This window comes from Micromys minutus, assembly GCF_963924665.1.
Source record: "Micromys minutus genome assembly, chromosome: 8".
NCBI classification, from domain to species: Eukaryota; Metazoa; Chordata; class Mammalia; order Rodentia; family Muridae; genus Micromys; species Micromys minutus.
The window spans coordinates 8,205,510-8,277,598 of NC_137977.1; the positions used below are offsets into that span (position 1 = coordinate 8,205,510).

The 72,089-nt window shown below is 40.0% G+C and overlaps 2 protein-coding genes across 6 annotated transcripts in view; both read right to left on the reverse strand.

The window, feature by feature from the left end:
- Positions 1–13,823: 13,823 nt before the first annotated feature.
- On the reverse strand, positions 13,824–43,152 carry LOC308423199 (desmocollin-2; the record flags this gene model as incomplete). Of its 4 annotated transcripts, none has more annotated exons than XM_080919843.1 (16): positions 13,824–14,021; positions 14,667–14,918; positions 16,195–16,319; positions 16,895–17,131; positions 19,626–19,850; positions 23,024–23,166; positions 23,316–23,575; positions 26,316–26,501; positions 26,734–26,868; positions 29,633–29,799; positions 30,554–30,698; positions 31,357–31,512; positions 32,529–32,648; positions 34,118–34,317; positions 35,366–35,450; positions 43,084–43,152. In XM_080919843.1, 16 exons carry the CDS (start codon positions 43,150–43,152, stop codon positions 13,824–13,826), a joined length of 2,703 nt encoding a protein of 900 aa, XP_080775969.1. The 4 variants fall into 4 exon arrangements, with proteins under 4 accessions (XP_080775969.1, XP_080775971.1, XP_080775970.1 ...); XM_080919844.1 differs by lacking the exon at positions 13,824–14,021 and adding an exon at positions 14,115–14,150; XM_080919845.1 differs by lacking the exons at positions 34,118–34,317; positions 35,366–35,450; positions 43,084–43,152 and having other exon boundaries at positions 23,024–23,160; positions 23,310–23,575; positions 32,529–32,588.
- A 15,203-nt stretch (positions 43,153–58,355) lies between these two features.
- The window catches only part of DSC1 (desmocollin 1), a gene marked incomplete at both ends in the record, with an annotated part of 24,741 nt that continues 11,007 nt past the window's right edge, over positions 58,356–72,089 (reverse strand). The window contains 10 exons of one of the 2 annotated variants that reach the window (XM_080920039.1): positions 58,356–58,553; positions 59,457–59,711; positions 60,339–60,463; positions 61,155–61,394; positions 62,216–62,428; positions 65,321–65,463; positions 65,581–65,840; positions 66,798–66,983; positions 68,590–68,724; positions 70,173–70,339. In XM_080920039.1, the coding sequence (XP_080776165.1) occupies positions 58,356–58,553; positions 59,457–59,711; positions 60,339–60,463; positions 61,155–61,394; positions 62,216–62,428; positions 65,321–65,463; positions 65,581–65,840; positions 66,798–66,983; positions 68,590–68,724; positions 70,173–70,339 (1,922 nt within the window). Of the gene's footprint in view, positions 58,554–58,646; positions 58,683–59,456; positions 59,712–60,338; positions 60,464–61,154; positions 61,395–62,215; positions 62,429–65,320; positions 65,464–65,580; positions 65,841–66,797; positions 66,984–68,589; positions 68,725–70,172; positions 70,340–72,089 lie in introns of those variants that run through there. The other variant, XM_080920040.1, reaches the window with a different exon arrangement.

Here is a 72,089-nt window from a genome sequence, read left to right on the forward strand (position 1 = left end):
TTAAAATACTAGGCTTGGTGTGTGCGCGCCTTTCATTTGAGAATCCAGAGCATTTGGGCAGATAGCTAGGAGCGTGAACTGCTGCAGAGAGTAGAGCAGAATTAAAAAATACTACAACAGGTAACCACTAAAGTAAAATCTACTTCAAATGTTCTAAGAAGTGTCTAAAGGATGTGCGGCATCCAAACACATACAGCAAGTGCCTATCTCATTGCACACCACATTACTATGTGTAAAGAAGCACACTTTGATGTGCTTTCCTTTGGCACATTCACAGTTAAATATTCAGAGGCTCTTCATGCCTCTGGCTATGGAGGTGATTCAGAAAAGTATTGTTTTGTAAAGAAAATCGTACCTATCTACAGCAACGAACAGCGGATACAGTACAGGCTTTTCCATCACCATCTCCCTCCCTGAACCTTTCATTTCTGCCCACATAGGAATTTCAACCATTTGGCTTTGGAAGACATTGGAGGTGGCATAACAAGAAAATAACCCTTGCTAGCTCTCCATGTCTGTGTTCCAGCCTTATGTTTGGTTTCTAGACTGCAACCTCCCTTTCTGACCGGAAGCCCAGCTCCCTCCATGGAGAGCCCAGTGGCCACCCCTGCCGAGTCTCAGACTTTTATACCTGATGTCTCATACACATTGAATGTTCTCCATCCTGGAATCTGTCTATTGTAACTTGATTTTGTTGACTAAAATTATCAAACATTCAAAGAGAAAAAGTCAGTTTAGCATTTACCAACTAATGTAGAGTTTCAATGTCCAACATAATAGTTTAAAATTGTAAAACAAGAAAGCTCTTTTTGTAACTCTTTCTCTAAAAATATAGAAAAATCTCACAATACACCAGTCTGTTTCTAAACTGGGAGAAAGCTACAGCTGAATCCAAGTCTCATACTGTATGTAAAGGTATGCACAGGCCCCTTGGTTCTCCTTCCCACCCTCTTACACACATACACACATGCACACACTCTCTCTCACACACATACACACACACACAGACACACACACACACCTCAAATGTAAGAACATTCTATTATAAATGTTTCTATGTCGCCGATTAACAGTCCACACACATCTTGAGTTCGAACGTTCTTATCTTTTTGATAATGGATCCTGAGTACATTTTAAAGTCTCATGCTCAGGAATTTGTTTAAAATCGTTTTGCGTGGATCACTCATTCCTTACACTTTCTATGAGGAGAAAATATTGATTTCAAATGAAAATACTGAATGGCCAGCCCCACCCCCCAGGGAGATTACATTTTCATGGCTTGTATTCTGTATCATATCTGATATTCTAGAGTTGGACCCCAAGGGAGGTCAAATTACAGATAGTGATAAACTAACACAAACTAGAGGAGACATAGTATTCAGTAGGCAATCATCAAGTTGCTCCACAATGGCCAACTGAAATGGTTTAGAATTGCATTCATTAAGCAAATACTGTGAGGTAATTTCATGTGACTGAAAGTCTAATAGATTACTTACTAAATAAATACTAAGTACATGAAAATTTACAAATATCATCTACTATATATATTAAAATATATGTTAAAATAAAAATATGTGAATGTGCTTTATTATAAAGTTGAAGGATGAATTTTTCCCTCAATGTCAGTTTGGTCATTCAGTATAATAATCAACAGACATTTTACAAATGAAGATAAAATGTCTGCCTTCCAAGTAAAACTTGAAAACTTTTTCCTTCTCTCCTTTCTCTCTCTCTCTCTCTCTCTCTCTCTCTCTCTCTCTCTCTCTCTCTATCTATCTATCTATCTATCTCTCTCTCTCTCATCTGTGTTGTATGTATTTATGTACTGTGTTTGGAGAGAGGTGGAAATGCATAGAATGTCTTCAGGTATATGTGCACATTTGTTTATGTACAAGCCTGAGGCTGCTTATCTGCAGTCTTCTTATATCACCCTCGACAATAAACATGGAGGCAGCATATCCCAGTTGAACCTAGAGCTGTCTGACATGGCTAGTCTGGGTAGCCAGTACGTTCTGGAGATCCTGTCTCTGCTCTCACACACTGTAGTTATTGGTGGCTCTCCACACCCTACCATGTGGGAATATAAATTGTGGGCTTTATGTTTTCTTGTGTGGAAAATGCCTTAACAATTGATCCATCTTCTCGGTCCCAAACTTGAATACTCTTAAAGCCCATGACCTTTTATTATTCTATGTTTCACTTAAAATAGCCTCCTTCTCTCAAGTAGAATTATATTAATATGGAAATCTCTCTCTCTCTATCTCTCTCTCTCTCTCTCTCTCTCTCTCTCTCTCTCTCTCTCTCTCTCTCTCTCTCTCTCTCTCTCTCTCTCTCTCTCTTCAGCTGGTGCTAGTGATTGGGTCCAGAGCATTGTCCATGCACTCTGTTGCTTTGCTACAGCCTTAGAACTCTCTTCTTCCTACTGGTAATGTTTACAAACTTTTCCATTGATTTCTCTTCAAATTGAAACCATCACACGACTCTCTATCACCAACATTATTCCAATAGTAAAAGCCAACATTTCTCAATGCACTGGGGACTAAAAGCTAAGATAGACCTTTAAGTGGATCCTTATGTGTTGCTATTTTATCTTCACTTTTCTTTTTTTTAACAACATTATTTTACAAAACAAAGATAAATGTACAAATTTTAAGCATTTTTTGCAGAAAATTATACGATACATTTTTGTCAGTATGTTTTTTTTCTGATTTTAAAATAATTTTTACATAAAACTGTATGAATATATTTGTTAGTCAGTACTTGATTTTTTTTAAAGGTTTGATAGTATGCACTGAAAACTTAATAGTTACAATGAGCATAAAGTACATGTAAACCAAAATGTAACATGGAAATAGTCAAAGTTTTCTTGCTGTATAAAGATTTTTTTGTTTTGTTTTGTTTTATTTTCTTTATTTCTTGGACTTCATACAGTCTGTGAGTTGTTTCTGGGGCAGTGCGAGCCTCTGGGGTTAGCATCCCATTATCAGTGACTGCATATTATATCTGTTCTTTTCTGACTGGGTTATCTCACTCAGAATGATATTCTCTAGATGCAGCCATGTTCTTAAGAATTTGGTCAAGTCATTGTTTCTGGTGGCTGAGTAGTATTCCATTGTGTAAATGTGCCACAATTTTTGTATCCATTCATCTTCTGAAGGACATCTGGGTTCTTTCCAGCTTCTGGCTATTATAAATAGAGCTGCTATGAACATTGTGGTGCATATATCTTTGTTGTGTACTAAGGTGTCTCTGGGGTATATGCCCAGAAGTGGAATAGCTGGGTCTTCAGGTAGTATTATGTCCAATTTTCTGAGGTATCGCCAGACTGATTTCCAGAGTGGTTGTATTAGTTTGCAACCCCACCAACAGTGGAGAAGGGTACCTCTTTCTCCGCAACCTCGCCACCATCTGTTGTCATCTGAGTTTTGGATCTTGGCTAATCTGACTGGTGTGAGGTGGAATCTCAGGGTTGTTTTGATTTGAATTTCCCTGATGGCTAAGGATGTCCAGCACTTCCTCAGATATTTCTCAGCCATTCTATATTCCTCAACTGAGAACGTTTTGTATAGCTCTGTATCCCATTTATTAAAAGGGTTATTTGATTCTCTGGTGTCTACCTTTTTGAGTTCTTTGTATACCTTAGATATTAGGCCTCTATCTGATGTGGAGTTGGTAAAAATCTTTTCTCATTCTGTTGGCTGCCGCTTTGTTTTCTTGACAATGTCCTTAGCCTTACAGAAACTTTGCAATCTCATTAAGTCCCATTTGTTAATCTTTGACCTTAGAGCTTGAGCCATTGGTGTTTTGTTCAGAAAATCTTCTCCTGTGCCTATATGTTCTAAAGTTTTCCCTACTTTCTCATCTAATAGTTTCAGTATATCTGGTTTAATGTGGAGATCTTTGATCCACTTACACTTGAGCTTTGTACAAGGAGATAAGAAAGGGTCTATTTTCATTCTTTTGCATGTTGAGTGCCAGTTGGACCAGCACCATTTGTTGAATAGGCTGTCCTTTTTCCATTGAATGTTTACGGCTCCTTTGTCAAAAATCAGGTGACCACATATGTGAGGGCTCATTTCTGGATTTTCTATTCTATTCCATTGATCCACATGCCTATTTCTGTACCAGTACCATGCAGTTTTCAGCACAATTGCCTTGTAATATAGCTTGAGGTCAGGGATAGTGATTCCCGCAGATGTTTTCTTGTTGTTGAGGATGGATTTCGCTATTCTAGGTCTTTTGTTGTTCCATATGAAATTGCACATTGATCTTTCCAATTCCATGAAGAACTGTGTTGGAATTTTGATGGGGATTGCGTTGAATCTGTAGATTGCTTTTGGTAGGATGGCCATTTTTAAAATGTTGATCTTTCCAATCCATGAGCATGGGAGGTCTTTCCATTTTCTGAGATCCTCCTCAATTTCCTTCTTTAGAGGTTTGAAGTTCTTGTCATACAGGTCCTTCACTTGCTTAGAGTCACACCAAGGTATTTCATAGTTTTTGTGACAATTGTGCAGGGTACCTTTTCCCTAATTTCTTTCTCCACATGTTTGTCCTTTGAGTATAGGAAGGCTACTGATTTGTTTGAGTTGATTTTGTATCCAGCCACTTTGCTGAACTTGTTTATCAGATGTAGGAGTTCTCTGGTGGAGTTTTTGGGGTCACCTAATTACACTATCATGTCATCGGCAAAGAGTGATGTTTTTATCTCTTCCTTTCCGATTTGTATCCCCTTGATCTCCTTTTGCTGTCTAATTGCTCCTGCCAGGACTTCCAGTACTATGTTGAATAGGTAGGGGGAGAGTGGGCAGCCTTGTGGAGTCCCTGATTTTAGTGGGATTGCTTCAAGTTTCCCACTGTTAAGTTTGATGTTGGCTGTTGGTTTGCTGTATATTGCTTTTATTATGTTTATTATTTTCTTACTTCTTTATGTAAGTCTTCTGACCTATGCAGACTTCCCATTTGGGATCAAAACTAGGTATTGACTGATTCATATCCCCTCAGCGTTGGCTTGCTTAGTTTCTCTTTCTCTAAAGGTTTGCTTCTAAGGTTCATGGAGATTTATAATTTACCCCCTTTTTATAAGGACTTATACATTACAAAGTTGTTGCTTTGCCCACGCCTCCTTTCATTTTCCCTGAACCCTTGTGCAGGACTGAGACAACATGATCATCTAATAAGGATTATCCGTCACCTTCCCAACACAACATAATAGCACATTTCAATTGCTTTTAAATAGTTGCCACTTCCTGGGCAGTCATCCCTTCCACCAGGTGTTACTTATACCCGAAGAGCTGGCACCCAATTTGTCTTTGGGATGCCTTCAGCTCAATGTGTGCACATCCTACTGCCTAGCAGCAAACAGGAGATAATCACTTCTTTTTGTTGAGTGCTCACTATGACTCTTGTCAGTGTTCCTTCCAATCGTACTACTGTACCACCAGTACTACTGTACCACCAGTACACATTTGTGCACTGTGTAGGAACCATAAAAAATGAGCTTATCTTCTAAGGTATTTAATGTACTTAAACTAGAGCAGTTTTTCTGACAACTGTGCTTTGATTTTTGTATTACTAGAAATTTCCTTAAGGTACCTTATAAAAATAAGACTCTTGAAAATTTTATTCACTTATTTTATTCATTTATGTATTTACTTGAATAATCCTCTGTCTTAACTATGTAAGTAATGGGAATACAATGTCTGTACTTTGCAAATTACTTGTTTCATAAACCTCAAGTAATAGCTACATCACAATCACGAATATTTAAACTTTCAAGCATCTCCACAATCCAAGAGGAGACTGGAAAGATGGGTTAGCAGTCAAATGTTTACATCTGTGACCCCAGCACTGAAATAGGTAAAGATAAGAGAACCCAAGTTGATAGTAGAACCAACTGGGTTCAGAAAGATTAGTCTGGCTCCAAAGAAATAGATAGAGAATAACAGTCACATAAATACCTGCATGTATATACATATACCCATATTTATGCATTGTAGGCTTAGATTTTTCAAAACCCATTTTAAGTATGGTAGAGGAAAAGAAAGAGTAATAGGAAATGGGGGTTGTAGACATCTTCTTTGGGGAGATTTCAATCTTAATTGTCAGCAGTCCAGTCCACAAGCCAAACACAAACACAAATCAGTAGAAGAACCTTGATCCAGAAGAAACCACAAGGAAGTTGAATTCCTTCAGTTAAAAAAAAACAATCACTATCTTTTGGCTAATATGTACTTATAAGTTAGTCCCTATTTCCTGAAGAGAAAGGGAGGCGGAGGGAAGGCCTAGGAGGAGGAGAGGGAGGGAATAATGCAGTTGGGATGTAAAGTAATTAAGTAATTAATATAAAAAATAAAAGAATAAAAGAAACAGGATAATCTCCAGAAAAAAAATTACTACCATGTTGGAATGTGTGACAATAAAGAAATGGTCTGGGATGTAATTTTTATGTTGGTAAATGGGTTTCACGGTAAGGAAGATAGAGTTAAATAATCACAGTCCAGTCTGGCGAGGTATCTAGTTTACCCTATAGTCTAATCCTACACTAATCCTTTCCTTCATCAACAGTGTCTAATGTTTAAAACCTAGAGTACAGTGAGGAATATGGAAAAGAGTCCTGTGGGTCACAAAATTCCTGATGGTGGTGATAGGAGTGAAGTGACGATGACCAAAAGCCACACACTGAGAGTCATGGCTTAGAACTTCTGCTCTTAGCCACCTACACCACACAGCACAGAAGCATACAGGAATCAAGGACCCCAGTGATTCTCTTTCCTGGGTTGAATGATAAATACAAGTATTCAGTGTTCTAATTATTTAATGTCCCCATGTAAGAGAATTCAGGGCAGAGTAGGGCATGCTTTATGTCTGTGTAAGAAAATCTATGCCAAGAGAAAGCAGTGATCAAACCAAACCTCTAATGTGTAATTTTAATGTGTTTGCTGTTTTTAACATAAGTGATACATTTGACCTCATTAAAATGTGCTCACAGCAGCACCCTGAGGACATAAGAACATACAAATGTACAAACTAGTCTGTTCTTCATGAATTTCTCACGAAAAGAAGTACATACACATATGTATATGCAAACCTCTGAGTGAATTTTATATATATATATATATATATATATATATATATATATATATATATATGCCATGTGTAAATGTCTTCCCTTTTGAGGGAGATGCTATTTGAACTACATCAAAGAGTTCTATTTTATATGAAGGAAACAAAGGACAGTGAACCATGAGCAGTGGTGTTTGCACATAATGATCTAGAGCTGCTCAACACCGCCCACCTGGAATAATTACACAAGTGTACTTGCAACCATATGCACATGTAAAGTACAGAGATCAGTAGCAACATGGGATTGTATGTCTCAGATGCGTGGAAAGTCAGTTTATCCATGGGAGAAATTCCATGTTCCCTGCTCTTCAGTGGCAGTTGGACAAAGGCTAGAGAGGTAAAAGGCACACATTGACTTGTTGACGGTTTGAATGAGCGGGTATTAGTGAAAAGACTGTTTGGGGTGGCGGTGGAGAGACAGCTCAGCAGCTAAGAGTAAACATTGCTCTTGAGGAGGACCACAGTTCAGATTTTAGGATCATTATATTGAAGTGTTTGTTTGCCCAAAACTACAAAGCCTGGTATTCTGAAGCCGTACCCCTGCCCGGCCTTCAAAGACTCCTGTGCTCAATACTTTTCACACCCATATGCACACACACGATGACACACACTATAGGGATCTGTGATAGGAAACGTTCCCAACTACATACTGAAAGAGATAAAATTTCAAGTTGGCCCCACTGACCCTGCTTTGAGGACAAGTATGCTTCAAGGCTAAAAACAAAATAAATTGTTTAAAGAACTGGCCCAAACCTAGACCGGCCTGACTCGATAAGGTCTGGGCTAGCCTTGTAGTCCTGAGAAAAACCAGTATGAAGGTCAGTGTGCCCCAAAACAGAGTGGTCTAGAGTTGAATCATATCCAAGAGCAGATAGAGTGCCAATTTGAATAAACCAATGAAGCTGTTATGTGCTTGTTGCTAACTGCTTATGTAATTTTTCCTATAAATATGTCCCCCTAATTGAGTTCAGGGTCGATGCCTCTGTCTCCTGTGTGAGATATGTATCGGCCTGGAGCTCTGTCATTAAACTACCTCGTGCTTTTGCAGCAAGAAGGTCTCTTGCGTTTCATTGGGTAACCCCGTGTCCTGAGACTCGAGTGGGGGTCCCCAAAAGGGTGTCCTACAATACCACCTATTTGTTTACACTGTTTGGAGTTGATTCATATACGCTGAGTGTTTACCATATTCCAGGCATCAAATGCATTTTATAGGCTTTAGCTAGTGAATATGTTATCCACACCCTGCATGTCCCGACCCACAGGAGAAGACGTGGGAGGCTTGAGGAGCTGATTCACCCTGTGCTTTCTCATGGGCTGCTGTCCTTGTGTGCACATTTTAGAACCATGGGTGACTGCACAAGGAAGGTGTAAAATGGCTGCTAGATAATAGTTTCATAAATAAGGCTGTTTTAAAAATTCTCAGGAAGTCTGAGAGTGTTCTGGGAGGGAGACTGTGGCATCGAAGACTTTTGACTTCAAGCCGATGTGACTGGAAAGACACCAGGAAATAAAGGCTTGGGAGGACCCCACCTGATGGGGTAGTAAAACGCTACTCTTCTTAAACAACGAAGAGTATTAGAGTCGTCGGGGATTTCTCAGAACTGAGCACAACCTATAAGGTCCATAGAAATCAAGTCTTCTCTTAGTGCTTTGTTGGTGAAGGGGTTTTAAAGGGCACAGAAGGAAAAGCATTTTATTCTAGGATTCGACAAGAGTGGCTGGTCAGAAAGAAATCAGGTGCCAAAATAGCAGCTCGTAGATCAGTGGTGTGCACTTGCCTTATATGCGTCCTAAGTTCAAGACCCCACAATAGAAAAGGAAAAAAAAAAGGACTTTTTAAAGTCTGGGGACAAAAACAAAAAGGTGGTAGAAGCAGAGTCTTAAGAGGAAGGGTTTGGTTAGACTCAGATTTCATATGAGAGGATCAGGACCCAAGATTAAACACTTCTGTCAAATCTTGGAGTAACTGGGAAAATCAGGAAAGTAAAAAGGAACTGTTGCTGGGGTAGGGGTCAGGAGTAAGAGAGAAAAGGGAATAGCAGGACACAAATGATCTGATCAAGGAATGAGGGTGGAAGGGAGGTCTCTAACTAGGGACGGGTGGGAGACAAATACCAAGGGAGGGAGGAGGGCAATGTAACAGTAAAGGTATCTGAAAAAGTCATAAGGAATCATACTATTAACTATTTACCTTAAAAAAACAATACATCAAATTCTGAGTATAAATATACATATAGTTTAAATAAAAATTTCTCTTCTGCACTAACAGTGCTCCCTCCAAGAGCCAATGACAATCTAAAAAAAAACCCAACACCAGGAATAAGGAGCCCTCTTTTGAGTTGCTTGCCAGGGCTCGCCAAGAGACTCCCACATCATTACAAGCTATTGCTATTGTCCTTGGGTGTAGCCTAGAAAAGGAGGGTAAGCCCTTACAGCTGAACACACTACACAATTAAGAAATAGGGCCGGGAGTCAGTCACATGACCTACATGTGGACTAACCGTCATTGTATCAGAAGCTCTCACACAGTCTTACAAAGGAGGACAGTAGCCAACAGTTCTACCTAGCCGTGATACCTATAAATCACATCAGAGACCAGGATGGCCCCTTAATTCTAAGGGTTCCTTCAGTAGAGGCACGCATACCTTACGTATACATAGTGGTAACCAAGTGCTATCCAGTTAGACTTAAGACCCACTCAACCAGAAAGAAAATATTCCTGGGACTGGAAACCTAGCTGACTATGAAGAGCTAGCAAAGCTATGGATCTTGGAGAACCTATAACCATCACTCTACTGAACCAGCATAATCCCGGCCAACAGGCTAAATGTTGTGTTCTACCCACAGATAAATATAATCCTCACTTCTTATCAATAAAACATCTCCTTGAAACAGAAAATCAGAACCAATCAAAAGATAGAGTTACAGAGCCATCTCAAGTGGATCCATCTACAAAACAACCCCTGCACCAAAGGCTCAGATGAAAGGAACATCATAAAAGAGGTTAAAAAGATTATAAAAGCCAGAGGATCAGGGAGTTTACTGTGAGACCATGTCTCTCAGTACTGTCAGAAGTTACGCCCATAAACACTTACCATCATGACTTCTTGAATATGAGCTGAACAGCAGAATATACATGCTAAAGCAGGTGGGTGGGGAGGGGTCCTGAAGGCCTCAGACCTACACAAAGAACTACAGGCAACTACTGAGCATGAGAGAAACTCTTCCTCATGGAAGAGTGCACCAATTGGTCAGCCCTTCAAAACTACATACAAATAACCTTATACATTATATAGACTGAGTAAGCTATATTAGGGGTATATATGTATGTGCAAATATTGTATGTATATACCCAATAACAATTAATTTTTGAAAAGACTATGACTTTGAAAGAGAACAAGGGGGGCTACATGGAAGAGTTAGGTGGGGGGAAAGAAAGAGAAAATAATTTAATTATATTGTAAAATCACAAAATTTTTTTAAAAATGTAAAAAAAGCTCATGTCAAAAAATAAAGAAATAAATAAATAAACCTGAGGAATTTGAACAGGAAAACCACAGGAATAGAACATGGTCACAGACAAAACCCAGATAAAACCTCACTGAACCTCCCGAGAAGGCTGAGACAGAAGAACCATGAGTTTGAGGCTTGCCTGACCCTATAATAAGACCCTGTCTTAAAAGAAGAAGAGACATAATTGAGCTCCCTGATAACAGACGGCCTTGCCTTTGTCCTAGTGAAGATGCTGGCATGCCCATGCCCTGAGAAAATGCCTACTTTCTGCCTCCTGAAACAAGGATGGCGGACTGGGAAGCTTCCCGTCCTTTTCAGGTACCTCGAGACTTATCACGCTAATATCCGGACAGTGGCTGAGTACAACCGAGCCTTTGCAACTCTAAGAATGAGACGTAAAAACTGTGGGGGGCCACAAAGTTCCAAAGGCCATGCAGGTAAAGTGCTGCTTAGGCTTGTGGGATAGATGGGCAGGGGCAGGGGGCAGACACAGCAGAATGGAGACAGCAAACTCTGCAAACCATCCTAGTGAATTAACTCATGATTGTCAGCAGCCCTATGGGGCAGTCTTCTCCCCTCTCTGTACAAGGTAGGGAACTAAGCCTAGAACATTTACATGGCATCTCAACACCCGCACATAGTAAGGGTAGCATAGCAATGGGATGTGCATCAGGGAATCCACTCTGGAGTCTATAAGTTATGGACTGGGTTAACCAGAAGGAACTACAACCCTGCAGCAATCCATTGCTAATGCCTGACAGGGCACAGGTAAAAGAAAAGCAGAGAGACTTCTGGGTACAGATGTAAATTGAGGGCTTCAGAATAGTCATCTATATAAAAAGGGATCTTCTACATTCCTAACCTGGTCTGCCCATGCACAACAAACTCGGCAGTCCTGTGCAGATGTTTCCCTGACCTTTGTGAAATGCATGAACAGCTGCACATATTAGATTCGTTATCAGCCGACCATCAGGAAGAGACACAGTCTCAAATGGCAAAAGGCAACTCAAAATGGCCTCCACTGTACCATTTTCTTAGTTGATTATTACTGACATTAAATAGGCTGAATGTATGTATTTAAAATCATTTATTATTATTAGGGGTAACTTTAGGTAGATCGTTTTGTTCAATTTTGGCCCCGCCTCTCTTCTTAGAAACTCATCTTTGGAAATCAGATAAACTGTTTTGTTTCCAAGTTATTTTTGATCATGGTGCTTCATCACAGTAAGAGTGATCCTTAGACACAACCACACACATTACTGTTTTAATTCAAGTCTTTTAAACATACAGGGTTTAAATATTCTAAAGGTATCTTCTATCTTAAGATTATTAAAAATAAATAGAGAATATGCAAGATTGCCAATGGCCACAACACAGAAATAACACCCAGTGTGCTGATAATAATGCTGCAGGCCTGTCTGTGCATCCAAATGATCCACAATCCCAGGACCAGAAGCTGGGAAGAGGAAGCTGGTTCTCTCTGTGCAAATCACTCTCACACACGTGAGACTCAAGTAACCAACCCACACCAGTTGCTTAAAGTGGCTTAGTTCACATCATCATCACCATCAGTACATGATCATTTTGTACATAATTTATTAAAAATAACTCTGAGAAGTATTTTTGACTGAACCATGATGACCCCACTGCATACATAGCTTGTGTTCAAATTTTTTCCCAATATTGTTCTGGAAACAATTTTTATAAGCCAACTTGGTGAATTCATGACAGACACACAGTGAACAATCACACGCATCAGAATTGTACCTAGAATATCCTTCCTAGAATATCCATCCACCTAGTGTTTAAGTGCTGAGCTCACTGACTGAAGAAAGTGTGACCTGTGATCTAGAACTTGGCTGGCTATGAAGTTTACTAGTCTGTAAATTCTTTTTAAAGAATGAAATTGTTTGGCCCATTTCTAAATTTGATAAAATAACTATAATTACAAACTGATTTAAAAATAAATTTACAGTCATGTAATTATGACTAGCCATATCATCTAAAAAGTTAGGGAAGTCATTATCCTAGAAATTGTTTGAGATTATTATGCAGAGAGGCTAACTTCAAACCCTATCACTACTTCCCACCTGCAGTGTCCTTGAATTCAGGATAGAAATTGTACCTATGCTATTCTACATGTTACTGCCACCACCTACTTCTAACTATAAGAATGCTTCTGTTACATAGAATGTTGCTTTTAAAAGATCGTGAAAGAGCCTTACAGTCTCATTGGAAAAATCAAAAGTTCTTCACTAAGGACAAAGATGAAGTAATTACCAAAAAAAAAAAAAAAAAAAATCCCAAACAATAATGTTGCTATTACATTGAGCTTAAGAGAACCAACAATGCACATGCATAGACACCACAGAAAGACTATTTTATGAGAAGAGACAGCTTTTAGGAATATCTTGGATTCTTCAGCCCAAGTAGACCTTTCAAAGTCAAACAGGAGAGAAAACAAAATAAACAAATGAAACATGTAAATGAAGAGGGGATGGGAGTGTAGACCATTTGGTATTCACAGACCAAAGAACAAAGAGGTTTGAAATCTAAATTTAACTGACAAAAGGTGGTACAAAAGAGATTGAGATTCAGTGCAGGATTTTACATAGAACAGAGGCTAAAACCTGCTGGATTGCAACTTGAAACACACTTAATGTGTTTTTTCCCCCCTGGCAATCTACCTTTGTACTAGGAGGCCAGGCCACCTTTACAAGAATGTAACAAAAGTAAGACAAGGTATACACAGTTTAGAATGTTTAGGAAAACAACTGTTTCCAAGCACCATTTGAAAAATCAGTTAATCCCTTAACTGGAGATAATGATATCTACATTCTCCACCTGGGCTTTAGGTAAAATAGTCTATTAATAGATTAAAATCCACTCAACTTTATTACACTATAAATTGGCTGCTGTCATTATACCCAATGTAAACAATAATGCAGATTTCCTTAATCTCCATCTGAGATGACACCTGGCAAAAGAGAAGCAACTAAAACCCACGCACTAATATACAAAGTTTCTCTGTAAGTGTTCATTTCCATGGAGACTCTGTAGACCCAGATGGGGGAGAGAGCTCCAAATATAATATCTTCTGTTTTTGAAAGATCTTGGTTGACAGTTAAAAGCAGGAAGGGCAAGGCAGCAAATCCATTAGTTTTTCTGTCCCTATTTGAAGTCGTTCACCTCTTTGCACATACTTCGGCTAATGTCCTAAACTTAGGCTCCAGATGGTCCAAAAACTCAAGCCCGTCTTCTTCCTGTAGGTCACTACAGCAGCCCACAGAGCCAGCGGCCGAGCCTTTTCCCTCATAGTTGTACGTGACGACGTAGTCTTGAGCAAGCTTCTGGTTGTCATCCTCATGGTAAAACCGCACCTTCTGGTGGGGAGAAAGCACAACATATTTTATTTTTATTATTTTAAGCACCAAAACGTACTAACAGAAAAAGAATTGCTTTGATTTACCTTTCATTTAATTTTTAATCACAGTGTGTCCTCTAATGGTTTCCTATGTGTAGAAAATGCACATGATTGGTCTGTATCATAAAAATCACACTGTAAAGTCAGTATTGCATGCTTCCCAAAGTCCTGCATGTCACTGAGCACTCGAGTGTTCCTTTTATGTGGCCACTGCTTCTGTCTTTCAAAATAATGGTAAAGGAAAAACACACCCAGATAAACTGAACCCAGAGATGGAGGCTCCATTCTTTCTGACCAGGCAAAGTGATGCCACATGCTGACATTGCCTTGTGCTAGATATTGGGTTGCTAAAAACAAATTTTTTAGGATGAAAAATCATAGCACAAATTTCCTTAAAAAGTAGTAAGAAGCCACATAAAAATGCAGGAAACTAAATGACCATATAAACCAGAATAATTAAACCCAAATTAATTGAAAATCGTAACTTTCCAATAAACAGATTCATCATTAGCTACAAGGAGGAGTCTGCACAAACTCTTAAGTTGGAACCGTTTGTAAAAGTTAATTACATCAGTATAGTTCGGGGAACTGCTAAGACACTTACCTCACCAAGTCGGGGCTGCGTGAAGTTGTGCCACTCAGAGTACGTGTATCTGTAGTTGTCCACTTCCACATGCCCTCCCCTGCCAGGATCCAGGGTATGGTGGTGATAGCCAGCCCCCCTGCGTGAGTCCAACGTCTGCTGTGCCCCTTTCACCATCTCGATGGTCTCTTGCCCTCCACTTTTGACTCCAGCTCCCACGGTGGTGAAAGCTGCCTGCCCAGAAGTTTGAGCTGTGAAGCCATTTGTGGGATACTGAAAAGGTAATCAGATACATCGGTTAAATATGCAGAGGAAGAAAAGACAGCGAGAAAGAACAGCCCGTGCAGACACTGCCTGGATTTGACGTAGGCATCACAAGGCAGTCCTTCCAAACCCCGGATCTGCTCTTTCCATTGTCTTCTCAGTGCCTAGCATGTGCCTCGTACTACATGTAGTTTCTAATACAAGAAGCAAGTTGCCGGAGCAAATCAGAAAGCGCTGTGTAGAGTTCACCTTTAGCCGCTCCTTAGCACACCGCACATGCGCAGTTCCAGCCCCCCAGCATTGCTGTGTCTTGGGTGTTTACTTCCTCAGTTAAACTCATTCTTTCCTCAGGCAAGAGAGGAAGCAGAAATAACAGCGAGCTTTCTCAGTTGACACTGAACACCATTCCTTCCAACTCAAATACACGGGAAAAATTATGATAAACCTGTATTCCTTGTAGTCTACATAAATCCAACAGTAAACCGGGCAGGAAAATACCACACCAGCACATTGGCCACTCCTCTCCTCGGCTATGTGTTTAAATCCTGACATATAATTATGCTTTTCCCCCTTTGGTCTTTTCCTCAGTTTTCTCAGTCTTTCTATGCTTAGGTTATCTAGTTTTGTCGTTTATGTGTCTCAGTCTTTCCTGCTCTGGCCACCACTCACACTTTTTGGAAGATATCAGCTTGTTCTTCCTTCACAGACTGGGTTAAAAACCATCAGAGTCACTCAGCAGCCGCCTCTCACTCATGTACCACTTTAGACTGTCCGCCTCAGGCTCATTTCTAACCCACATTATAGGAAGAAAGAGCCCAATAAACTTTTTCCCACCATGATCAAAGTCTGTAGAGATTTATTACTGGAGCCAGATTTAAAAAAAAAAAAAAAAAAAAAAAAAAAAAAAAAAAAAAAAAAAAAACAACCAATTACTACGCTGATGATCTGTGAGTAATTAAGCGAAACACTTGAAAACATAAACAGCAGCGTAGATAGATGATTTTAAAAATAGAGGCCTAACACTGACACCGTGAGACATGAAATGAAAAAAAAAAAGTGTGTTCTAGAAGAATATTTTAGTATCAAGTAGCACAGCATAGTCAAGCTAAAAAATCACACATCCGTGGGAACTGGATGCATTTTATCTATTCCCTCTGAGAAATGGCATTTGCTGCTAAATTATTAGGCACCGAAAGAAGTTTGCTGAGGAAAAAAAAACTGGTTAGAAGCGATACTATAGGCTGATTCATTCTCTGTATTTGGCTTAAAAACACAGGTGACTTACAACTTTGTCGTCTCCAGGAGCCTCGGTGTTTGATACAATTAGGTTCTGCTGAGCTAAGTCATCAGGAAGAATTTTCTGTTGTTTTGATGCCTGGGAAACACTACAGACTAATGTAAACAGGATACCTGGAGACAGAAGGAAAGGAGCTCTCTTAAGTGTCTCACCAAATAATGTAAAACTGAGTTGATAGTGTCTGATTTGGATAAAGCATGTCCTTAAGGGTATATACTAAAAACCTTTCAAGAACATATGTTTGCACATGTCAAAGGGTATACAACAGGAGTGTGCCCAGAGCATGTATGCCACAAACACATGCACATGGTACAAAACAGTGAAATGTATATTCTGCTGACAAGACAGGAGAGTTACACATAAGTATGTATTAAATATATAAGCTGGTGAGATGGCTCAGTAGGTAAAAATGCTTGCCACCAAAATGGATAAGCTATGTTCCCTCCAACAGTCCCACATAAAGAAAAGAAGAGACTCCTGAAAATTGTTCTCTGAGCTTTATACAGGGGACACTACCACCAAAATAAAATATGCATATATAAAAAGCTTTAAGTGTATAGGTTAAATATATTTTGTTAAATAGAAATGTATCTATGTTCAAACCACCACCTCCAAGTATTAACATTTATTCTAAGAATGTCTTTGAATTGCTTTAAAGGCTTTGAGTTAAACTCAAAAAAGAACTTACAAAATAGCAAGGCTATGCCCAACAGTATAGCAAGGATAGCCCATGGTCCAAGTCTCACTTCAGCATAGCCAGTCCTTTCTCCAGAGCGGTGTGTGCAGTCACTTTCAGTAATGCAGTCACATACAATGACATTCAGGGACGTAACTGAGGATAGACCGTGCCTGTCTGTAACTCGGATGGGAACTACGTAGGATCCAAATGAAGGGTCATCCTGATAGGAAAGGCGAGCAGCCGTATCTAAATAAATAAATAAAAGCAGGTGTTACAAAAGCTTCTTGAGCAAAACTGGCCAGTTATCAAACAGACATCAGCTTCTCTGCAAATGGACACTCACGAATTATCATAAATGCTTGGATCCGTCCTGGAGCTGTAGCTGAACCGAAAGCCTCTGACCCACAGCCCACTCGATTATAAAGTCACCTAAAAAATACACTTCTAGGCATGTGTCTCAGGCATTTCCAGACAGATGTAAATGGGGAGGGAAAACCCACATGAAAAGCAGTATCCTGTGGGCTGGAGCTGAACATCATTCATTAATGGTTCTCTGCTTCCTGACTGTGGACGGGATGTGACCAGCTTCCTTAAGCTCCATCAGCATGCCTTCCCCGACATGATGAACTGCACCCTCAAACCAAGGGCCAGAATAAGCCCCTCCTTCCTCTAGCATCCTTTGCCTGCTATTTTTTCACAGCCGTGAGCTAACTAATGCCCTGCCTTTTTATTAAAGACCTTTGGTTCTTGTCATAAAGTATTTTATCTCTTCAAACACAGATCCTTCCTACCACAACTAATCGACTTGGTAGAAGGCTAGTCTTTAATCATTAATCTATTCACTTAAAGCCATCACACTACATCTCCCTTCTTGTGTGATTTATCAAGGAGTCGGCCATCTGAAATTTGGGTGTCTCTCCTTTGTTTTCATAAAATGTGCCAAATAGGCATGAACACTGTGGTTTATCAACAAGAACTGGTTCTGACAGCTTGGAACACAGGTACTTAACAGGCAGGCCATAAGCACATCAAAGGAACTTGATCTTAAGGTCCTATAGGACACTTGGACCAATGAAATTTTCTTGTTGTTGTTTTGATGTATTTTTTTATAATAAGAATAGGAAATACACAGACTAAATTCTGGCAAGATCTAAGACTCAAAGAGCAAAAGATGTAAGATGATGCCCACTGTAGACTGTCAGGAGCCATAGAATAATCCCTGTTACTTAATTTCCCAATGAGGTCTGTTCATTTTCTGTGTAGGATTAGAAGTTCCCAGTGTGAAATTGGCTTCCTAGAACAAGAAATCACAGAACTGGCATTTCAATAGAAACCAGTTACTAATTCAGTGAATTGTCTAAGACATAATCATGAGTCAAAAACAAAACTAAGAGTGACTCATATTCTATATCTTTCATTATCCTGTTGATTTCTAGAAATAATCCAATTTTACACATGGGTAAACCGATGCTCCAAGAGAATAAATACCACTGTCAGATTTATGTAACAACTGGAATATCCAGATCTTAACATGAAACCCACATAACATCAACACTTCTCTTGGTACATTCTTGTTACCCTGGCATTTCTCAGGCTTCCACATGTGTTCAAGGACTGGTATTTTTAAAATAACAAAATTCAGAGATGGGTAACATCTCAGTTAAAGAACACACGGTCAGCCTGTGTAAGACCTTGGGTTCAATTCTTACACCACAGAGACAAAGTGACTTATATGCCCTCTGACTAGACACTGCTGCCAAATGTTATTTGGCTAAAGAGAATTTTTTTTAAACCTTCCATTTTCTATGAATGGCATTGAAACTGAAATACTATGACCTTAAACAAGTAGGAAGAACAAAACAAACAAAAAAAAAAAAAACAAGGATAAAGTTATCTTTTTAAAAGAAAGAACAAATAAAAATCTTTTTCCTCTTTCCCAAGACACACATGAAAAGGTTGTTTTAAAATCTGTGTAAAACCTTGTCAGCATAGATCATCATGGTTCAGGACAGGGTGCCTCAGCTTTTTCAAACCTTTTCTTTTAATTTGTCACGGCAGGAAACTGAAATGCTGCCCCTGAGAGCATGAGGTTGAAAACATTTGGTAATGTTTCAAGAGTGCACTTCTTGAGTTAAGAAAGCTAGGAGGCTGTGACCTCGAAGTTGATGACAGTGTGTTCAGGAGACTAGAATTAAGTGCTGGTGTCAGCCTGATGCAACGTGACAATGGAGAGAAGCCCCTCTAGCTTCGGACATTCTTATCACCATTGGGTCCCTTCTGGGCTATGGTCAACTGGGAACCAAAGAGAGTACGATTCCCAAGAGAAACACAGTAGAAACAAAACCGTGAGACGCCAACATGGTGCCAGCGAGAAGCTGTGGGATGCTGGGATCTCTGAAAGACACAGATGCCCCGACAAGGAGATGCTTCCTGTCCTAGCTGCTTGGCAGGCCAGCAGCAACAAAACGCCCATGCAGGTGAGTGCTTAAATATCACTGCAAACTTAAGAAATACCTCCAGGAATGTTGACATTATCAACAGCAAACAGTGGAAGGGCTTGATGCCCATTGCACCAGAAGCTGAGACTTCTTGAATGGTTTTCTTACAATGAAGTTTTCTCTTATTTTCCAAGACACACACTCACACACATATACATACACAGACACACACACACACACACACACACACACACACACACAGAGAGAGAGAGAGAAGAGAGAGAATATTTGAAAGCACATACCATTGATTCTTGTCAACCTCCACATCCTCCGTACTTCCGAATCAGAACTCTCCAAACTAAAATCAAATGGTGGACCATTCACTGGGTCGTCAGGATCAACCGCAACAATTTCAGCAGAGGACGTGATAGCCTTGCATATTACCACTGTCTGCTTGGGTATGAATGGGCCATTGTCATTCACATCTTCTAGTATGATTCCCAGAGTTCCAGTACAGCTTCTCCCATCTAGACAGTAAGAACATTAAAAGAAAAAACTAGGAAATCCTACATTGAAAATTAATACCTATATTTAATAATCACTTGCAGTGCATGTTACTGCAACAAATACAGCCATGACAAACAACACCAGGAACACTAAAAGAAAAATCTTATTGCTTCCAAGTGGATTGTACCTATAACAACAGCTACTTAGATATTTTCATCTGTTCACTAGGACATGTTCATTAGGTATGAGAAATGTTGACAGAGAAGTTTCAGTTGACTTTGAAGATACAAAAACTAAGTATAGAAGGAGCACACATGCTAAGCTTCAGAGTGTGGGCAGCATGTCACACATATGATGTGGAGAAAATGGAGAAAACAGATGGTTGGGGCTGACACAGGCAAGGGCTAATAACCCTTGAATGTTAGACTAGAGAACTTGGAGTTTTCATAGCTGAAGATAATACTTAGGTTTTGAAACAAGGAAGTTGAATAATATATGCATTTAGAAAACTTAACCAGGAATGCTTCAAGGAGCTGCTCAAAGGGTAGAGAGGCATTCCCAAAGGCAGAAATTATCACTATGGGTGTAGCCTCATAAATAGCCTATCATCTACATATTAAGTAAACGGAACTTAGGACTGTGGGTGTAACTTCTGTAATTAACCTGTCATTCATATATATAAATCTTTCTGATAACTCTATACAAGGTACTGCATCAGGAAGTCTGGGACATACAAAGATGGAGCAATCACAGAGGAAGGTTATTAAATCTAAAGCCAAGCATGAAACTAGGAGTCCTGTCTCTAAACTATTTGTTCTTTCTACACATTAAGAAGGATTTGGACACTACAGATGAAGGAAAAGGAAAAACGAAAACTGCACCACCCAGAGCTTGAGGCCATGTCTTATATGCAGCTGCCAACCTAAGCAAATAGAAACTAAGCTTGTCTGGTTTTTTCTAAGGCCCGTCTGCCACAAGGCTGGGTCTTAGAAATTTTAGAGCCATCAGAGGCTGGGCACACCGGGCAATCAGGTTAAGAACTGGTCTGAACCACAGACCAGAAACCTAAGTGTAGGTCACTGCCTTCCAGTTAAGATAGAGTAAGGTAGGAGGGGAGAATCCACAGGAAGAGATGACCAGATGCCCCCTGTTAATGCTATAATAGGTTCCAATGAGTGGTGTTAACAAACAATAAAATCACCAGTTGGAAGATGGATTCACTCTACACAAGAGCTTTGAAACAAGCACATGTAAAATCTTCAAAGACAGAAAGAAGGGGATTTGATAACCAGAAAGGAAATCACAGCTAAATCCCTGTAGAAATCAAACAGCAAAATTCATCTAATACATATTCCAGAAGAAGAAGATGCAGCCAGGAAACGATATTTATGAAGACTCACTCCTGAGAATGTTTGAGTTAACCCAAGAGCATTGTAATATCTAAACTATCTTCTAAAATCACTTATACAGCGTAACTTTGAGGGTTAGAGCATGATGAGTTATGTTTCTTATAACTGCAAATTTAAAATGCACTAAATGCAATTATACCTTTTGTTATTAAGATTCTGCCTGAAAGTGTCTCAGGTAGCCCAGGTTAGCCTCAAACTTACTGTGTAGTTGAAGCTAACCTTGACTTGATCCTATTGACTCCAATATCCGAATACTATAATTGCCAGTAAGTACCAACCCAAAGAAATATATCTTAGAACAGGATTACACTTTACACGCTAAATGGATCTTATACACACAATCACCATGCTCGTATTTTTCTGAATTTTCAAGATGCACAAAACATAATTTTACATTTTAGGTTCTTATATGGTGTGGGGTTAGTTTAATCATTAGCTTGTCAGAAGTAGTGTTGTAGTAAATATTTTAAAAGATGGCTTAACCTTTTAGCAGCCCCCAAGGGCTCACTCCACAGATGCCACTCTAGTATGGAGCCGAGCTCACAGACTCCGTCACTAGGTCCACAAGCTGCCCTCTTCAGGGGATTCCCTTCCCAGAAGGCTCACTCCACCCAACTTGTTACTTTTCTCTTGAGTGGATACAACCGCCCTAGCATGTTCCATTTCTCCATTGCCCAGCACAGACATGCCTTCAAATCCTGGTAGCTTTTCATGGTAGTTTATATATTAAATTCTCAACCCACAAACCCCCCACACACAATAAAATTAAATCCAATGGACAAAAATACAAACTGCCCTCGTGAGTTTAAAACGTATCCTGCTCTTCCATGTTGTTGATGAGGTTATTTCATCAAAGCATCCAAACAGAAGTTGGGTATGTGAACTCACAGTTGGGCTCTCTCATTTTAGAACACACTATTAACTATGCGATCCCTTTTATACAGTGTACTTAATTCCAGCCTCAAGCGTACTATGAGTTTCCTGTAAAGTGTTACATTTTCTAGAAGTGTACTATTGACTAAATACCTCCTTCTTATAGACTCTCCTGAATGTTGCAAGATAAATTAATACAAAGCTAGATTTCCCACTTTTTAAGAACTATCATTAATAGAGTATAACTTTGTTTTTTGGCCAAATTGTTTTTTTTTTTTTAATTTTTATGGAATGTGTTTAATTATAATGAGCAAAAATGGTGGTCAAAAGACAGCTTTCAGAAGTCTAGTCTCTCCTGGCATCTGAGAATCAAGCCCAGGTCTTCAGGTTGGTAGAAAGAACCCTAACCAGCTGAGCCATCTCATTGACCCTATCATAGATGATGTTATCTTATAGTTGTGCCTAACACTAATGATACTGTTAGCTGATAGGTTAGTATATGACAGCACACTTCTAATTACATGTTATGCTGAGAGAAAATAAATTAAGAGTACATGAAGCCAGTTCTAAAACTATATTTCAGTGGGCTTGGCATGATGGCAAAGGCTTTTAATTTCAACACTAGGAGAGAAATGAAGGTCAATCTCTATGAATTCCAGGCCAATATGTTCTACATAGAGAGGTCCCGACTAGCCAGGGCTGCACAATGAATTCTTGTCTCAAAAGATGAAAAGGTATTTTGTTGGGCTGGAGGCAGGGCTTGTTAGTAGGGTGTTTTGTGTTGCATCTGAAAGGGCTGGGTTCAATTCCATGCACTATGAGATTAAAACAAAAAATATGTACTTAACTTTAAAAGTGAGGAAGCATGCAATCGAAGGTGCAGGTAGCTGACTCAGAAACAGATTTCTTACCTGCATCTAATGCAAGGACTGTAATATTGTAGACTCCATTTCTGATGGTCTCAGCCTCTCGATCCAGAGTTCGGAAAATGGCGATTGATCCTGAATCTTCATTAACAGTGACCCACCCTTTTGGGTCACTTAACTTCCTATACCTGTTTACCACAGTGAAGGATAGATAATACAAGGTAATACACAGTTAATACAAGAAGAGGTATCATCAGTCAAATCATAATGTCAATAACAAAACTTATGGACTTTTCTAGCATTATAAATGCTAAAGGAACAAGAACACTACAAATACCTTATGCCATTGCTGTTTCTGGTCTCTGGGTCATATGCCTTATAACCATCGTTTTTAGTACCAACTGGTACATTTTCTGGAATCCTCACGGTTTGCATTGGAGGAATACACTCGGGGCCCTCATCCTGATTTCTCACGGTGACAGTCACTGTAGCTGTGCTCATGGGTGGTGACTTTGAGCCACCCTGTCTGGTGTACGGAGCTTCATTAATGACACCAATTTGCAGGGTCACCTGTTGACGTTCTTCATAGTCCAGAGGCTACAGGAAATGTATAGATGATCAGATCAAAGCTTGGAAGAGTTGGTCAAGTGTACTGTAACATGAAGGTCTTGATGGTTTGAACATATTAAGGATGAGATTGGGAACCGTCATAAGAACATTAAACAGACCCCTGAATGGTGGGGGAGCTTTCAACAAATCCAGCAGTTGGGTGGAGCTGGTAATAAACAAACAACTTTTTCCCAAAAGAAAATTGAAAATAAAAGGTATCACAGGGAAGGCTCTCAGTAAGACCGAATCACGTAAATGCTTAATGTAAGTTCCAATTTCCGGTGTGGACTACAACAGTTATTCACAGTGGTTACTTAAAACTGCTTGTCTTACAGTCTAAGAAGGACAATTAGCTATTTGCACTGGATTTGGAAGTCAAAAACTAGGTCAAATTGTGAACAAGTTTTGTTTTGTGCTTTTGTATCTAAGATTGGCCAAGGATGGCACTAACTTCTGGACCTCCTGACTCCAGCTCCCAAAGGCTGTCTTTTACAGCTCTACCACCAAGCCCATTTTAGGTGAGTTTAGAATTTGAATCAAGAACTTTGTGTGTGCAAGATCAGCATGCTACTGTAGCTCCAGCCCTAAGCAATGTTTAGGAGTGGTGTGGAGATGTGACACCCGGCCCTCCTGGGTGGTACTCTGCTATTGCCAGCTCAGAAAGAAACTGCTCTATCCCAATCTTTAAACACTTCTCCAGGAGTGCTCAGACCCTCACACTAATTTACACAGAACAAAGAACCAGGCACCCCTCAAGGGCCATCGCCTTTGCCTTGGAATGCCTGGGAGATCCCAAAGGCCCAAAGGTGAGATGAGAAGAGGATAATGGTGTTCCTGCTGTGAGGTTCTCAACTGCTAGCTCTGGAGTAAACTCCCTGCTTCTTGGCAGCTAGTTTTTACTTCAGACTTTTCACTTCAGTAAACTTTGGGACAGGGAGGAAGTGGTTTTTTTATTACTATATAATGAGCAAGAGAAACAACTGGGAGGAATAACTCTTTCCCAGCTGTGGATTCTATAGAAACCTGTAATGTCCACCTTTGGTCGCCACCTTTATAAGCCCTACCTTTAGCCCCCTTTGGCGGGCATGATGCAGTTTAAGATGCTGTCCTTCTGCTAGCCTGAAGAATAAATTCAGTTAAGCTAACTTTGAATTGAGTTTATCTTTGGACTTTCCTAGTGGATTTGAACACCAGAATAATGAAGGAACAAGAATATACAAAGCATAGAAATACAATTTGTTCCTCTTTTAAATCTCTTCATCCATGGTGGAACATATGCTTTAGCATGTCGGGTTAGGGAGGGGATGAGGACAGTTGACAAAAAAGATCCCGGATAAAGGCTGGTGTTAGGGGCGGGGCAGCTGTGGAGTCAAGTAAGAGACAGGGTTTAGTTGGTTTTTCTTTGTTGTTTGGAAACAAAAATTAACCCAGAGACTGTCACTGAATTGGATCATCGTGAGAGAAATGAAATTATTACCAGTGATTCACAGTCCTTGAGATGTGTACAAAAGGAAACCTCTCTAGACCAACTGCCCTTGATCTTCCTAACGCTGTGACTCTTTAATATAGTTCTTTTGTGTCATGATGACCCCCAACCACTGCTACTGTAATTTCACTACTGATATGAATTGTAATGTAAATATCCGGTATGCAGGACATCTGAAATGTGGCTCCAGTGAATGGGTCATTCATTCTCCAATGGGGTCACAACCCACAGTTTGAGAACCGCTGCTCTGGACCCAGGATGGAATTAGATTCTATTTAATGATGTCACAGAAATGAACCTACAATGCCATATAAGCATCTAAAGTTGAAGTGGCTCGGGTTGCTCTGTGTACCAGACCTGGCTCTTAAGTGAATTAAGGACATCTCTGACTGCTTGAGTTGCGTGCTATGAACCTGGATGCTAACTAAGATTGTAGTATACAAGATACAGATAAATAAACCTACTGACAGTCTCTCGTGAGTCTGACAAGGTCTGACTCATTTAAGAAACTCAGTAAAAAATAAAAACTCCTTGACCTAGAAGCAGAAAGAATATTCTGTAAAGGACTGGATCTCTCCATTGGGATTAATACTACACTAATTTCTAAACTTTGAAAATTCATGGTATAAAATGTATACTCTGCTACATGAATAAGACACAAATGAAGATATCATAAAAATCATGTCATCTGAGAAGAAAGATTCTCAATTAAGAAACTGCTTCTGTAAGACCGCCCTGTAGGGAAGCCTGTGGGATTTTTTTTTTTTTTTTTTTTTTTTTTTTTTTTTGATTAATGATTGGTATAAAAGGGCTCAGCACATTGTGGATGGTGCCACCCCTGAGACGATATTCTTAAGGTATCCAAGAAACAAAACTAAGCAAGCAAAGAGAGAAAATCAATAAACAGTGTCCTTCCATGACCTCTGTTCCTGCCTTGAGTTCCTACCCTGACTTCTTTGAACTGTGATATGAAAGGATAAGCAAAAATGCATTAACAAGTTTTCTCCCCCAAGTTGTTTTTGTTTGTGGTACTTTATCACAGCTACAGGAAGCAAACCAATACAGTTACTCAAAATGAATATGTTCATTCCATTTAATAGACACGAATGAAATAGTATTTATAATTACCTAAAATATATATTTTATGCTCCCATTCACCAGAATATCTTTCTTCCCATTAAATCTTTGTCTGCTATTATATATTATAAATTAAAAGTATCCAATTTAATAATGAACTCTTACCTTAATCACGTACAGAATGCCTTCATTGGTTTGGGGATCTGTTACAATTTTAAAATTTCCATTTTCGTTGCCATTTAAAATGGTGTAATTAGCTCTCCAATTCGGAGAGTTAACTAAATCTTTGTCCTGCACAGCAAGACGTAAGATTTCCACATTAACTGTGTTTTCTTCCACTGATGTCAGGTACTAAAAGAAATAAGAAGAATAGAGCTCCACTAATTGAGCCTCGCCAAACAAGATTACCACATGAAGCAAGCTTCGTTCTTGCAATTTTCAAAGCACCAAGTTCTCCCATTTAGAACTCTAGCCGCCAGCTACCTTCAGGCCATTGTGAGCATTTCTCACTAAGCCATGGGGCACACATACTTTATAACTGACAGTGTCAAGCATTTCTCTCTAATAAGCAGCACAGACTCACCGTAGTGCGAGTGAACGTTGGCAAGTTGTCATTCACATCTCCAATAGTAATGATGCAGGTTGCGGTTGTCTGCAAACCAAAGTACTGGCCATCCATGTCCTGGACTTTTATTATCAGCTGGTATTTGTCAATTAACTGAAAGCAAGAGAAATGTAACTAGTAGGTAAAAGAGCACTTTTGTAAACGGAATCTTGATCTCTACTCTGTACCTTGTCTTGCACTAATAATTTAGAAGAACGTTGTTCCGTTTCACAGCATTTACATCTGGAAAAAGGGTCTCGCTGTAGTAATGTTTTTGTAATGTGTGATCAATATGTGAAGACTGAGTCGTTTCTCAAAGGGAAAGTGCTATCAGCTCAATATATCATCAGTTAGCTTTAGGAACTTTCTAGTCATGGGTAAGTATTCCACAGCAATGCAGAAAATGCTTTATGTCTCATCCAGAGTACATGTCTATGTTCAAAACCATTATAACTCATCTCCTCTTCTGCCATCTTTGTTCCATAATTTCAGACCCTGCTAACCCTTCCTGTCTTCACCCATTGATTCACTAAAATAAAAACTGAAGCACCAATGTTTTTGTCATTCACAGGTACCTTTCACAACCCATGTCTCCCTTGAAACCTCTTCCACGTGCAGGCTTGCATGATGCCCACCGTTTTTACATGCCTATCCTTATGAACCTCAAGATACTGCCTTGCAAGAGGGGTGATGTTTCCTTTGCAACAAAGTGTGCTGAGATTGTTGAAAACAGTCAGTTGACTTAGAAAGCAAAAAAAATTCTTTTTTACTGTCTTAACATACATATTTGTGTTATCTGCAGACGACAGAGAAACTCTAATATTCTGTGCAAACTGGAATCCCAAGTTTAAAACATGACGGCCAAGCACTGTTTAGTAAACTCCTCCATGCGTCCAATGCTTCTGACTGACTCTGTCATCAATATTCAGTTACTTGTTGAGATTCATTTTCATCATTTATCATCATGTGTATATATGTGTGTTTGTGTGAGGGTGGATGGTCAGAGAGTCCAAAAGAGTGTCAATCCTCTGGGGTTGTTGCTATGAGCAGTTGACACAGGTTAGGTTCCCAGTACAACATGCTTAAGTATCTATCCATTCTTAACCAATGATCCATCTCTCCAGCTCCATAAGTGTTCATTAAAGGGTTTGGATTAGAAGCTTAACAAGCCATTCTGATTTTTTTCTTAGTTTGTTTTTATACATGAAAGGAACTTGCAGTTGTTCAGAGAACATTTATAAAACATTTTGTTAAATCACTTCAATAAGAAGTGATTTATTAAGCAATTATTAAGAAACTTTTATTAAGCAACAATTTGTTGCCAATAGCAACTTTAGATAACTTGTATCAACAAGGTATAAAGATGTTTAAGGTATGTCAAGAACTGAAAACATGATAACTTATTACCAGTATTTGAAGATTTGGATTCTCAGAAAAGAGGAACTATTAGGAAGGCTTTACTTTGTTTTATTTATTTAAATTTTACGTGTGTGTGCCTAAATGTGTACATGCACAGCAGGTGTTACAGAGCTCATGTGATTATAAGATATTACCTGATGCACGGGATTTATAACCAGTTGTGAACTACCCAATATGATTCTGGGAACTAAACACAGGTCCTCTGAATGTGCAGCCAGGCCCAACTGTTAAATGTGTCTCTAGCTACTGTTAGAAATTCTGAGATTCATGGAAACACCCAATGATCATGTGTGATTAAAGATCACAGATGATATACACAAGACCAGCAAACTGCTATTAAAATTTCCGTGGATAGCGATCGCTGGAGAATGTAATAGTTGGATAAGGGAGTAAATCAGTGGCTAATAGGGTAGTCACAGTACAAGTACATAGAACACATGTAAAATGTCCTCAGAGGTAATATCAACATGCTTTGGAGAGTTTTTGGATCTAGGTGAGAGGAGACAAACACAGTTTAAACACCATGGCTGCAAATGGATATTAGAAAAGTCATCAGTTGGGGGACTTACTAAAGTCATTTTCCAAAAAATAAAATAAAATACAGGAAAAAGAGCTTGCTGACAAGTTAAATTTTACACACACTGCATCTAAGGTATGTTTCCGATGTCCATGCAGATAAGGAGTTGAGCAGAGAGCTAAAATTGGAACCAAAGACTAGGCACGTAAAGATATTTTATCTACAAAAGGGAAAAACCTAAACAAGACTTAAAAGTATTCATTCATTTTAAAAGTTAAAATGTGCCCATCTTGAGAAGGTTCACTTTTTATTAGATGCTTCTTTGTTTAAATACTACAAATATACGTCTATGAAAATTCTGATTTCATAAAAGATAAAATCTAGGAGAGAATAATCTAGATGTTCTACACTAGCATGCCATGAGGTTACTCATTTGTAGAATGAAGGCAAATTTCTGCAGAGTTGGGAAGGAATCATGCCTTCCGGAAACACACACTCGGGTGATGCTCAGAGACAGCAGGCATAAGCACCCCTCATTTAAAGTGTCTGGAGACTAGAAATGTTTCAGATGTTCACAGATTTTAGAACACTTGAATTCACCTCACAGGATATCTTGTTGTCAGGCCACAGTAAGACATGAATTGTTGTGTGTTCCACTTTTACCCAGTACTCAAAGCTCAAAGGTGCTTTTATTCTGTATTCTTAGAATGCCTGTGCTTTGGCTGCATGAGGTTAGGCATGAAATTTTTGGTCTGTGACATCAAATTATTGTTCAAAAAAAAAGCTAAAATTTTGCTGCATTTCTGCCTTGAGGTTTATCAGATTAGAGGGAATCTGTGCTCCTTAATAGCCAGATTCACCTGCTACCACTTGTCACCCCTCTGCCCAACTGCGACAGTGTGCTCTTAAAAGCCATGTTCCCATCCAGCTGAAATTTGTTACCTCTCTGTCCAGCTGAGTCGACGTGGTAGTGATCACACCAGTTCTGGGATGCATGGTAAAGAGCGTGGGGGGAGAAGGCGACTGCTGCAGGATGGAGTACTTCAGCCGCGTGTGCATTGTGTCCGGCTCATCCTTGTCTGTTGCACAGACCTCTCCCACGGCAGAACCTGCAAAGGCAAAGCTCCTGTTCAGTCTCCTCAGGTGCCCTACGTCTCTTATTTCAGGCTCCTCAGCTACTTCGGAATTCTTCTGGATCACCTTCTGACTGAGCAGGAATACAGCTTTTGCAAGTTAATAGGTACCTACATAACACCTCCTTCTAAACATGCTCATATTGTGATATGTTGGGAATCTGGCTACCACCCCTATTTTCACTGTATTTTCATGCAGGCTTCTGCAAATGATGACACTATCTCTCTGTGAATGCTGCACTTCCAAACTGAGATTTTTTTTTTCTGATTATTCTTGAGCAATTAAGCATTTGAGGCAGCTCTTTCTAAACTTTAATTGGTTCACTCTGGTCTGCCTAGGGTAAGTCCCCAAAGGGCTCTCAGTGACTCTTGATCATGCTTAGGGAGCCCCTTGACTCGTCACTGCAGTACAGAAGGTAGTCTCACATGCTGAATGACTTTGCCTAAAGGTTCTTCACCTAAAACTATGTCATCTGCTTCTCACAGATATGTGGTCACTTGTTTGGAGAGTACCGGGATGCATACAGTCTTTTTGTTATTCTCCTCTACAGATAACCCACTAACTGGGTAAGAAACAAGAAACTACAGGTTGTCAAACCAAGAAACCAATGAAAGACAGAAAAAAAAAAGTCCTGTTCTTGCCACCACCACATGAAACTGCTTTTCTGTCGCCTCAGAGAGGCTGTTCACAAACCGAAGCCCACTCCATCTTCCCTGTGTAACTGCTTACCAACTGGACTGTTTTCCAAAACTGTGAAGCTGTATACTGCCTGTGTAAAGATCGGGTAGTTGTCATTCTCGTCCTCTATTTTAATGAGGAGTGTCAGCGGGTACTCTGGTGTGTACCCATCTGGAGTTGTTGCAAATGCGGTCAGCTGTAAATAGAGTAAAATCATGAAAAAAAAAATAAGTAAAAATAACCGTGTTTCATTTTTGTGGTGCTGGGGATGGAATTGACCTCACGGGAGTCAAGCATGCTCTTTTCACTGAGCTAAACCTTCTAACAAATGCATAGCCATTTTCTCCTTTAAAAATTAAAACAGAAAAAAAATAAAGCCAGAAATAACCTAACAATTGAATTTTATCTATTCTTTTTAATTCATTGTGGGGTGGGGGTAAGAATTAAATAATCCACTGGCTAAAGTTAATAACTGCTATGTGGCCTAAATTTATGTCAACTTGACAAAAACTAGAGTTCTCTGAAAACAGGGAACCCAGATTGGGCTGTGAGGGAGCCTATGGGGTATTTTCTTAATAATGATTGATGGGGGAAGGCCCAGCCCATTGTGAATGGAACCTGGGCTGGTGGTTCTGAGTTTTATAAAAAAGCAGGCTGAGCAAGTCATAATGAGCAAGCCAGCAGGCAGCATCCTTCCATGACTTCTGCATCACCTCCTGCCTACAAGTTCCTGGCCTGTTTTGAGTTCCTGACCTAATTTCTTTCAGTGATGAATAGTGATGTGGAACATAAGCCAAATAAACCCTTTCCTAGCCAGCTTTCTTTTACTAGAACACATGATCGTTAGACCTTACCTCAAAGGACTCATACTGCTCACGATCTACACGACCAGTGCAATACAGGTTCCCAGTATCTCTTTCCACATAAAATAAGTTTAGAGGTTCTTTATCAACTCCTGGACCTCTGATGGAATAGTATATGGTGTAGTTTTGAGCTGTGTCGGATTGAATCTAGAGAGCAGAGAGTATAAGCATGAGACATGTTTATGTCAGCAGAACTGCAAGCACACTGCCAGTTAATAAAATAAACAATTGTCCCCAGTTGCATTCAGTTTTCACAAAAATGCAACAATAGAATAAGGAATTACAATGAAAAAACAAGATACTTGCAAAATTCCATAACAGCAAATCAAAAAATACTTTATAGACTAAACAGTATATACATGAACCCAACTTTTGGCAATTCTCTTGTTGAAAACTATAGCAAGATGATATTGAATGGTTATCTATTTCCACTCGATTTAAGACCTGAGGTTTTATTGTATTTGGCCAGGTATTTTAAAGGCTGGTTTGCACCAGGTTTTGGTGGCATCTGCCTGTAATCCCAGCACTGGGAAAGAGATGGAGGACTAAGAGGTAAGGCCAGCCTGTGGCTATTGGACAAGACCTTGTCTATGTGGACAAGCCAAGCTCTGGAGAACAAACATCACATTTTCCCCCATTCAGGAATCCATACTGTACAGCCATGTATAAAACTATTTTTATATGACATGAAAGCAGAAGGGGGAGTAGAGGAAGAAAGAAGGGTGGTAGGAGGAGGAAGGGAGAAAGTCAGTAGGTCAGAGTGAATTTGGTCAATACACAATACACTTGAAAGCAGCTATCTCTAACAGTATATAAAATGAACAACACTGGGGCTACTTTAGAATCCTAGAGGAACTTTACTGTTCTCACAGATTCCGTTTGCATGACCAAAGCTGCAAAATGTGTGCACAACTATTAAGAAATATTTACACACATATGTTGAAACATGATACCTAAACCTTCCATTCATACATTTGCATGTAACTATTTTATATAGTTTTGGGTTTTTAATTAGTAAGGATTTCATTCAAGATCTTAAACATAGCAGGTAGGCATTCTATCTTTAAAACATATTCCCATCCCTCACACAATTATTTTTAAATAGCTATTAGTTATTTTTGAAAATGGAAATGACAGACTTCTGAGGCTAAAGTAAACTATACCTGTTGAAGAAAAAGTGGGAAGGGGCCCAGTGAATTCTCTAGCATGGAACAAGGGATGGGAGCCCATCTTCTCTTGGCACGGCTGAGGACTTTCTCTGTATGCAGTCTTTTATTTGGTACCTTGATTTAGAAGACAAAAAAAAAAAAAAAAAAAAATAAGCCTTAAAGTCAATAACAACTTCATCCCCATACGTTTAAACTGATACATTTGTCTCCTCTCATAAGGATTGGCTGGGGACACGTAAAGCCATGGTAGTACTTCAGAAGCAAACTAAACTTCAATACTGCAGAACTAATAACAGTGCTGACAAAGAATAAGACTGTGGTTATTGTGGTGCCAGCCATTCTCTTGAGAAAATAACTTGGTGAAAATGCAGAAGGAGCGGGGAGTAGATGTCACATGGAAAAGCAAACATTTGCTGCCATGTCGCCATGCAAGAGGACAGGAGAAGGAGAAGCAGTGAGAATGACTTGGATGTGCTTCCAGATTTACATTCCACTCACCAGCAGCTAGCCAGAGCCCGGGGACTGAGAGAGATCTGTCAGAACAAAGAGAGAGTATGGTGACAGCACTCAGACTGCTTTAGTGAAGGATGGCCAGGGACTAAGAGAGGTTATTTTGACCTTTGGTGTCAGAATCAACAGGCACACAGGTGGTCCAACCCTTCTCCATTGTTACCTGTATTCTAAGACTATGAGCCATGCTAATGACACAGGGTAAGCAAGGAGTTAAATGTGGGGTAAAGAAAGAAAGTTGCAGAGTTATGTCCAGGCAACAGAGTCTCCAGACACTAGAAACCCCTGTGAGTGTAAGCATGGTGAAGCCGCAGTTAGACTGTTTCCAGTACACTGGAAACTGAGGCACCAAGGCATTCTCCTTTGAATATCCCCAAAGAAAGGGTCTGCATTCTCCAAGGCCTGATGTCATCATTTTGACACTAGCATTGTGGCTTAGTGTCTACCTCCACCACCCCACCATATGCCTGCTCCTTTTGTGGGCTTTTCTAGAGAACCATGGAAAGAAAAAACCCTATAATAGTGAGACATAGTCCATCTTGATGCCAAAAAGGATCACCTGTTTGCCTAGAATATGCTACACACTTCATATTCTGAATACTCATAAAACCTCTTTTTTTTTAAAAAGATTTACAACACAGAATTCACTGGCTGATCACTGCCATGGAGCTGCATGATTCAGTCTGTCTTTAGAGTTTGTTTTCTTGGCTTGATTTGGCTAAATAAACAACAGCTTAAATTATCTATGTCTTTAGCCCCAACTCCTTTTGTGGGTTTTTTCAAGAGGTAGAGTTTCCAAACTTGTTTTTTGGAAATACATCCCCTAAGTCAAAGTATTTCTTTGTGCCCTGTCTCCTGTTCTCATGTGAAGCTTATCCCAAATGAAAGAAATGGCAGCTTGTAATGACCTGTTTCACAACCAAGCCTTCCTCACTAAGACATGGCCGACCCTGGCTCTCATGCCCCTCTTAGCCAGTTTATCGTAAGTCTCCTCTGGTTCCACATCATCCTTGTCAATGTCAGTTCGCCTTAAAGAAATGCCCATTAAACCCCATGTATACAATCCCACATACCTCTCCTGGGCTCTCTAAATGGACAGATAGCTCCCTTTCTTCTTGGCTATCTGTGTTGAAAAGCCATATAGTAAAGCTTCTGTGACCCGAAGACAAAACAACGCGATTGGTTGTGTACACAGAGCCATCTTCTAAGACTTGGAAATCAGGATCACTCAGATGAATTAGATTTGCTGATTTAAGGCATTCTATCAGGTTCACTGCAGAAAATACACACAGCACTCAGTTTAGTGACATAGAGTTCGAAGTATATCTAGTACCCAAGGAAGGGATCCAACACTTAAATCACACAGTGGAATATAGAGAATTTTTAAATCACATATGAAACTATATAGTGAAAACTCTCCCAAAATATTCATATTACTTCTAACATTTAGTTTTACATGTGCTCATAGAGCTATTTGTCCTGGAAAAAAAAGCATGTGAACTCCAGTATTTGAACATTTGACACAATGGATTTTCTTTTTATCTAAAATTAGCTATTAGAGACTACACACTACTTGTATTAAAGTCAACAGTAACTAAATAAAATACCACTGAAGTCTACACCAAATGTAGATTAATTAACATATTTTCATTTAGTTAATTGTTTTTTCTTCTACAACTAAATCACATAAGAAATTGATGGGCCAGAGAGATGTCAGGGGATAAATCTCTTACCCTTCATGTGAATGTGTGTGTGGGCTGGGAAAGCACGTGTACACACACACACACACACACACACACACACACACACACACACACATACACACACTTATTTTAATAGGTAAACAAAATAAAGAATTGATTTGTAAAAAGAAGTATATGGGACTAAAGACTTCTCAAGATAGATTGCTTGCTTAACAAGCCCTGAGTTTGATGCCCAACACATCTAAAAGGAAAAAAAAGTAGAAGTGAAATTCAATAAGATACCAAAATGTTAATGATGAAGTACACCTTTAAACTCAAGAAATAATTTCAATATTATTTCTCAAATGCTTAGAAGCATACTTAGCATGCATAATATTATCCACAGAAGATGACTATCAAAAATTATGTTATTTGAACTTCATCTTTTTATCTTCTTTGGGTAAACACATTTTTCAATAAATAATAATTATTTCATGAGTATGACATAACATATATTAAAATGACTGTTCACTTTTAGCTATTATTTACAAGACTCTCATGGTCATACATCACAAGGACTTTTAAGAGACCATCCAACATCAGCATCGGGGCTTATCACACACTGTAGCCTCTCTTTACCTCTGCCAACAAGTTTCTCAGCAGGTAGTTCAGAGGGGACCCGGAGGATGACTTCTTTACAGGCATCACAAGCAACTGTCAGGATCTAAAACAAACCAGTAAGTGTCAAACACTCACAGAATCTTTCTAATGAATATAGAGTTCACCTGAGTCTCAATTACATAGTCATATCCATGTAACTGCATAAAAGAAACATTAATTATGTATATGCATAGCTACACAAAATTAATTTAATTTACATTAACAATATAAAATAAGAACTATGTACTAGAGTAAGAAATCTGAAGTCTAGGAAGGAGAGGAGTAAAGGCTAAACACTCCCCACAACTCCCTTCTTCCTCCCTTCTTCCCAGTGAGCTTTACACTCAGGGAAGCATGTGCTTTCTTAGGACTGTTTTTGTGCTATTCTGTAAAGTGAATTTACTGCTAACTTCACTGACTGGGAGGGCCAAGTGAAGATCCAGCAGCAACATGTATGAGACAGTACCAAACACACACAGGAAGGAGAAATAAATAAGTTTAGCAAGCAGTTTCCATACATGCTCAGCATCCCAGGGGCTACAGAGTCAAATCATTAAGTCACTGAACCAAAGCATGGCACCTTTGCTGAGGGGCACTGCAGCTGCCACGGGAAGGGTGGGCAGAATCTAGATCTGAGTCCACACGACATGAGACCTTATTCTGAGGACACACCTTCTCCTCACTGACGGTTAAGTCTATTTTAGAAAACACTCTGCTTCAAATGTTTAAAAAGAGTTAGGGATCTACAAGGAGCCAATTCCAATTGAGTGTGCATTTGAAGACTCACACTTAATTCTGTTCAGAGCTTTCTCTGTGAATGTTTCTAAAAAAATCACACTCCAATTTCTTCAGATTACTGAAGGCCTTGGCCAAAAGCAAGTAATTCAACCAGCAGCTATGCTGCTAAGCATGAAGTCCTTTACCATAAGCTAAAATCGACTAGATTTGGATGAAAATTTCATTCCCAATCTATCTTAAAGCACCTGTAATTATCCAATTTAAACTACATAGAAAAGATCCAAAAAGGTAAAGATTATATTTTATTTGCAAAATTGAAATAGATTGCTGCTCCCACACACCCAAAGACTTTTAAATTGAAGGTTTAAAAGGGGGTGGGGTCACACACACAGGTTTCATAGTCAAGAGTGAAGGAACAGTCACAAGTTTTGAGGACTGAGCCTCAGGGTGACTGACAAAGTACATCTACTCATCCACTCAGCCAACACTTATTCATTCAACTAACACTCAGGGATAAGGAGGTGCTAATCTGAGTCATAGGCTTCAGCAGTGAGGGAAGCAAGGACCTTGCTCTGAGTGGATCACATTGCAAGGTCCCAATGGAGATAGACAAGCGCACAAATGTCACATCCCACCAACCATCGACCAAGACTGTTATTGGGGGAAAAAAGCAGATGGTAGAGGCGGCTGGAGCCTCTGAACTGAGGGAACTAAACTGAACATTGGCTGCTTTGTTCGAAGTGCAAAGGAAAGCTGCAATGGAAGGCATAAAGCTCAGAATGGCTTTATCTGGCATTCACCAGCAGTCAGTCAGCTGGTTGCATGGCAACAAGATTACAGACACATACAAATGGAAGTCAGGATAACAACTACAATGGCATAGCACTGCTTTATGGGAGGGTCATGGTATTTACACCAACATCTTAGAGGTAGAGGTCAATGGCCCTGGTAAGACAACTGCTTTCGGAAACGGTGTTCCTGACACCCATTTATTCATATACTCAAGGAATTTAATTAAATGTCTACTCTTAAGTAGACATCTAGTAACAAACATGATCCGCACTAACATGGAACCCCCAGGATAAGCCATAGTTGTGAAATCAATCAGGCATGGAAATGCAGTAAAGCTCAGTCTGGTATAGGAGAGAAGGGGGAGCCAGTGTCACCTAGGAACCAGATGATGTCAACTAAGGAGTAGCCATGAGTCAGTCATGATATGGAGAAGGCAGGGCTGAAACTGCAAGTGTATGGAATAGCAGACGGCAGAGAACTGAGTAGGAATCTGGAGTGTAGTGGTTCTCAACCTGTGAGTCATGACCCATTTGGGGATCAAATGTCCCTGTCGCAAGGATAGCCAACCGAAACGCAGATACCTAGATTACGATTCAGAATCCCGTTTACGAAGTAGCAATGCTTGGGGCTCACCACAACATGGTGAACTGTACTAAAGGGTCTCAACACAACATTAGGAAGACTGACAACCACCACTCTAGTGGCTGATGTGCACAATCTAAGGAGGAAAAAAAAACATTAAATTGATTCTGAAGAGTAAGTGTGGAGCAACTTCTGAACAGTGTCAGTAACCCATGTGGATTCTTTCTCTTACACATTATAAGGAGCTGCTATGGTTTACAAATAAGGTAGATGCTACATGTAATCACTGGGAGGTAACTGTGTTGTGTGAGCTTAACCTAATAAATGGCTCTTAATGAATGCTTCATTAGAAGGCAATGTTAGGAGGTGGTGGGAAGGAGGTCACTGGAGGTGAGTCTGAATGATGTGTCCTGTCCTGCCTTCTTTCTGTTACTCCCTTTTTGCTTATGGTCTCCCAGGAGACGGATAGCTTTCCTCCACTATGGCCTTCATCCATGATGTTTCTGCTTACCTCGAATGAGTCTAAAAGCGATGGCATCTGTTAACCACGAACTAAAATTTTTGAATTATGAGCAAGCCAGAATCTATCTTCTCCCCTTTAACATCTTTTTCTTGGGTGTATGTCAGAACAATGAAGAAAACTGACCAATAGAGAAAGCAGAGATTTGTCTCAAGTAAATAAATTACCTAAACAAGGTTTATATTGGAGAGTTGTTAAGTCTGAACATTGTAGAAAATAGATGGGGGGGGGGCTATCATTTCTCTGACGACATGTAAAAACCTGGGAGAAAGAAAACTTACTAGCTATGATGAATAACATGTTTCTGAAACATCCCACAGCATCAAAGAACTAACCAAAAGAGCAGGGAATTGAAGGGCTGAGTCTGCAGATAAAACTGAAACATAGAAAGTGGGAAAGAAGAATCCAGAAATGACTTCTGACCTGTCAAGACTGGCTCTGGTGGAGTGAAAATATGGGACACACTTGTAGCATACAGGAGGCTGCTGCCCATTACACCTTCAATACGAGGAAGAGCCACATCCAATCTGGCCTGTGCCTAGGGTTAGGATCCACATTCAAGGCCATGTGTCAGAAGTCTCTTGGATATTATAAGTACAATGTCACAGGGAAAGCATCAGAAAAAAAATAAAAAGCCCAAAAACAAAACAAAAGAAAACCCATGGCCATGGTAACTCTTCAGTGGATTTAATGGAAAAGAAGACCCTTCCTGAATGTGGGTGGCATCATCCCATGAGCAAGGATGCAGGGCCAGTGAGAAGGAGGAAAAACTGGCTGCCAGCATCCACTCTGCCTCCTGCCTGTGGATACAATGGGACCAGACACCTCTCCAGCTGTGAAGTCCCACCAAGAGTGACCTTAGCCTCAAACCATAGCCAAAATAAGCCCTCACCCCTTTTAACTGCTTCTTCTTGGGTATTTGCTCATAGCAACTAGAAAAGTAGATGATCTCATCACTAAACCGGGAAGGACAATAGGCTGTCCAAGGTCACCACAGTCATCAAAACTGCTTCATGTCACACTGAAGGAATCGTGGGCAGGAGTGAAGGCTAGCAAAGGAAGAAACATTTCTCTATTTGCATTTCTTTGTCTTTACCTACAAAACTCAAGCAAACCAACCAATCAATTACCATGAAAGAAGAAAATACAGTAATCACTGCTCTGTGTCCATAAATGAAAGCAGTACTATGCTATAAAATAAGTCATTTCCTAAAGCAGTGAAATGTGGGGAAATGCCAGGGATTAAACCCAGTAGAACCCTAGAAGGCCAACTGCCAGCACCAGGCCATCTGCTTTCTGACTGGCACTAAATGCCTTACTGTCCTCCCATGACATCCCCACAGAAGACTTGGCTACTTCAGAAGAACCTAAGGACAGGACAAATAGATGGATGTACCCAGAGAAAAATGCAGATCTGGGCAGCAGTAGGGGAAATGGGCAACATACACACATTAATCATAAAATAAATTACAACTTTATGATCCCTATAACATCTCACAGAGTGTTTCCTGGAGTTAACCGAGCTGATTCAAGGGTTACAGAAAAAATATGAAAAAGAAGAGCAACAAAAGGGTGTGTAGACATTAAGAGAGCATATGAAGTTCTACTAAATAAAACAAGGCTATGTATCAGGATGCTCATAGAAAGTATCAGTTACATGATTTACAAAGACAGACGCCATGGCTGCCCGCACCTCATCTACTTACAACCCACAGAGGACATACACAACTTTTATCATTAACTTTGGAGAGTTTCTGTTGGTCACACTCTTGCCTACACAGCATGTTGTTAAACACTGTTAATCGTGAAATATTGCTTTTAATTTACTTTTTATTTTTATGGGGATATTTTATTTCTAGAATTTGTATTGTCTTTGTTCATACTAGAAGAAGTTGGAATCCAGGCCACAGATAGGGTTCATAGCTGAAAGTCTGCACGTTTCTCTGATAACCTACATGACACTATCATGCATTTAATAGTTCATCTACTTGGAGTTTTCTCTGGGGTTCTGCCAAATGTATGGTTTCTGTTTTCTAATTTCCTAAACTTCTGACTCATTTGAGTACCCTCAAAGTCAATGTCAATAATTTCTATACTGCCACAAATCCTTACAGATGCAAACTGGTTCTCAACCTTCCTAATGCTGCGACCCTTTAATCTAGTCATGGCGACCGCAAACCACAAAATTATGTTAGTCCCTACTTCATAACTGTAATTTTTGCTGCTGTTTTATCATCATATAATACAATCAAATATCTGTGTTTTTCTGATGGTTTTAGGCAACACTAGGGAAAAGGGTCATTCAACCCCAGGAGGACCTCACTCACTATTATAACATGTCATCAAGCATACAACAGCCTCCTGTCTAGTCATATTAAGCCTGTTGAAGAGGACAACATCCCCGAATTCACAGTCATTGACTTTGCATTTGTCATCACCAATTCGGGTTCTCCCATCCTAAATATGGGTGCTCATACACATGTGAATGGCATACAGCCAAGTTTATCTATTAGGACATTGATAGTGAGAACAAACACCTGTAACAAAAGAGATAGATACTAGTAGATTTCAAAAAAATCTCTGAAGATGAATTTGTTGAAACAATAAAGGATTAAGGGGAGTAATACGGAGAAAAAAAGCTTCTAGACTTTTCTGTGAGAAAAAAGACATATATAAGTTCCATATATTGAAATCTCTCACACCAGAAGGAAAACCACATTTGGAAACATAATAAATGGTATGCTATGGTAGACTATGTAGCGATATACAGGCTTGTTGTTTAAAAACAATGTCTACAAGAGCAACATTAGTTTAGGATGATGTGATATTTTAAAACATAAAGTAAAAAAAAAAAAAAAAAAAAAAAAATCACCTGAGAGGTGGAATATACATTCTGAGAAACAAGACTTAAAACCAGGATCCAGAAAAAATAGTATTTACAAGTGAGAAAAGTCGGGGCCAAGCAGACATAAGCGATACAGAAGGCAGTGGCCACAGCGTGGGGCATAGGAAGAGGAGGGTCTGCTGCCTAACATATAGTATATAGTTTCCCTTGTGTAAGACACCTTCATCCAGATGGCCGCGGCAAGGTGTCTGCTTGTAGTTAACTTTCTATTACTGTACACTTAAAACCCGTCAAAAGGGAAGATCTCATGTTACATCATTAAGTCATACACAGAATGGGGGGAGGGGTAGCAGGGGGAATGAAGAAACCGGGTAAGGAGTCTGATTCTGAGGGCTAGAACGTCTTTCTAAGGTCTTCATTTCCAGAATAAAGAATGAATCACAGGGTAGAATTATGTGTAGATAGAATGGCATCTCTTGAACTTGTCAAGGGAGCTCTTGGAAGGCTGTAGAGAACAAAGCGCCTTTTGGCTTTCAGGAAGAAAGCTCAGGCACTTAAGACACTGTGGGGTGGGGTAGTACTAGGAAGTGGAGAGAAACTGACAGGTGGAAAGCCGAGGGATTACCTGAGTGTATGAGAAAGAGCAGACGCACAGGGAGCCGCACCCCTGAAAAACTTCTTCAGTAGACCTTGTAACGCTTTTCTCACACCCATCTCAGGCTGGACCTTTGTTCACATGGTCCCTGGAGTTTCAAACAAACTGAGGAGACTCACACTACACTTTCCTGCTTGAAAGAAAATAAGGGCCAGAAGACCACCCACCTCTACCCCATTCCTAGACACAGGAAAAGAGGGCTGTACTTATTCACCCACAGCATACAGAGTGTGGGTTTGCACAGGGTAGCGCTCTACCAGGAAGACGAAGCGTGCCTTTTCTTTCAAAGAATAAGGCCCCACGATATAAACGGAAGCAGCAATGTCCCTCACCAGGTATCAACCAAAGTTCACTCTTCGTCATCAGCAGAATATTTTGTGACAATTATTTGCCCTAGGCTAGGTTTTTTTAACCATAAACTCCTGACTGCAAGGTTCCTGTCCCAACCGGCGCTTATGACAAGGCTTCTGGGAATGCTGATGGAAAGCTTAGACCATTCATTCCTTGGAACGTCCAGTAACCAGTCACATTTTCGGTGATTGAAAACACAGGAATCCCTAGTGAAAGGAGACTTGAGGAGAAATGGAAGATGCCAGGCCCCTGGACGCTCACTTCCCCACTTTGGTTCCCTGGGTTCCCTCAGGCTTCCTGCAAAGCCAGCTTGAGGGCCTGCTGCAGGCTAAGAGTGTTGGGCGGTATCAAACTGGTAGCTCTTTGGCCTAGTGAACTTTTTCCTTGTACAAGAGACCCTGACAAAACTCTAATCTGGGGCATTCTTTTCCCGCGCTCCCCAACGGCCTAGTTACCCCCAGGAGTGAATTCTTGAGTCTTATGGTTCCTTAGGGACATGAGTCCTCGTCCCCAATAAAGCCATAGATTTTGACTCCCACCGCTGAGAAGGTTGAAGGTCCTGCCTGTTGTACAGCAAGAATCCGAGGAGTTGAGAAGAAAAATTCAAACTCCTTCTAGGACACGATCTCAGGGTCAGGATGTTCACTTCCCAGAGATTTAGGGGATCAGTGGTCATCTCGTGTCCACCGATCGCCTAATTTTGGAAGAAAGTCCAAAGTCTCCTTCCTTCAATCCAACTCTCACTTCTAGACTCCCATCCTCAGCACCGCGGACGGAACTTTTTTTTTTTTTTTTTTTTTTTTTTTTTTTTGACCCCAAGGACACTACTCCGGCCTTCCGGGTTTGGATGTCCTCTGCCAGGCAGATGACTTCACTCAGGGCGACCTGAACCCAGGGCTCCGGTGACCGTGCTCCAGGCCCGGGCACAGCCCTGGCGCAACCCGCTCTGCCCAGAGAACCCCGAGGCCAGGGTTTTGGCTGGGCGTCCGCGATCCGCCCCCGTCTCCAACCGCGTGCGCGCCTATTACAGCTCGCAGCCACATTCCCTCCCCTGCGGGACCTTGGAGTCCTGGTCGCTCGGCTTCCTGCCGCCCTCCCTCACCGCCAACAACTGCTGCAGTTTAAGGTGTCCAGAGACCGGGTGGCCCCACTTGGGCCAGCAGCCCCAGCCACGTGTCCCTCTCCCCGTCCGTGAGGTAGTCCCCGGAGCTCACCGCGAGGGTCAACAGGTGTCCCAGGCCCAGGGCAGGGCTCCCGGAGCGCTTAGATCCCGCAGCCGCCATGGTCAGCTCAAGGGACAGGTCGCCGCCCCGCACCCGCTGCGCAGAGGTGGAGCACGCACAGGCGCTTTTCTCGCGCTTGTCTGATGCTCCCGCCTCGGTCCCCAGGGGCTTTTCCTCTGGCGGAGGGTGGAGCTCAGGGCAAGTCCAAAAGACTCCAATCAGCCACTCCTTGTTATTTTTCTTGAGTCTTCATGACTTTAAGAACTCAAGCGGTGGGAACTCTGGCCGCCAGCCTCTCACCGGTGCTAGGTATTTTTCATCAGCAGATGCCACCTATATGTCCCTTGTCACTCCCCCAACCCCCACCCCCGCCCCGGATGGCGGTCTAGCAGGATTAACAGCTGGCCCTGCCCAGCAGAAGCCCTGACTGTACTAAGACTCACAGGGGAGATCTGGCCCTGGCCCCGCCCAAAGCACTGCCCACTGCCGGTGGTTACCTGGGGGGGGGGCATTACTGGGAGGGGGGTAACTCCCAAACCCACAACTGCCTTGACTGGTTGAGTTAGAGCTGCCTGAAGCTAGCTGCCTGAAGCTAGCTAGCCTGATAGATGTCAAGGGACATTCTATTGTGTAAATCAAAGTCCCACAGACATGTAAATAAAGTTTTAACAGGAGTTCCATCCCAAAATGTTCAGAAAATATACTGACAGTAACACTGGTTCTATAATTTAGGGAGAAAAAGGAAAGAAAGGAAGGTGGAGAGGAAGACAAGGAGGGAGGGAGGGATCGAGAGAGGGAGGAGGGGGAGGAAAGGAAGGAGGCTAGGGAAGGAGGAAGGAAAGAAGGAAGAAAGGAAGGAATAATAAACCAAAGTTACTACAGAAAATCCACCAACTGAGGCCTTGCCATTGGCTAATCGTGGGCCCGCTGATCGCCTCTGCTTTCTTTTGTGATTTTTTTTTTTTTCCTCTGAGCATGTCCCGCATGGAGTCCTGGACAACCTGGTACCAATTATTTTTCTCTGTGCTGTCACCAGGATTAGAATTCATGGTGAAAAGTGAAAAAGAACAGGAGACATTGCATTCTGGCTTGACAGCACTTGAGCCCAGGAGTTAGAGCAGCACTTAACCAGGAAGCTTAAGCCTCAGAGCTTTGCACTGGGCCAAAAGCACCCGCTGGGCCTCCTGACTCACCTCCTGAGCCTCTTTTCAAAGACACTACAGAAGTTTACCCAGAAAGACAAACGTGTCTCTTTCCGTTGCCTGGTTTAAAGATAGTTGCAGAAAACAAATTTGAAGAGCTGACCACAGCAAACGATGCCATTTCAATTTTCTAAAGTGTTTCCCCTCTGTGACCAGGCCCAGAATGGTGACAATAGCAACCACGTGCTAAATTAAACTTAATGGTTTCAAACTTAATGGTAAATGCCTGACCCGATGGTTTCTATTAATGTAGGTGTTCTATTGTCTCCATGACCATAAAATTAGCAGCCTTTGCTAGTAAAATAATTCTGGGTCACGAGTCTGACTGTCATGTTTTTGTTTTCTTCTTTATGTTCATTCATGTTTGCTCAATGATGATTTTGTAAATGCCTATCAACTCATGGGTGATGACATCACACTGTCCAGCTCCAAGCTTTCCAGAAAGCACAGAAGCCAGCAGGTTTCAGCATCACACCTCTTGACAACAGCCTATTACCAAACTCTTTCCTACCTTCAGCCTCCAATACCTTTGGAATGGCTCACGCTCTTCCTCATTAAGGAAAAGAAAACAGTATGCCAATTAATCTCAGATACACGAAGCTTTCCACGGCAACTTTTATTTGTTTCTTTGTGAAATTTTACTCTAGGGATTAGATAAAAAATTACATGCTCTAAGTAAATGTTCTGCCTCAAAAGATTAGACTAACCAGCCATTGTAAATTTCTCCTTGGACCAGTTTTGAAACATGAAAGTGTGAGAAGCTTGGGAGGATGTGGCGCCTTTAGAGACAGTCAGTACAGGCAGTGTAGCTCCCAAAGATCCATAAAGCTGACAGAAGACACTGAAAAATGAGCACCTGTGTCCCAGTAGGTAGAAAGGGACTTTCAAAATGAACAAAACCAACTCTTCCACCCTATGGAAGCACCAGCTTTTCATGGCTAAATTCAGCCTCTGGTGTGTTCGTTTTTGCTTCTGCCTCACCTGCTCAAGGGCATTGTTGGAAAAGCCCTACCCCTCTTCCCAACCTCATTAACTAAACCATCTCCATCCTCCCAATAGCATGTAAGGGAAGTCAAAGGAAACAAGGGACACTGTAACACTTGTTAGATTGAGAGAATTTGTGTGTGTGTGTGTGTGTGTGTGTGTGTGTGTGTGTGTGTGTGTGACACAAAATCCCAAAACATACCTAGCATAGACTAGGAACTGCAGCATATGTGTAAGAATTTAGCAGAGCCTCAAGAGACAAACTAGAGGAATTAGTGGTACACATATAGTGGATATCACAACTGGTAGCTGATAGTTTGTCATACAAAATCATAAAATCAAGGATTTCCAACTGTATATTCCACAAGAATAAAGAAACAAAATATTTGGTATGCTCGATGCTAGTCTTTATCATTGTTTGGGTTTTTCTTGTATGTTGTGTACTCACAAGCTGAATACTGTGCCTTACACCGGACTGTAGCTTGATATTGCGTCTCTGTATAATGTTCCATAAAGAATGTTCCCCACTAATTCTTATTTGGCCAGTAAGTGACTGGGACTTATGACTGGGCAAAGAGGATAGGAGGTGGGACTAGAAATCAAGAGAGGGGTCTCAAGAAAGACCACAAGGGAGAAGGACAGAGAAGACAGAGAGAGAAGAAGGTTGTCATCAAACATAGACCAAGAACATGTAGCCAAAAGAAGTGCACCCTGAGGACAGGCTGATGGAGGAGAAGCAGGCTGGAAGACACCAGATTGGCAAGAGACTGAAACTTGTGTGCGTTTTAACAGGTGGAAGGATCAGAATAGCTCAGAACCTGCCCAGTGTAGCACCTCCCACTCATTTATAATTGTAGTGTTTCTGCGTCTTTTACTCGGGATCTATACAACCAGCAGTGGGGTAGAAACCCCAAATAGCTATTTAGGAATAAAAGAAAGGACATAACAACCCCCAAGAAAAATAATTTCTTGCTTTAAGAAAATCTACTAGCAGAAGGTGAAAGCACTAGGTGTTCTGTATTTACAGCAGAGATGAATGAGAATATAAACTTTGAATTAGGACAACCAAATCAGAAGATTGTCGGTGCTTCATATGAGGTGTGAAAGGAACAATATTTCAAATCACAAATATTCATATGAAAGGTTGGGCACAAACATTTTATTTACAGGAAAACTGTACTTTAGTAGAAGAAACCTTGCTGATACATACCTGAAATGCTAACTGATGACAGAGGAAACCACTCAATTCTATGCCCAATAGGAAATTGTTCAGTAGATAAATTCTGTGACCACTTCCTATTTGAGACCCTGTTATTATTTAGGGCTTCTGAGAAATATTACAACTACTTGGTGAGTCAAAAAAATCTTACTGAAATTCTAAGCAGATGAATGAATCAGTAATCCTAAGAAAATAAAAGCTACACTGAATGAAGAAATTGATGAATAGAGTTGGTAATCTAGAAGAAGCCAGGAATGTATTCTGTAATTATTTTTATATAACTCTAATATTTAAAATATTAACATATTTAAAGAACCATCAACTCACCTGAAGCTTATGCTTTATAAATAAGCTTAACTGATAATCTTTATGACCGGCTTCCACATGTTCATGCTGAAGTTTTGTTGATAAGCCGTAAAGATTTGATCTTGAAGTTTGTGTAGTTAAAGAGACTCTCAACAAGGGGTTTTCAGAGTGTTTGATGGCCAGATGACAGAAGAAAGAGTCAGGACAGCAGCTGTCACTGTTCCTAGAGGACATTCAGTGCCATAACGAATAAAGATGAGAGAGACAACAGTAATGGTTGATAGACACTGTCACCAGGCCCTCTTTCTTCTGTGTGGCCTCATCATCATCCAGTGTGAAACTGGGGGAATCTCACTAGAGCTTTTGCAGCATTTGCGCACCTGTCCTCTGTTCAAACTTCAGAACATTGCTGACCTGCTTTCTGTTTTTACAGAGCACTTGGATATTATAGAGAACTTCTAGAAGTTTCTGTCCATCTGATACCTGGGCTCCTGGGCCAGGCATGTGATCTTTTCCTCTATTCCTCGTGGCCATTCTTCTGTGGTAAGCACTGCCCCATTCATGACTAAAGGCAGGCCCTACTCTTACATGTTCATCCATGTATGCTCAAGGTCCCTGATGTGAAAACTCTCTTCTCTTCCACACCATCCACTAAACCACCTCTAACTTCCCGTCGAGCATGAAAAATGACAAGGAAAGCCCTGACCTTACTCCTTCCCATTTCTTCTGCTAGTCACTACGTCCCAAGAATAAAGATGTTCTTACAGTTAAATGGAACAGATGGTTCTTCATCAGCTTTGCCTTAATATCAGAATTTCAGGAACCACTGAAGCACATGCTTCTCTTGACTTCTGCTTTTGCTTTTCCACGTTGTTAATCAGTCGATTCCTTCTCTTTGCACTGCATTGCAGTAGTGCAGTGTGTGCCGTGGGAATACTGCTTGTCTCATGTTGTAGCTTCCAGTATTCTTGCTCCCACATTGAGCTCATCCGGCCTCCATCATCACCTCTCCTCAGAGATATGCTAAAAACATCTTACTTGACTTTGTCATTACCAGTCCTCATAACTTTAATCTGTTTTAAACAAGCAGCTTTGTTATCTTTGTCCTTGACCAATTTAGGGCTGAATCTAACAGCCCAAACCTGCCATCCAGCCTTCAAGAGACTGAGATAGAAAAGTCGGGAGATTAAGACAAGCCTGGGCTACAGAGACAGTCTCTCTTTCTCAATACACCACTAAGAAGTTAGTAGATGTCAATAGTTTAGGTCATTATGTTATTGTCTTAAGAGCCTCTGAAATTTTTAAGAAACAAAACAAAAATCCCACCGAGATTTCTCATCCCGAAGAAATCAATGCTAAAGAGAATGTAGGATTTGAAAGGTCAAGTGCTACAGGGCTCTTTCGGTGGGTTCAGAAGCCTTCAGAGCCCTCCCTTGTGACTCACCACAAGAGGCTTCCCACAGCCTGGTTCCTTTCTATTTTTAAGATTTATTCATTTATTTTATGTATGAGTATGTCAGATCCCATTACAGATGGTTGTGAGCCACCATGTGTTTGCTAGGAGTTGAACTCAGGACCTCTGGAAGAGCAGTCAGTGCTCTTAACCGCTGAGCCATCTCCCCAGCCCTTGCTGCTGCTTCCTGGAAGCTGAAATGTGCTTCGCCATTCAGTCTCTACTCAACCAAGTCTAGTTAGTAGAATATAAGCCACCTTTTAGTCATTGGGCTATTTCTTCTCACTTTGTTTTTTTTTTCTTTGTTTGTTTGTTTTTTTTTCTGTAATAGTTTTGTTGAGATAGAACTTAAGTTGCTCTTTCTCTCTCCTGATTGATTATATTTCATGAGAAAGTAAGACTCAGGGTTAGGGTTGTAGCTCAGTTGGTAGATTGCTTGTCTAGCATGCAAAAAGTCCTAAGTTTATTACCCAGCACCTCAAATGAAGCACAGTTGTGCCGGCCTGTAATGTCAGCACTCAAAGAGGTGGAAGCAGAAAGATGAGAAGGTCAAGGGTATGTTGATGAGGAGGATGCTGATCATTAGTGTGACTTCCCAATAGAGTCCTAGTACCTGAGTCAGGATAGAAGAGTCTAAGTGAGTGGGAAGAAACAGAGATGAGACAAAATGTTTGAAATGTCCTTGAGCATAAGTTGAACATCCACAGTTGAGTATCCACAGCTGAGTATCTACACAGTTGAGTATCCACAGCTGAGTATCCACACAGTTGAGTATCTACAGTTGAGTATCCACACAGTTGAATATCCACAGTTGAGTATCCACAGTTGAGTATCCACACAGCTGAATGTTCACAGTTGAGTATTTACACAGTTGAGTATCCACACAGTTGAATATCCACAGTTGAGTATCCACACAGTTGAGTATAGGCACAGTTAACTATCTACAGTTGATTATCCACACAGCTGAATGTCCACAGTTGAGTATTTACACAGTTGAACAGCCACACAAAATTACTGGGAGCACTAGTCATTTTTATAGCTATATACTTGACCCCTGCCCTGAATGCACTTTCAAAACTTAGGAAAAGATTGCATAAGTACTAAATAGTAGCAAAAGGCACATTTAGTATGTCTTTTATGACTAAGTTAAAGATAGGAAGGATTGGCCTGAAGCTCTCATAAATAGCTCATGTTCAAAATATCTAATCAAAGTATCCAGTCATTCCAAAATAAAATGAACTCTGCTGTTGTCCTCAGTGAGGTTAATGATTCATCATCCTCCCTTATGACTTGACCAAGAAGCTAGAGTCATGCATGGCATTTAGTTCTCCTTCTCCCCTTCGCCATTGCTGAGCTCCTGCATCATAAGTATCCTGGACTCTTCAACTCTTCCATGACCACCTCACCTGGTCTCCCAACCCACAGCCAACTCTCACCTATTCATATAACAACAGTTTCCTAGCTGCCCTTTGGTTGTTTGTCTCTACTGCTGGTTTTGATTGTTTCTGCCTTTTCTTGGTTCACATCTTTACTTCATCAACAACAAAATTCTGTCTCCTGTCTCTCTTGAGCCATGAAGTATTTTTTCCAGAGAAGAAAAAGCCCTCGACTCTTTTACCTGCATGTGAAGATTTTTGTCCAGTACTGTCATTACAACCAACTACAGAACTGCAATGATTAGATCTGCACATCTTCTGCTTGTCTTTAATATTCTAGCCTTTTGTTTGTTTGTATGCTTGGTCGCTTGGCTGGCTGGTTTTCTCTGTGTAGCCCTGGTTGTCCTGAAACTTGCTCAGTAGACCAAACTGGCTTAAACTCAGAGACCCAAATGCCTCTGCCTTCCAAGTGCTGGAATGAAAGGCATGGATCACCACTGTCTGGCATCTTCCAATCTTTATATGGTAAGATAATTTTAGACTTCTAGATTAGTTGTTTGTTCAACAGTCACTTTAGAAACAGATGTGATAGTTAAAGTTGCATTGTTCATTTTGTATTTACAAAGTGATTTATATCAAAGATAGTAGATAAAAAATGATTTCAGGACTTTGATTAAGTCACTTCCATATGACCCCAACATTTGCCTTGATTTTCACTAGAGAAAAATTAATTTCTACTTTATTTAAGCCATTGCTGATTACATGTTATTACAGACTGATACAGATACCAGCCATTCCATTGCAATACATAAGATGTTTTATAAAGTCTACAACACAGAAGAGAGAATTCCAATGCAGTTCATTGAAAGATGCTATAAGCATTGGTCATATAGCAAAACCATAAAACTGACTTGTCACAGACTGAAACTTCCACCATCTCTGTCAAGCTCACCTTTACTGGTTCTAAAGATAAAGTCTATTCAAGGAAGTATAGAAAATTATTTGGGATTGAAATGTACACAGGAGACAGAATTTCAATGAACTGAAAAGTAAAATCATGCCTCAGGCTATAAAACATCAAGTCAGTATGGAGTCTGGCAGATAGAAGACAATCAGAGCAGTATCATGTCATTCAAGGGAAATGTTCACAGCAGACAACAAAGCACATCAAAAACAATACACGGCATTTTATCCAGTGCACACTGACAAAGGTTGTCTCCATCCCATTTGGAGTTTTGACTTCATGCAACAATTAAAGATTCAATACCATCCTCAGCAGAACAGAAAGTGAGAACAGAAGTGAACCTGTTTGGCCTGGTTGCAAAGGACCAAGGTGCAGCAAACACAATGGTCCCTTGAATGCAACAGCACGATAATGTGGTTGATTTATCAACCACAAAATTATTCTTAAAACTTGAAAGGTCAAATGAATGAGGTCCAGTGACCTGAAAGTAGCCACACAGAATCTCACCAGAAAGCTCCAGGTCCCCTAAATCCTCTAAAGTCAGGCTTCTGGATTTAGTGGGGCAGCAAGAGAGCAGCTTCTAGCTGTCTATTATTACCCTGGTCCTATTACAGTAAATGAGGAACTCTCCCCACACTTAGCTTTCAGGTTGGTCAAAAGAACCCTAAAATATTATCAGGTTTTAATTTTAAACTCTGAATTAAAATTATATGAGTTATTTGCAGACACAGGGCTCACTCCTCTGATCTTACCAGCCGGGAGGTTAAGGAAGGTCAAGGTCATCTGGGGTTACACAGCAAATTCCAGGACAGCCTGGGCTACATGAGACCCAGGCATAAAGACAAGAAGGAGATAGAGGAGATGGAAAGGAAGAGGGGAAGGGGAGGAAAGGAGGATGGGCTAGTAAAATTAATTTGTTAAATTCTAGTTTAGGTAAAATATATTTAGAACTAATCTTTCTTATTTGTAGCAGCTTAGAATCATACATAATAACAGAAACTAAAAGTTTATGTCTGATTAGCAGAAGTTCATTAACTTATTTAATAGTATGTGTAAAGCTCCACAAAGCTACCAAGGGAGCTTTTATTCTATCCACCTATCTCTCTCTCTATCTCTCTGTCTATCTATCTATCTATCTATCTATCTATCTATCTATCTATCTATCTATCTATCTATTTGTATATATACTTACTTATGTACCATCTTTACATTTATCCACCTGTCCTTCTGTTTCTCCTCCTTTTATTGTTTGTTTGCTTGTTTAGAAAAAGCATCTCTTTTTGCAGCCCAGGCTTGTCTCTACCTAATACCCCTTCTGCCTCCGGACTGCTGGAATTCAAAGCATGCACACTCATCCTTGCTTTCATCTTTCTCAGTCCTTAGCACTTGCTGTGGAAACCTGAAATCCTGAGTACACATATGACTCTGTGTGTGTATGTGAATGTGTGTATATACAATAGTATGTATAAATGCAGATGCGCACACATGGAGGTCAGAGGACAACCTCAGGTTTTGTTCCTCCCTTGCTACCTTTTAAGAAAAACAGGTCTCATGTGTTTTGTGGGGATTCTTCTTTTTCCCCCTTTCATCTCTGCTGGGGCCTGGGCATGTGTACTCAGGATTTCAAGTTTGCACAGCAAGTGCTTTTACCAACTGAGTCATCTTCTAGCGTTTGTCTCATTGTTTCTCTACATGGTTTCCTGGCCTGGGATAAAGAAAACCACAACCTTGACAGAATGTGATTAACTTGACACAAAAGTCTGGTTGGTCAATGTCTTAGTCACACTTAGAAATTCTGTATCACGTATGTCCACCAAAATAAAACTTTAAAAGCATGCATAATGACAGGCTGTGCAAAAGAGAGACCCAGGCTAGAAAGATGACCCAGCAAGCCACCTGTTCACCAACACTATGGCAGCAGCATTTACAAGCACTGGAGCTATTCGACTTGCTTAGCAGAGAAAAAACTGTATTTCATAAGTCTGATCAAAACTCACATCAAATCATACATACTCAGACATATGTACTTATACATACTCAAACATGTACACATGATATGCACACACATATATTCACACATGCATTCACATGTGTATGTGCACACACAAACACATGCATACACATAAATACATATTCTCACACACATATACATAATCAGACACTCCCAAACATTCACACACACATTAAAATTTAATTTTGTTAAATGTGATTTTTCTTCACTTTGACTGGGAAAAAAAAAACATTTATTGTCAATGAAAATGTTCTTTATTAAATTTTGAGTACATTTTCTATCCCTTTTCCCCTTAGAGTATTTGGTCTTGGTAAGCTACAAAGTCTCCAGAAAGTCAGCTGTTCCCAGCAGATGGGAGAGACTGATACTCTGTAAGTGATGAGAAATGGTTTTGAATGAACCAACTCAGTGAGGATAACCTTGCCTTGGGCCTGCTGCTCAGGCTGCCTGCCTTGTTCTCTCTAATCAGCTAATGACTTCATCTACTTGCAGTAGGTTCTATCTTTCCTCTCACTCAATCATTGAGCTTACCAAAGTTTTGTGTGCGTGCATATCTGGTGCTTTTCCTAAAATGCAGACTTTACTCAGTAGGGCAGACATGGGATCTGAGACACCTCTATCCTGATAGGCTGTCGGGTGACATCCACAGGACACTGGTAATGAAGAAACAAGCAGAGAGCCGAGATGAGAGGTAGCAGGACCAGAGTCCTGATGTGAACTCTGTTGGAAACCTGAGGGCTGTGTCACAGCTTGGAGCCTCCTGTGTAGTAGTAAATTATTTAAAATCCTGGCCTGGGGCTTTCTACCCTACTTTGATCATTGAGTTCCCACATGAAAGACATACACATCCTTTATATTTCCAATATGCCTTAAGCAGCACAATAGCTGGCTATCTTCCTACCTTCCATGCTGTTAGAATCTAGTTTACTATCGATAACCCCCAGTTCTTACTATTTTCTATCTTCCATTTGGGCTGCTCTAAACTCCTATTGGACAGCCATCAGGGCCACAATTTTTTTTAATCTTTTTATTGAATATTTTATTTATTTACATTTCAAATGTTATCCTCTCCCCCCTCTCTCATCCCCATTCCCCTCCCCTTGCTTCCATGAAGATGCTCCCACTCCAAACCACCCACTCCCACCTCATCACCCTGGCATTACCCTACACTGGTAAAAGGAGTCTTCAGAGTACCAAAGGCCTCTCCTCCTATGGATGCCAGACAATGCCACCTCCAGAGCTCCCAGAGAATAAAACACCAACCAATAAGTACACATGGAGAGACCCATGGCTTCAGCCACATATGTAGCAGGGCCACAATTTTTATGGCTCTGCTAACCCATGGCAGCTCGTCTTTCTCTCTTCCTGCACCAACACTTTCTTCTTCATCTTCTTCTTCTCTTCTTTCTTCTCCCTTCTTCCCCTTTGTTTCTTCCTCTTCTTCTTTCTCCTTTTATTCCTCTTCTTCCTCCTCCTTTTATCCCTTTTCTCTTCTTCCTCCTCTTCTTTCTTTTCTTCCTCTCCTCCTCTTCTTTCTCCTTCTCCTCTTCCTTCTTCCTCATGATTCCAAGCCCTGGAAATCTAACCCCCCCCACCAACTATTGGCTGCCAACATATTTATTCACAAATCAGAATTAACTTGGCGGGAGGGTCATAGGAGATATATGCAGACTCCAGGTCTTAGGGGCCTGCACTTAGAATTACAGTAGACAATAAAAGCCAAAACCACAACACTCCTGTGTAGAACATTAAGGACAGGACTCAAAAACTTGCATTTTAAAGAATTTCCCAGGTTATTCTGTTGGTCCTACTCTCCTGGACAAGCAATGAGAGAAATGATCATGTACGAGCCAGTCCCGTCCCGTTAAAGAGTAGCTGCCACGTGTGTAATGTCTTCAAAGACTCACCTTCTAAGGGAAACTCTGATCGGTGCAGCCATTTTCTAGCCTGTAACTCCTCAGTCTCTAAGCATTCCCTGGGAGACAAAGTCAAAGAAAGAGAATCCTGTTTCCACTCTGAGTTTTCTTTTGCACTGGAGCCTGGGGATCAAATCTAGCTGCTCACACATGTGAAACAATTTGCCCCTGAATTGCACCTCTCTATTCTTTCCCATTTTGGATTGCAGCTTCTTTAAGTTTTCCTGAAATTCAAAAGGGAGAATTTCAGGCAAAATTTTTCATACCTCAACTGTAGCCTTGACATGTATTTTTGGAGTTAGTAGTGCCATGTTATGTGCTTTAAAATTTCTAAATATCAGAAATAAAATTTCCCAGCTTCAGATGTTCATGGTTGCACATTGACAACCGAACACAAACTTCACATCCTATGTGTTCATATTCTCATGCCCAGTGTTGACCAAAGAGACACACATGCCTCTCTAGCTAAAGTTCGTGAACAAAAGACTTGTAACGTTGTATATCGCTTATCAAAAGATACCTTATTCCTACTTATTAATAACAAGTAACACAGATTTTCAACATTTTATATTCATGTAACATACATTATGAATACATCAAAAATCTGAGGGCCATGTCAGGGGGGTTTCATGTTGATACACATGTGCACGTACGTGCACGAGCGCGCTCGTGCGCACACACACACTCACACACATTTTAAAATAGCTATTGTTGCTCATTAAAATGGTCTGAGGTCATACAGTGTGGTTTTTATTTTTATGCAGATAGCGTCTATTCCAGAAAATTTTTGTTGTATTTTCAGTTATTTTAGTGGGGTTTACACAGTGTGACTCTCTGTTCTTAGAAACAATGGCTTACACTAGGACTGGTCCTGCCTGTCATTCCTCACCATAATGTGCACTCTCATCACTAACCCTTGGTTCTTGCTGTATTGTCACTCAAATTGGAAATGGGTACTGGCGAAAATCTCTAACGGATGGATAATCATAACACTTTTGGTCACGTGTTTCTCCTGCAACCTGAAAGCTCTTAAAGAAAAAGATAGCAAATGCCTGCTGCTACCACCTTTTAAACTGCTATCTTTTGAAAAGCGCCAGTGTGTGTTTTAGATTCATTTCTCCGGTTCAGGTAAATGACACACAGTAGTTTTAGTTCTGACGGTATAAACAAAACAAATAAAACATGTTTCTATAAAAAGAAGGTTTCTCATTCAATACTTTTTCTAACCCCCCCTAAGAAGAGAAACAAAGACAGTGTCTAGTCATGTAGCGTGTTCCTGTAGATTTATAAGAGAAGCAAACAGTAAGGTGGGTAAACACCAAAATACAGACTATTTCATGGCTGTTGTGCCATTTCAGGTTTCAAACAGTACACCACCTTCATGACAGACATACTACAAAAAAGGATGGAAAACGCTCCAGCTCTAAAACACCCTTTTAATGTTCTTCCAAATGGCATTTCTACAAAGTAAATGTCCACACAGGTTTCAAGTTTTATGCAATATTTTTAGACATTTGAGAATTAACATTTAGTATGTTAGGGAGCATTTGAGGAAGCGTGCTCAAAGGAACTGCAGCATTTACTCTCTCCTGACCTTCCCACGAGTATTTCTTCTCTCTCTCCTGAAATATTTGAAGCCAACATCAAAAAGAAAAAAGGTGGATTGTATGGTCCCCCATATATGTTGAAAAACACAAAACATTTTATAACTATTAATTTATTAAATTAACAATTAATTAAGTCATAGTTTGTATGAAATATAGTACTTTATTAGCAAACTAAATTGTGCAGTCTGGCAGGGTTTCATACATTTAGTTTATCATACAATTAATATTTAGTTTTTGATGCAAAATGAGAATTAGTAGGAGTTGCCTAAATTAATCCAACAATAAATATAATTCCTCTGAGAAAAGTTTTAATGGCGTCTTGAAAATACTTTAAATAGCTAAAACTGCTTAATAGAAATCAATTCCCCGCACTTTCTTATAACGTTCAAGACTTTAGAGACCCTTCTCTTGATGTATAAGAAATCCACCTGTGGATATCAATTGTACTGTCGAATTTAGATAAACATTTTCTCATCTGTAATTCAGTAAGTCTAAGAGCAAATTGACACAAACAACATATAAGAGATCGTTAAGCTAATAATTTACAAGTACTCATAGAATATATATGCTCAATATAATTACATTGAACAATATAACTTACTATGACATTTAATGCATTTCCAAATCGGTACTATTAGATTCTAAAATGTCAAGATTCACATTGTCAGAGTGACATTTACCTCAAAACGTAAAAATTTCACCACTTCCAAATCATCTTACAGTGACTGTAAAAATCACAGATGATGGGGAATTTACAAGATTACATCTGCCTTAATAATGCTATATTTCATTTCATTCCAATATTCAATTTCACAATAAAAATCACCTTTCCTAATGAAGACCAATAAGACTAGTTACAAAACCTAAGTGAAACAGAAATCTGTGTTTGCCAATAGATAGAAAGTAATGAATTAAAAAGGTAAGTTTAGTTTAAATGTAACGTTTTCATGAGATGTAACTTAACACATATCTGTAGTTTCCACAAAAGAAAAATAAAATATCATTTAAATATATAGTTTTTTCTTTATAAATCAATAATGCAACATCTTATTAAAATGTTACACCTCATCTATTTATACATGTTAAAATATCTATTAATTCAATAAGATTTGGTAGGTGTTGCTGTAATGGACTAATATGTTCAAGGCATGTCTAATTAAAATTAGTTGCAGCCTTACAGCTTCTTTTGCTTTGAGTAATTACTAAGGTAGACTGAGTATTGTGTCCCAATATGGAATTAACCCAGTATTAACACATGATAAGGTTTAAGCCTTGAATCAGAGTTGTAGCAACTTTATGACCAGTTGGAGAGAATCTTGAAGATAGAAACCAGTTGAAAGCCACAGAAATAGTAGATCAGTATTAAGTTAAAGAGCTAACAGTCCTCCAAAGGTATTTATACAATTTTTAATATTTTAGTACATAGAAATGTGGTAAGGTAATACCACATTAAGTTTGACTCGCAATATATATAAAATGTGCAAGCCTAAACTAGCCAATAGAGATCAGGATTCCAGGTTTTCATGGAATTCTTGACAAATCCCTGCAGTTCTAGGTGCTGTGAGAATGATGTTCTGACTCACATCATTCAGACAGAAACTCCAGGATCCCAGTGATAACATAGCTATGTGGGCGGAGATCCCAGTACTAAGCTTTGAAGGCTCCTGAGTGAAGATAGTGCTCTTCTAATGATGGAGATGTGAGAGTAGAGCTTGTTTAGGCACATGAAAGGCTATACCTAAAATACTTTAAAATTCACCTGAAGCTACTCTGAAAAGGGGAAAACAATATCTTGGCACTAAAGGAAATATTTTAGAAGCAGAATTCTCATGACCTTGAAAAAATATTTACTTTGTATATACACAATGCAAACTCGTATTTTAAGCTTCCACAATACCCCACTCCACCATGGAGTCTTGCATAGAGTGCAAAAGAGCTCAAGTTTCAAGCATCACCAGAATTTCAGTGGCACCCACAGTTCAGTCCTGAAGGGGCAATGTATACATGCACAGAAAGATAAGCAACAGTGACAACATCCTGTTTAGACAACAGGGATGTGTTGGAGACACAGAGAATTTGGGGAGCTGTGGTTGGTAATGTACCCTTATCTACAAATGACTTCACCTTCTTTTAATACCCAAAGTTGCTACTACAAGCTGCTATCCTCTTATATCCTGTGACGCCTCAGTATTCATTTGCAGATGTCGCTCTAATAACCAGCACCTTTATTTCTTCACACATGTCTTTGCTAATGTCCTAAATTTTGGTTCCAACTGATCTAAAAACTCTAGCCCTTCTTCTTCCTGCCGATCACTGCAGCAGCCCACAGAGCCAGCCATGGAGCCTTTGCCTTCATAGTTATATGAGCGAACGTAGTCATCACAATGCTTGTGTTCCTCAGCTTGCCCACACAAATACACCTTCTGTATGGAGAAAGAGCACAGTTTATTATGACTATTAAAAGACACCTAAACAGACTAGCATAAAAATTATATCTTGGATTTACCTTTTACTGTTTAATTTTTAATCAGAGTGTGTCCTCTAATGGATTCCTACACATAAAAAATGCACATGATTGGTCTATATTATTTTCATTCTTAAGATATAGCAATTATATATAAATGCTCAGAGTGAACACATTTACAAGAACCAAGGCTATGCATATATCACATAAATAACTTACAACTTCTCATTAGAATATACGGTGTATTTAGTTGAAACTTATCTCAATGGTTTCTTTGCATAGGTAGGAGAGAACCAGTGTAGGCTGTGGTTCTTGCATTTATATTGTATATAGTTTTGAGAGTCTAATACATTAATGTTCTATATAGCATGTGTAATATAGTCATGTTATATAGCTGTAATTATCTAACATTTGGCTCACATCAGCCTGAGAAATCTGAAACAAGCAATAAAAACATGCAGAGTTGAACCTAAGATTAAAGTTTACCAGTCTACCCTGGTTGACCAAGGTAGGCAAGATTTCATAACTACATATAGAACTAGAGCACACTGGCAAAGAGTAGCAATTTATGATGTGTTGATTATTCTATAGCTAACTTTACTGAAGATTTTTTCTGATGATATTTAGTAAAAAAGACATCAGTCTTTTAATATCCCAAAGACACATATATAAAGTAGTCATAAAGTCTCTTAAATCATATTTTTAAAATTATACTCTGAGTGTGTTCCTTACATCAGTATCTGCCCTTGTACAGAAGATCAGAAGGTGTGATCCAGGTGTATGACAGGTACTTTGGGAAACCCTGGTTTATAAATCATATTAGCATCGCATATAGTGGACACCTGAAGGCTTGAGCACTTACTTCGCCAAGCCGAGGTTGAGTGAATGTTTGCCAGTCTGTGTAAGCATATCGGCCAGTGTCTCCTGCTCCTAGCACACCTCCCTTGCTGGATTCCAAGGTATGGTGGCCACCTCCTTTGTTGGAGTCCAAGGTGTAGCCTCCTTTGACCATCTCAAAACTTTGCTGTGTTTTGATTCCTTGGCCACCAAAAGTCCCAACAGATGTGCTTGTATCACAGATGTTGGCTGTCTGTGTGGGAAGTCTAATATTTGCTTCCTAAGGATAGAATTAGAAAATGAAATGAATCAGTGTCGGAGAAACCAACTCTTACCACAGACAGGTCACTCACTTGCTGTGCCTCTGTTCTTCACATGTAAAATCAAATAATGCAAAGAATCATATCATAGATAATCTGGGCCAAACTCTGCCTCCTAGGAATTCATATGTTGAGGTCCTAATCCCAGGATCGCTGTAGATGCAATCATGTAAGTCTCAAAGAAGTTAGGCTCTCATCTAACATGACCAATGTCATCTAACATGACAGAAAGGAAAATTCGGATTGAAAGACATAAAAACTGCTTTATGTGGCCACAAGCCAAGGAACAAAAATGGAAAAAAGCTTAAGCTATCTCCCCTCAGGGCCTTCAGAGGAAATATGGTACTGTCAATATCTTATCTCTGATTTTATCTATCTTATAAAACAGGGATAGCATGCTTTTTTATTGTTTTAGTTGCTCCTTAAAGCCAATACAAATGGGCAATGAATTAAAATATACAGGGAACTTCCACTTCTGCTTGGTACAGTATAGGTCGATTATCACTAGGTTTTACTATTACAGTGGAGTAATCAATTGTGTCCATTGGGCCACCATATAATTTAGTGAGACTTTAATTCTGGTTTACCGTCACTTCTTCTCCTGGTCCTTCAGTATTTGATACAATTAAATTTTGCTGGGCTACATCATCTGGGAAGCATTTCTTGACTGTTCTCTTAGTAGTTGTCACACAAAAGCATGTAAACAAAATGCCTACAGGAAAAATTAGAAAGCAAGGTAAAATTATGTTTTGCATTCTAGAAGATATTGAAATAACTTGATAATAAACAAAAAAATGTAAAAACAAAAAAAGAAAAAAATTCTTTAATGTCTGTACAGCTTTTCAGAAGTCTTCACTGTCTCATGATTAAGTTCTGAGGAGTTAAAGCAAGACCTCTGAAACTTACCTAAACAGTTTTAATCTGCTGTTACTGCTGTTTCTTCTATGACTCAGAACCCCACTTACATAAGAGGTACAAGATGTTTTTTAAAGGCACATGTACCAGCAGTTACTCATGTCTGTAACGTAGAGAACTGCAGTATATTTTTCTGACTATCATAGCTGAGATGAACTGTCCCAGGTAGATCACGTGTTAAAGTTTTGGTTCCTGCCTCAGTGTGCTGTTGAGACGTGGTGGGGTCTTCAAAGGGCAGGCCTTAATAAAAGAAAATCGCATCATTGGGGACAACCCTACCCTCTTCTTTCTCTCATTTTAGTTTCTAACTGCCATAAGATAAATAAGTTGCTTAGCTACATTCTACTGGTCAGTGGGCACAATACAAGAGGGCCTGCTGGTTATGGCTGAGACCTCTGAAACAGAAATAAAACAATCTTCTCTGTAAAGTTGTTTTCTCCAGGAAATGACCAGGTAAGTATTCCACAACACTGAGCTGGTACACTTACACAGTAGCAGTGCAGACCCCAGGACCATGGCGAGAATGGCCCATTTCCCAAGGATTACATTTGGTTTAGCATCCCTCGCCTCCTTCACAGCCATTCTACACTCTGATGGAATTGCACAGTCACACACTCTCACTGATAACACATGCTTTGCAGAAAAACCATGCCTGTCTTGTATTTGAATTGGCACAGAATAGTAGTTATAATTAAGATTGTGTCGTTGGCGAAGAATGGCACGTTTACCTAAAGGGAAAAGAGTAGATAGAGTACACATTAATACGATATTTTAACAACAACATTGCTCTCACTCTGTATACATTCAAGAAATTAATCTGTAGTAAAATTAATTGTTCATTTTCTTTCTTAAAAATGGTTTAGTGTTTCAGAAATGTATGGAAAGTGTTGGATTATTTTAAATCAGGGGTAGACTGATCTTTAGGCTGGGCATGTTGCTGCAAGCCTTTAATCCCCCGCATTCAGGAGGCATAGGCAGGATAGGTCTCTGTGAACTTAAGGCCCAGGATTTACATAGTTCCAGGAGAGCTAAGGTTATGTAGAGAGAGCTTGTCTCAAAATAACAAACAAGAAAGAAAGAAGACTTATCTATTGTCAAAACGCTATTTCAATGATTTAAAATTGGTTTCTGTGTTTTCTTAAAGGATATTCAAAGCAAAAATCTGAGTGATACACACACACACACATACACACACACACACACACACACACACACACACACACACACACACACACATATATATATATATATAATAGATGATTGGTACACAGATAGACACATGCATACATAGGTTGATAATTGGTAATTGATGATTACTAAGTAGATAATTGCAAAACAAATAGATGATAGATATATAAAAATAAATTATAGACACATGGTAGATAGATGATAGATGACAAATAAAATAGATATTAAAGCATTAGTATTTTTCCAAGATGAATAACTTCCTACAGTGCTTATGTATTTATTATGACTAGCAAAGGTAAAAGCACAGGCCTTCAGCAATATTGAACTGGGATTACTTACAGTATTTAGCATAATTACTTACCATCCTGTGATTCTAGAGTCCAATGTCTGCTGGAAGAATTATCCAGGAAAAACTGAAAAGGTGGACCATTATCTGGCCCATCTAGATCTATAGGTTCCAAAATGGCATAATCCTTCTCCTGCTGACAAATGGTCACCTCCTTGTCTATCTGTGGTGGGTGGTCATTAAAATCTTCCAGAAGAACTACCAGTGTTCCTGTGCAGGATCGGCCAGCTAGGAGAAATAAAAACAGGCCATTCTGATAGCGAAGGAAACTGAGATTCACTTAAGTTGACATTTAACAATATTTATCACTTAATGGTTTTCCTATAAGATTCTCTGTTTCAAACATCCTGATAAAAAACAGAGCAGGAGAGGATTGACCTTACTTGGAAGTTTATTAGTCAAAACAGAGCTGAAAATTAACTCTTCAAAAATTTTCCAAGACACCAAAGGTTGATGATTTTCCATTCTTAGGAGATGGTGGAGCATCAGGAAGAGGCAGCTCCATATCTTTGTCTAGTTCAAACGCTCACTTTAAGTGACCTGTTTCTGTGATTCCTACATGTCAGTGAGTGGGGAGTACTAGCCACAGAGCTGAGAAGTGTATGTACCAAGTAAAATCTAAATCCACAGCCTTCTGGAAAGAGCTTCTGAAATCAGTAGTTGTTATTACTATATGTTTTCCCTATCCCGAAGCACACTCTATAAGTCAGATCTGAATGAACAGAGTTCTCTATTATTAGAAAGATTCCACATAGTTTCTTCTCCAGTTCTGGTATGCCCATTAGCTCCCAAGATTGCCTGTGTGCTGAGAGCCCCGTTTCACATCACAATTATAAATGTAAGCCATTTAGATTGCATTTTTACTTATAGGAATAGCCACCTTAAAAAAAACATATCACGCAGAATTGTAAAACATATTAAGCTAATATGTTTCTCAGCTAATATATCCCCACATGTTATTCTTCAGAATTTTGTACATTTGAGGTGTGGATCAAAGAGAAAGGTGATATTCAGGTAGTGTACTTGGTAATGACACTCACATTAAGGGGGAGCTCAGATTTTGAAAGCTAGATGATTTTATCTCATAAGAGCATCTTTAATGCTTACATTATAAAGTAGTAAAGCTTTCATTATTAGAAGGACCAAACCTCATCTCATGACTCCTAGTTTCCATGGTCATGAAGAGGATGTGTAACCTGGTATTTCTATCCCAAACGCAGCGGGACTGTGAGGTGAGAAAAGCCTTAATGGGCAGAGTAGGCATAAGTCAGCTTGCCCTGTCGGCATAAACAGGAAGCAGCTGGCATCTGCACTAGTTAACCTTCTGTCTCTCTTTTAGTAACTACAGCTCTTGCTTTAAAACTAAAAAAAAAAGGGGGGGGAGAGGAGGGGGGAGGATGGCTTGGTGGTGGAGAGGATGCTCTCCCCTTCTAGAGGATCTGAGTTCAAGTCCCAGCAGTCATAACAAGTGGCTCACACTACCTGCAATTCCAGTTCCTTGGGGAGCCAGCACCTATGGCCTCTTTGATCGCATGTACACACACACACACACACACACACACACACACACATACACACACACACTTTTATATGTATATTTTTTTAAAAAAACATTGTAGCTAAAATAGGCTATATTGCCAACAATATCTGGGGAATCGTATGTTATTATCTTAAATTTAAGAAGTGTGTAGAAATGTCCATGTTGCTGTCTGGCAATGTGTTTTACACGCTCAGCTTATGCATCTCATCTACAGACAGCAGAAACCTTGAGTTAATCAAATAGCCAAAAGGATTAGTTCCGTCTGAAAATCCCAATTTTCTTTTATCTCTACGAGAATTTCTCTGAAAGGGAAAGTATATAACCAAAGGATAAGTTCTTTTTATATTTTATTACTCATATGAACTTCTATTTATTTCTATAGCATAGATTTATATTATGCATTGCATAATAGTACATGTGTACACTAGTCAAATTGTTAGCACATGTATATGCATGTTTGCTTAAACTGTATATGATTCCAGTAGGCAGGAGTTTACTGCAAGAGTTTCAGGATCATCACATAACAGTTGACCGTGTTTGAAGGAGACAGTCTAGAGTGCAGGTTCTAGAACTAGTTTATGGTTGTTTAATTGAAAATAGATATTTTTCATATAATAAATTCTGATTACTGTTTCTTTTCCCCCAGCTGCTCCCTTCTTCCCCCTCCTAAATCCACACTTTATTTCTCTCTCTTGAGAAAACAATCAGCATCTTAAGTAATAATAATAAATGCGAAACAGAATAGGACAAATAAGCAGAAAAAAAAAGAAGCCAAAGTAAAAGCACAAGAAACACACACAGACTCAGAGATGCACGCATTTGCACACACAAAAAAAATCCTATAAAAACAGGAAACCAAAAATCTTATATAAGCAAAGACCTGTAAGGTAAGTGCCCTGGCTAGTATTTGTTTCAGTGCAACACAAGCCAGAGTCATCCGAGAAGAGGGAACTCCAGTTCAGAAAATGTCTCCATAATACTGGGCTACAGACAGGCCTGAAGAGCAGTTTCTTAGTGATTGACGTGAGAGGGCCCAGACCAGGGGCGTGGAGCCATCGCAGGCTGGTGGTCTGAGTTGATAAGAAAGCAGGCTGAGCAAGCCATGAGAAGCAAGCGATCCTCCACGGTCTCTACATCTGTTCCCACCTCCATGGTCCTGCCCTGAGTGACTTCTACCCTCACTGCTTTTGATAAGGAACTGTGAAACAGAACTGTGAAGAAAAGAAGTCCTTTCCTCCCCATGGTTTTGTCATGGTGTTTCATTGTAGCCATAGTAACCCTCACTAGGACAATTAAAAAACAAAAGGCCCCAGACAAGGCATAATGAGATTAAACAATATCTTTCATCAATAACCAATACTCAACATTAGACTTCGGTCATTTTCTCTCTCTTGTGGCTCTGCCCGAGGGGTGCACAGGGGACTGAATGGGTGTTCTGAGTGAAATCAGCCATCGTACTGAACACAGAGTTTTTTGTTGTAGATTATTAGTACCTTAGAGGAAAGAGTGTGTGGACAAAATTTGACCTAGACGTAGGCAGATTCTATGTTCATGTTTTACTTTTAGAAAATGGCGCTCACCTGCATCCATTGCCACTACTGATATATTGTACTGGTTGTTTTTCACAAACTTCGACTCTCTGTCTAGTACTTTCACAGTTCTCAAGTCTCCTGTGCTTTCGTTGATCTCAAACCAGTTATCTTCGTCTCCTACCTTCTTATACCTAGGTTTTCAGAAAGCAAACATTGAATGACCAAAGCGAAGAAACACAAACTGTCGCTAAACTTGAAATGAGTTCATGCTCTAGGGAAGAGTCAGGAGTTTGCAGGAAAGTGCGAACCTTAAGCCTTCACCGCTGTTTGTTTCTGGGTCCACTGCTTTGTAGCCCAGGAGCTCTTGACCGGCTGGCAGTCCATCTTTGCTCTGAATGACTTTGAATGGTGGCTGACACTCAGGACCCTCATCTCTGTCTTTAATTTTCACAGTGACAGTTGTGGTGCACATTGTTGGGGGTTGTCCGTTGGCGGCATTAGTGAACTGGACTTCGTTAAGGACACCGATTTGCAGAGTGACTTGGCGTCTGACTTCATAGTTCAATGGCTGTTTAATAAACATATACACTGATCAGTCCACATACCATTATACAGGACTCTAATGATGCCAAGATTTAATAGATGGGGAATGTAATTCTTAGTTTTAAAATGTTGCCCAAAACTGGTGCTAACCAAAAGATCAGTTACCCCCTTTAAAATGGTTAAATCATCAATTTTTAAGAGTTGAGCATTTTCCTTCTTACTTTTTTGCTTTGGAAGATCCCACTTTCATTTTTTTTATTGTAACTTTAAATAGTAAAAGGAATGAAGCATGATTGTGTCTAATCCCAGTAAGACTCCTGAAACAAGGGAAATTCAAGGACAAGTGGAAGAAGGAAACACAGATCATCAAAGGGGGGAGAAAGAATACATGATGTAAAAATTAAAGAATATTTTATGAGAATCTTATCAAAAAATAACTTCAGAAAGCTTTGAACTACCCCTGCGAAATTAGAGAGGAAAGACACACAAGACAAGGACACAGTGATTCAGAGAGCAGCCAGGGTGTGCACACTCAGTGCTGCCTATCAAGGCCATGGGCAGATCCAAATTCCTCTGCCTTACTCAACTTCACGTACAGAGGAGTGGAGTGTGTTCTGCTATGGGTTTCTGCTTAGAGAGAGTGAAATAATAGAAAAGACTCCGTGTAAAGCATTTCATCACCATGCTGCACTATTGTGGAGATATACATACACACACACACACACACACACACACACACACACACACACATTCATTCTCTTATCCCATTAACACTCCACATAATTCCCTGTCTTCCCAAGTCCTCTTCCCAGGCTTATTTATCAATGGAGTGACAACACTGCTGACAAGTGACTTCCCTCTTTACATGTCCTTTAACTGCCTCTAACTCCTGGGGAAGGGTTCATTCATAGATGAAAATAATGTTTATACCGATGTCAAAAGTTTGGATGCTGTAAAGAACAGCATTACGATTATTACATACCTTGACAACACACAAGACCCCTTCATTTGTAATCGGGTCCGTTGTGATTTTGAAGTTGCCGTTTTCATTCCCCTGTAGGATTGTGTATACCGCCTTCGAGTGGGGGGTGTTGGGCAAATCTTGGTCTTGCACTGTCATTCTTAGAATTTCAACATCAATTCTGTTTTCTTCCACTTCTGTGGTATACTGAGGTGAAAATGCCATTCTAAGTATCCATTCACAGCTTTAACAATGTTGCCTTTCTATTTAAAATTCAACTTAGAGAATATAATATAATTTTATAAGAAATGTAAAGACTATAATAGATGCTCACAATATGGACAGGGATTTGTAAAGTATCATGCCCAACCTTCTTCTTTCATATTTTGTTTTCAAATCTCTTCCATTCATCAAAGTAACCCATCTCTTAACTGCTAAAGTTCTGTGAGGTGATTTTCCTGCTCTCTTTCAATCTCAGATTTGTCTCCTCTCACCCTGTATCATATTTACAGCCCACCGCCCTTTAGACATAGCAAACATCAATTAAATTATGCTAATGTGTTAACCATATAATACTTAGAGTGTGGGAGAATTGTGGATTGGACCTGGAGCCTTAGATGCAAGGCAAGTTCCCGGCATCTAAGTATGGCAGCAGCTCAGAATTATTAGATTTCACAGTAATCCTGTTTCGGTCACTTTGATTCACAAGCAAGCATGTTAAGAGAAAAGTTTTCTCTTTTCGTGAGAAATTAAATCATTACTCTTTGAAATAGAATGACAGGAGCATAAGATATTAAAGAGACTAAAAGAATCAATTATAATCTGCAAGCAATGTGCGGTGGTTGGAACAAAAATGGCTCCCTTAGATAAGGACCAGCACTAATAGGAGGTGTGGCCTTGTTAGAGGAAGTGTGTTACTGAGGGTGGGCTTTGAGGTTTCAGAAGCTCAATCCAGGTCTAGTGACTAACTGCTCTTTCTGGTGTTGTGGCTCACGATGTAGAACGCTTAGCTCCTCTTCTATCACCACACCTGCCTGCATGCCTCCATGCTTCCAGACTTAATAATTGACTGAGCCTCTGAACTGTATGTGGCCCCAATTAAATATTTCCCTCCGTGAGAGTTGTTGTGGTCATGGTGTCTCCTCACAGCAGTGAAAACCTTTACTAAGACAGGATGTAAGATGGAAAGAGTTGCATCTAGGTCTGTGGATAAGCTCTTTGGCAGTGAAGTGTCCATCACTACATTAGATTCTTTACTCTCTGACTAAGACTCTGGTATGGATGTGTGAAAAAGTGCAAAGTTACTCATAAGTCAAGAAACCATTCCTCAGCAACCTCATCATATACTGTGTCTCACAGAACAAGACTAGCACAGGAGGAGCTGTGGGCAGGACTTCTCTCTGACTCCAGGAGAACGTATAAGGTCGATCTCTTTCCTGCTTCATAACTTGAAACACACAGGTCACTGGAGAGAAAGCCTCTTCTTCAAAGTCTAAAAAAATCCCCAAACTGACAATAATAACCAAGAAAACATGGACCGCATGAGGTACATCAGAACAGAAGTGCTCTTCAGTGGCCACAAGCAAAGGCACTTCCTTACACCAGAAATTTGAGCAACTCAGCTATTCTCACACAAAACACACTATTCATACTTGATTTTAAGTGATTACTATTTAAAACAAAATATCTGCTTTCAGAAAGCTGCCAAATTCCAGGGGGTTTTTTTGTTGTTGTTGTTTATTTGGGGTTTTTTGTTTGTTTGTTTTTTTAAATACAAATGAATCTAGTTCACCAAGCACACAAGTCTACTTACAGAAGTTTGGGTGAAATATGGTGAGTTGTCATTCTCGTCCTCCAGTGAGATTGTGATTGTCCCAGTGGTGAAGAGACCAAAGGGCTGGCCCCCCATGTCTCGTACCTCCATCACTAGTGTGTAAGTATCACATTTCTGTAAAAGAAGGAAGGAGGAGAGGGAGGGGGAGGGGGAGGTAGAGAGGGAAGGGAGGGAGGAAAGAAGGTTATTGGTAAATACATCTATTTCCTCTCACTAACGGTTAAGCTACATACTCTGTGTTGTGGTTATATTATAAATAAGCTTTAAAAATGTTATGTACATATGTGTTAACATTATTGGATGCCCAACTCTGAATATTTTTTAATAAAAACACCATAAATACAAATACAAAACAAGAAATTGAACAAATAATGCAGCTAATTTCAGTTGACCTGGGTTTAGAATCACCTAGGAGACAGACCTGGGCATGTCTGGAAGGGTATGCCAAAAGGTTTAACTGAAGAGAGAAGCGTGAGTGTGGATAGTACAGTCCTGTGTACTGAGGGACAGCATCATCCTATATGCTAAGATCCTGGACTATGTAAAGGGGAATTGGAGAAAGACAGCAGAGACTGAACACTCAGCTCTCTGTGGTTCCTGATTGTGAAGTGTGAACAGCTACCTCACACGGCACCTTCCCTGCCATGGTAAACTGCACTCTCAAAGCCAAGCATGAGGAAAACCTCCCCTTCTACTCACAGTAAAATAACCAACTAACCAGAGGCTGATAATTTTACATTTAAAATTTCACCTTAACCCATTCATACCTGGCAAAGTGTAAGCAGAACGTGAAGGTTCTGAAGTGAGTGAGGGAGCTGTGCCGTGAGTAAACACACTGGCACATCCAGACAGTGGAAGAGCGATTTGTACCACAGAGGAATGAGCTACTGAGCCATCAAAAGACATGGGGGAAGTTCAGATGACTAGGAGAGAGCAGCCAGTGTGGAAAGGCTTCAGACTGTGTGGCTCAGACTGTGACATTCTGAAAACGGTGAAACTGTAAAGAATCTGTCTCTGTGTCTGTCTGTCTGTCTGTCTGTCTGTCTGTCTGTCTGTCTCTCTCTCTCTCTCTCTCTCTCTCTCTCTCTCTCTCTCTCTCTGTGTGTGTGTGTGTGTGTGTGTGTGTGTGTGTGTGTGTGTGTATGCACAAATGTGTGTATGCTGGAGTGGCTCCCTCAGGAGAAACTATGAATAGACAACATGCCTGCTGCAGTGGACCTGTGCAGTCATGTGGAAGGAAACAAATGGGAACCTTCTCGTTTTCTGATCCATTTACCAAAGAGCATACATCGTAATGGAATTACTTTCCCGACAGCAGAAATGAAGTAAATTAAAGCAGTGCTATCAGGACCTCACATGAGCACAAGGAGAGCAAGTCAGACCTGTCTTATCCTTATGCTATCTCAGCATCTTTGCAGATGTGCAGAAGTCTCCAGAGAGTCCCTGGGCATAGCTTGGGAAGAAAGCTTAGGGAGTAAGCATGCTGGCTATACTGTAATCATCGAAGCACTAATTACCAGCTTAAGCACAGTGACTGATGAATTAATGCACTGATCCATTACCTCTCTGTCCAGCAAAGGTGTGGTGGTAGTGATCACACCTGTGTCTGGGTGGATGGCGAAGTGCTTTGGTTGATCTGGGATTTGCTGTAAGATTCTGTACCTCAGCTTGGTATGTAAGGTTCCTGGTTCATCCTTGTCTATGGCAGTCACTTGGCCCACCGAGGTTCCTGTTTAGACAAAGCCAATGTTGTCAAACTTTAAACCATAGTATAATTGAATTATAAACAAAAATACAGGTGTCATTGCAGTAGATTGTCAAAACACACTCATAAACACACATGCAAGACTCAGATCCAGACCCAGACCCAGAGCTCCACCCCCCATCCATGATTTTTACAGAATATCTGAAGATTGTATAAATATTTTTTACAAACTTCTCCCAAGCCCTTCTTTCTTGGACCTTCCGCTAGGTATATACTGTGAAAAACATGTTTTGTATTTTACATACAAGGAATTAATAATTTTGGTAAGAGTGACTTTCAAAATGTTTCTCCCTGTCAACAATTAACAGTTAATAACAGTTCATGGACTATTTTGTAAAAACTCTCTCTTGTACCACAACTTAATTTAATGTCTTTTTGTAGCAACTTTTGCTTTAATACTAAGTGTACTGAATTATTCTTAGAAGCAAGCAGTTGTTAGTATGTAATGAGACGTGGTTCAATGAATTAAATGTGCTACAGTAATCAGAGGCTATTCCTAAGCTGGACATGAGGGTTTTAGAGATGCTCCTAAAAGAGCAGCAACATCACATCTGCACATGGACCCAAGAACAGGATGCAGAAGGCCACAATAACTAACACGTCATCCAAATGTTTTAAACACTGAGCAGTTTTCTGTTGTTCTTTCACAAGCCTAGGGGATCCCAGCTTCATATATTCTCTCTGAATTCCAACCAGATCCCTTCTTCCTGAATTGTCCCAACAGAATAAAAGCCAAGCCATTATTCCTGCATTACAATATTTCTAAGGTATCAAACTGCCAAACACTGAACTCCAACTCTGTGGAGAACTGAATCAAATAAATGTTACCAGAATACTGGTCATAATCTGAAAAGGATATAAAATTAAATTTTAAAAAATTAGCTCAAAACAATTTGACCCGTAATATTAAAAAAAAATCTAGTAGAAAAACAAAAAAATATGTGTAATCTAAAATACTAAAAAAACACATAAAGTGAAATTGCAAAAGTAAACTTTTACAGACAAGGTGTCTCTCTATGTCGCCAGAGCTGCCCTTATGAAGTCCAGGTTGGCCTTGAATATCCAGACATCACTGGTCTCTACCGACAGCTGAGATTTAAGGTTTGTGCCACCTTGGCTGGCAATCATTTCACCACACAGCACTTTTGAAGTGTAAATGACCTTGTTACTATGCCACTGTAAAATGTCAGGCCAGCAGGATAAAACTGCCAAAGCAGCTTGTTGTTGAGCCTGACGACCTGAGTTCAAAACACCAAATCCATAGTGAGAGGAGAGAACCTAGACAGGTTCACAGACACACACGCACACACACACACACACACACACACACACACACACACACACACTCATTCACTCACACATACTCACTCACACACACACTCACTCACAGACACACACTCACACACACTCACTCACACACACTCACTCATACACACACACACTTACAGACACACACACAGACACTCATACACACACTCACACACTCACTCACAGACACACACACACACACACACACTCACACACACTCACACATATATACACACACACACTCACACACAGACACACACACTCACACACACACTCACACACACACTCACACACATATACACATTTGTGCACCCATACATTTACACACACACACATTCCTGCACCCATACATTTGCATACACACACACACACACACACACACACACACATTAATGGATGTTGTTTC